This window comes from Mytilus trossulus, chromosome 2 (assembly GCF_036588685.1).
Source record: "Mytilus trossulus isolate FHL-02 chromosome 2, PNRI_Mtr1.1.1.hap1, whole genome shotgun sequence".
NCBI classification, from domain to species: domain Eukaryota; kingdom Metazoa; phylum Mollusca; class Bivalvia; order Mytilida; family Mytilidae; genus Mytilus; species Mytilus trossulus.
The window spans coordinates 62,903,450-62,975,538 of NC_086374.1; the positions used below are offsets into that span (position 1 = coordinate 62,903,450).

The following is a 72,089-nucleotide window of genomic DNA, read 5'->3' on the forward strand; positions in this document are numbered from 1 at the left end:
ACTATAATTAATGAACATTAATACACATTTATGTGCTGTGTTTCTTTCACTCTAAAGTATGAACGAACAATGACCTTCCCCCAGCTGATTTAATATTAAATGTATGTTTGAAGCATCTCCGTGGTATTAATCAAACCTGTTATGTAAACAGACCCAGAACGACTGATGAAGTAAATTCAATTAAGAAACTAATAATAATAATTATTAAATAATAATAATAATAATAATAATAATAATAATAATAATAATAATAATAATAATAATAATAAATTATTATTATCCATTGGAAAATCAAAATAAATCAAAAATGAAAAATATTTAATATATATATATGGCGTTACGGGCAACATGCTTATGATAGATATGTATTTAAAAAATAATTAAATACATATATCAATCAAGAAATTAAATTCACATTATTCGAGCATCTATCGCTGCAACTGCAATAGACGATAGAGTGTAGATGTATAAATGTGACTTCAAATAACTTAGACCATAAGGAGAAAGTTACGAGCCGCTTGATTATACATCTATCAGAAACATAACTCGTAGAGTTTTTGAATGAAACCTCAAACAATGTGAACTTAATAGCAAAGAGAGCCTTTAAAAGAGAGTATTGCCAAGAGCTTGAAGCATAATTCGTAGAACACTTGTTACTCCGAAATATTATACCTCTCTACGCGTGACATGTTGAGCGCTGGCCCATCCCATGTCAAACATAGGTAACTCAAGTATATTAATTATATTAATACCTACTCTTAAATTTTATACCTGCATGTTGAGCGCTGGCCCAGCCCATGCTTAGAGGGTATGGGCCCACTTTGCAACCTGAGACGGATAACCTCGAGTGAAAAAAACATTTGCACACTAAAACATGTATCCAAAACAACTGTCAAATGGACAAACAAATGATTCGTTCACCCGACGAGAGGGCTGCCTAGTTACCCGTTTTATTCAGGGCTGCCTGAGAACTCAGGTAATAATTTTGTGACAAGTAAAGAATGGGTAAAATCCATTATTACATTGCCCTCATAGCACGTTACCAAAGCACAAACCACAATCTCGGAGGTGTAAAGGGGCGGTTGGCGGGTCAATAAATACAAACAAAAATAAACATGTATATCTATCCTATACAAAGTTTCAACTGCTACTATTACAAAAATTTTGATAGCTTTAGACGATGTTGGGAAGGAGTGACCTCCAATTTGACGCGTCTGATTTATCAGATAACATGACACAGTAGAATTCCAAAACACTGCGGTTAAACAATTTGCAGACATCATAAATAAGTCAAGAATAAGAGATAAAGATACAAATGGCAGCTGTAAGGAAATAAACACTTACATAAACTATAATTAATGAACATTAATACACATCTATTTACTTAACCCAGTAAATCTAGTTAACACCAGACAAATATGTAGTTATTTAAGTCAAGCTTTTGAAGCTCGTAATAATAATCTAATGTCAGTTGGTCTACCATAAGTATAATACTATGTAATACTGTGATATTATATATATAATTGGTACTTCAAATGTTTTCTTTATGTTGTATTTGCATAAATTGTCATGTTTAATGTGTTTATATCTTGGAATACGCATTGTATCATATGTGCTTTGTCCAATAAAATATTTGAATTTAACGTGACGGTACGTATTCACACTTTTGGTATTTAGCTGTATCTTGCCTCCGAATGACCTTAGATTGACTCCAATTCACCTTTTGACGTCAAGCAACAATCACTTTTAAATTGTGACGTCAAATAATTTAAATTATGATGTCAAAGTTTACGGGAACCTGTGTGATGTTACGTAATGGCGGACAAATTTGCATACAAGTGTAAATACGACAGTTTTTTCACCTACGTTTTTTATGATCAAGAAAAAAATGTCCATACTGTGTTTATTTTGTAGCCCTATCCTTCTTTATTGTATAGGAACAGCAGTTTTATTTTTTATCTATATTGAGTCATAAAAAAATGGGTTTGAACCAACCTCCTAACTAACTATCCATGATTCTGTAATGAGGAGTACCTAAATTGCATTCATGCTTAAATTCACATCGTCAAAAGTCTAATAACCGAGCTTCTGTTTAGTTTTTTCAAATATTTTGAACAATTGGATATGAGTCCATGCTTACTCTTCATATTTTACGAAATGGATACTTAAAATATATTGTACATATTTGCTAATTTTAAAAAGATGACGTTTTGATGACGTCGCATGGTGACGTTTTCGTACATTTTGCTTTTTCAGTAAACAGTCCAGCTGTTGATAAATACTGTGAACGTTTTGTGTATATTTAAATATGTTTACCTATGTTGAAAGGCGTGCATAGTATCAAATCATAAAAATACAAATTGTTTAGTCTCAAGGAAATCTTGTAAGATTTCCGTTGCTATTTTTTCTCAATAGGTGCAATTTGGGTACTCGGTGCAATTTGGTACCTTTCCATAGTAATTTTAAATAAAACGGTCTGAATTGACATTAAGTTGCTACAAGTGCCTCAAGTTTTTTTTTTAATTGAGCACCAGCTGGAATATCATTTTAAGCTCATATTGACGTTGCGTTTTAATTAAGGGCATGCGATACAGTTACAGGGAAGGAAATGTCACGTTGCCAACGTAATTTGTTATTTTCGCGACGTAAAACTGTGACATATCGGGAAAAGATGCATTTTTCGACTGATTTTTATCTTTCAAACTGATTTAATTAGAAAACGAGTTCATGGACCGCTATTTTTCAAAACGGCATTTTGTTTCATTTTGCAGGGAGATTATGTGACCCAAATTTTATAAAACTGTAAATAGAGGATTTTTTTTAATTTTGATAAACATGCAGTAAAAAGTGACGTTTTTTCCTCAATTCATGAACATTTGATAAATATGAGTTATTTCTGAATAAAAAATTCAAAAGCATATGTTTTTAGGATATTTATAAAAAACAGAAATTACCAATTATTTAACAAAAATCAATTTGTGTTTATCTTTTATAACAAAAATGTTATGTCTTTCTTTCGAAAAAGAAATAACGGCCACAAATCTGAATTTTGAGCAAAATTTCGACCTCATTTTACTCAAAAAGTAGCACATGAAGGTATATTTTTTATTACATATTTGATTTAATTAGGTAAAAAATAGCCTATATGCAAATTTTCATGAATTTGTAAATACAGAATCAAAACTGTATCGTATGCCCTTAAGGACGTTCGCTGCTCAGTTTCAAAATAAATAACTTTTCATAAAACTAGTATGTATTGATAGAGAATAAATTGAGGAATCATAAGGGCAAAAAAAATATAGGGGTCAATGTGCTTGTTTTCAAGATATTATATGTTATTCAGGTCTCAGACAGGGTATATACTGTGACATTCCCGGCTTAGAGTTTATATCCCTGAGCCGAAGACAAAAATGCTGAAAACAGTTAACAAAGTGGGTTATAAACAGCTAGCAGCTTAAATTGATTTCAGATAACATTAATAACACCTTGGAAAGGGTCATAACAGGTTAAAACAAAAGGTATTGCCCCTCCCCCTTAGTTACTGGACTTGATATCCTTTATACCAAGTCAAGTTGGTTCAATATTCATCATTCAACATTAAACTTCCAAAAATATTTTCAATATCTATTTAATCCACCATTTTTTACATCAGAAAATACATGTGCCAAGTCAGGAACATGACAGTTGTTATCTATTTATTTGATGTGTTTAGATTAGAGGCATAGATTACCTTAGCTGTATTTGGCAAAACTTTTAGGAATTTTAGTTCTCAATGCTATTCAACTTCATACTTCATTTGGTCTTTTTAACTTCTTTGGATTCGAGCGTCACTGCATGATGAGGGCTTTTGTAGACGAAATGGGCGTCTGGCGTATATACATAATTTAGTCCTGGTATCTATGATAAGTTTATTTGAGCTTTTGATAATGTATTTGAATAATAGGGACTTTCTGTTTTGAAATTTCTCGGAGTTCGGTATTTTCGGTATTTTCCTTTTTTCAACACTCGATATTCAACATTTAACATTCGTTTCCAATATTCGCATTTCATTCATCATTCAACATTTGTTCTCAACATGCAACATTCAACATTCAGTATTCATTTTAAGAATTCGTATTTCAACATTCAACATTCAGTATCATTATTACTTTATCATGCCTATAAAGAAAGCAAACCAAACGCAAACTATCAATTTGCCGCCAGCCCACCGTATCTGATGGACGCCCGGGATGTATTTTTATAATAACAGATACAATATTGTTTCTAACATCAAATAACAAACATGTCGCAATTCTATGCTTCTTTACAGTATAATAGCACATTCTTTCTTTCAGTAAATCATCTTAAATATTTTCAAAATATTTCCCTCACGGATAGTCGTGGCCGTCCAGGTAAAACGCTAGTTGTATCCGACGACAATGCACAAGCCTATCTCAGGAAAAAGGAAGTCGGACCTTACCTTCTACTACTAAAGATATGACATAAAATAAGAATTTTGAAATGCGATTTCCAACGTTCTACATTTGTTTTTCAACATTAAATACTCCTTTTCAAAATTCTGGTATCAATATTCAATATTCGATTTCAACATTCAGACAGCATTCAAAAAAAATAATCCCAAAAGTTTCCTTTTTTTTACCATCAACATTCGTTTTCCAACTCTCATCATTCGTTTTTAACATATAACATTCTTTTACGGAAAGTCTCTTTATTTGGATAATATTGTCTCTCATGTTGATCTAATGATGTTGAAAAAAGGAATCGTACAAGAAAATGTTTTACAGTAACGGATTACCGTGCACATGATGCATTATAAATCATTATTTATAAACTTGTAGATTCGTAAGATTATAAATGTTAACAACTTTGTTGACGAATCATCCATTTTAACACCTCCCTCTAAAGCACAACATATATGGGTGGCAGTACTTTCGACCGTTTATGCAAGCCTTTTTGCAGCGGCTCTTGGTATTGTTATAATGATATTGATGAATATACATCATCTTTTGTATTGGTGCCATGTAGTATGTTCATTGAAACAATAGGTTAACGTGGTTTGATTGACAATGTGGCAACTTTTCAACAGAGACACGATCTATGATGATGTAGAGGTAATGCTCGTAGGCCATTCCCATAAGATCACCATTGTTTCAGGGTAAACACACCATCTCTGCAATCGAACAACGATAATTTCCAAAATGATATGATGAGTAAAAATCTGTAACAGTTCAAAACAGCTCCATAACAGATGATACGTTATTTGAATTTTAGTGTTCTTTTCAGTTTTTTGTTTTTATGTAAGGCCATAATAAATAATAGTTTGCCCAAACGCTACCTACCCAGAAAAAAGCTGCCTACTCAAATTCTTTTATTGTCCTGATATAAAGAAGTTTTTTTTAATCAAATAGGCATGAAGACTAATAAACATCTGATATTTCAATTTCTTTTTTTGAAGAAAAAAAAAAGAAAATGCCTACCTACCTACCCACTGTTTCAACCTTTGGGTAGGGTTTGGGCAAACCAAAATATTTTTAAGTGTGGCTTAGTTTGTCCGCCTTTTACCTTGGTTTTGGTCATCTATCTATTATCACCCACTCATTGTTCTTTATTATATCACTCATATCATGTCGCCTTTTTCTTTTCTTTATGTGCTGACCGATTAGTGATGAAAGTTAATTTCTGTCATTTGTTGAATTTTTAAAAATCGAAATAATTTTACTTGAAACAGGTTGGTATTAGGCTTGTTTGTTTTTTGATTGTAATAAAAAAAAAAATTGTTTAGATCATCTGACCCATAGAGAGCGATCCTATCATTTGGAGTCCACTGTCGTCCGTAAACTTTTACAAAAAGATTATCCTCTAAAACTACAGGGTGCATCGACACAACCGTGTTGACGTAGCTAAAATCATCATTAGGATATATATGCCGACAGTGTTAAAATAAAAAAATAGGGATTAAAAGAATTATGTTCTGTTGTCATGACAATTGTTATAGTTGTAGATAAAAATTAAACAGAAAAGATCTTAGCAGATTTAAAAACTAACTGTGCTTTATTTCGGGAAAATTTTCAGACGACACGTTTTTGAAGTTAATGTCCTTAAATTTCGGTTTTAATATTTGATTGTTTTCTTTACCATTTGAAATAACAAAAGTTTTGAAATGCAAAAATAATCAGGATGACAAGATTGACAAAAAAAGAAATAAATAATTTCTAGGTTGTTATTGCTCTTTTAAAATATTTTTTCTTAATGACAGATAAAGAGAAACTTCAAGTAGTAAAAATGAAAAGCAGGACAAGATCTACAGATTTGCGAAATATGTCGTTGGTCAACTCATCATAGGAGTAATTGGTTCGAAACGATGATGTTCAACCTTTTTTGCGTTTTTCTTTATTATTATGAACATATCCGTCGACTTTTATTAACATATAATCCATAAAGATCAACCAATTAGTAATGGCATCTAAAGAGATGATTTCAAAAACAGCAGTGGGGACACTTGGTTTGATCACTTCCCTGTGAGCAGCAACCCTCTATCAAGGAAAAAATGATAGGAAATACCAGCTTTGGAATTTCGTATCAACTGAGGGATGTATATTTCGTATCCAAGCGCTCCTGGAATGTTGCTACATATAAAAGAAATGTCCACAATAATTGGAGAGACAAAGGAGAGCAGAACAAGCTATATATGCTGAGCAAGAAAATTACAGTGGCATGAGAGGGAACAGACATGTAAAGTCAAAAGAGGGACATGTAATAATCAACGAGAAGGAACAATTGCAGAAATAAAGATTCCACTGCAACAAGTATGTAACGACATTCCTCCACGTTAACTGATGAGAGTGGAGAAATATTGTAATACATGCGTTATAGTGTGCATGGGAATCTGTTTCTCTAATGATTTTTGTTCTTCCTTTTCAAAGATGTGAAAAAAGTTGTGTAAGCAGTTTCACACATTAAATTTCACCACTACAGTAAACACATTTATTTCGTTACCGAAATGTTATTACGAGTGCATGGCAAAATATCGGCCTGGGAAGGTAACTTCCAAAAATATGTTAATGAACTGTTACACAAGAAGTCAACTGTTTTACTATAAACTGACGTAAAAGTCGACAGGATAAAGAATCTAATAATTTGCTTACTTTTGAAACTTTATATAATTAGCATTAGCAGTGCAATATTCAGAATTTTTATACGTATACGTGTTATTGATATGATATGATATGATGTACTTCAGTCTTGTTACAATAATGGAGATCTAGAGCTTTTGAACACACCATAGACACATCGGAAAGACCCAGGACCCAAGAAAAGCTATGGTACCATGTGGAAACAAATGTCACTCTACGCATTCATGCAAGAATACAATTAGCGGTGAAAACTAACTTGGGCATCGATATTTAACGTTATTTGAATTGTAAATAATACAATTGCATGTAGCAATCATTTTTTTAATATAAAGCGATACATGGCGCCGACGTGATTTCTAAGTTGTAAGTTAACTTTTTTTCCATACAAATTCCTGTCATCCTCATATGAATAACATGATGACAAGAAGAGGAACACAGTTGTTTCCCATGGGAATGTCGATTGTTTGTTTGAAAAGACGTCCTTCAGAAGTTACAAAAATTGTGTCAATCAACTAATCAAACAGTTTGATGAAACCAATTTTGGACAGTTTTGTGTTTGAAGGGAAATTTCACAAAGTACGATTCATCCTCAATACATCAATATATTGTATCTATGACTATGTTGCCATAAAGTTGGTCATGATTTCTTAAATGAAACAAAAAAGAACAAATACAGTAGATAATAAAGAAGGAAAAACAATTTGTTTGAAAAATTATCAACATGACACGATCTAACGATTTTGAAGATGGCAAACATCGACTTTTAAGCTTTTGCATATTTGACGAAATCTGTAAAAGATGAAGAAAATTTCAAACAGCAAAAAAATTACGAAAGAAATCTGCTAATGGGTCAAAACTGCATAAACTTATCAGTTGACTCTTGATAGAGTTATTGCACTTAACAGACTAAACTACTGTTCTTTTGAATGTGTTGAGCAAATTTGAAGTTTATGGGAAACTTTGAAAATCAAAAATCATCAGCAAAGGTCAACAAACCCGAAATAGTAAGTTCACTGATTGCAAAAGTTATTGCCTTGAACGACTCTTTTTATAATCCATTTTAAGATGGCTGGAGCGTCTTTATTAAACAATTGAAAATAACGTTAAAGAATTTCTTGTGTCCGAAGCGTTTTTTCTGGATTTACCTTCATCAGGAACGCTCAAAGCCAAACATTTGAAATAGAAGATGTATAAGTACCGAAACCGTTAAAGAGCTGTATGTCAAAAATACATATAGTAAATAGCCAAAAGTCATCTAAAGCCAACTTTGCCTGAAGGAGTTGAAACCTTAGTTTATTACTTATTTCAAAATTTAATAGACAATTTAAGTAAAGTTTGTTAAATCATGTCAGTACTGAAGGACGGACTACTGATCTGATAATACCTTAGGGGACTGATATTCCACCAGTAGAGGAATCGACCCAGTGGTGTAAAAAATGAAAACGCTACAGGTTGACTGTGTACAATTGTCAGATCTTGTATATATTATGCATGGAAAATCAAATTTTGTGTGATTAAAAGGAAACTACATAAGAAAATCAAATTTTGTGTGATTAAAAGGAAACTACATAATAAAATTTTAAGATAAAATGTGAGAAGATAGCTCTAATAACATGCTTTTAGATAAGTAAAAGAAAATGGGGTCACTGAACTTGTTTTCTTGCTTCATATTAAAATAGGTAATTTCGCACTACTCTCTATGATAACAATTACTTTATCTGAGTTATCTCCCCTACTATCTGAATTTTTTCCCTCTATTTGGCAAAATTGGGGAAAAAAATCAAGATACTAGAATGGTGTTGTTTTTTGTTTTTTTTTTTAGAAATTGCAGCAATAAAATATGATTTAACACAAAACTTTCTATGTGTACATCAACATTCTTAAAGATGAATCACAATCTACTCTAAAAATTTGCAAATTTCATCAAAGATCTAGACCAACTGTTAACTGCTAATTCAAAATTAAAGATAAAGGAAGACACATTGACGCACCATTTTCTAAAAAATTGCCAAAAACAACTTTGGTTAAGAAAGTTTGATTTTGTTAGTTTTTATGGACTTTCCCTTGATTAATCATGTTAATTTCCTTTGCTATACTTTTCCATCGTTTTATTGTATTTTGAACAAAATGTAGCATAATAGATAGAGATAAACTGAATATAGAAAAAGTATATCTGCAAAACAAGATCCACAAAAAAGAACTTAGTTAAGAACTAATCCAAGTTTTACATGTTGGAGCTCTAGTTTTAATAAAAAATAATGATAAGATTAAAAGAAAAGAAAAACAAACAATCACAGGATTGTTGCATATAGTTTGATCAGAGGTTGTTTTATGCATGTGCGGTAATTTTTATTTTTGTATAATAACATTGCATACACATTTATTGTAAGAATGGGTCTTAATTTAACATGAAGGCAACATTTAATGTTTTAGACAAATTTATATACACTTGTATATCGTCGTTCAATTAAGTAGAGCAATTAAATCAACACTGTTGCTAAATCGGTGGGTATTCTTTTACAAAAAAATATCAGATAAAGTAGATAAGACACATCATTCATCAAAGCATGATAATTCAAATACTTGTTGCAGGTGCACTGATAAGTTGTAATTAAAGATTAACGATGCATATCATTCTTAAAACTTCAAGTTTTTTTTTATTTTCCTGTTTCATGCAAACTGTGATATTTAGAATATTGTCCATCCTTTCATTTTCAATGTTGACACTGAATGTCTAGATGCATATCTCCAAATCTGTTATTAAGAAAATGCCTCTATTAACTTTTCTATTTCTCATATAAAAACTAATTAATTTATTTTCCAAGGAAAACAAGTTTTTTTTAAAGAGGCCAGTTATGATAATTTATGTCTATTTTGAAGTAATATGGCATGCATTTCTTTACCCCATTGATAACACAGCTACGAGACATATAGAAGACAATAACAATCAAAACCAAGGAGTAAACAAAGACTCACAAAAACCAAAAGGACATTTACATCAACAGTTATAAATAATAATTAAGAAACAACACGAACTCTACTAAAAACCGGGAAGGACGAAAAGATGGGCGAAAGATACCAGAGGGACAGTCAAACTCATAAATTGAAAATAAACTGACAACGCCATGACTAAAAAGGACTGGAAAAGGACACACATACAACCAATAGTACACATGACACAAAATGGAAAAATAAAGAACAAGCAAAACGAACTCCGTCGAAAATTAGGGGTGAAATCAGGTGCTACGGAAGGGTAAGCAGATTCTGCTCCAAACGTGACACCCGTCGTGTTGCTCATGTAAAAGCAAATCCGGTAAATAGTCAAACGCGGTAGGTCACATTCATAAAATGGAAGGGGATTGTAGTTACGACGTAGAAAGAGACTAATAAGGCTTTCGTAAAGTCACAGGGAAAGTGTTTTCACCGAATGTACCACTGTTTAAGCTTGGATATTAAGTGTTTGAATGATTGTAACAGTTCCAAATCATCTTCAAACGTCTTAGATAGGTTTATATCACATTTTTTGTTTCAGTTGAAAATTCATTTACTAGTATACATATATATTCGAAAGTATAACATTTAAATTGGCACAAAATTTGTAACACATACATGAATAAGTAAAGAAGGTCTTTAATGAAATTGAGTTTTAAATGTCATTTCCAGAGTCGAGTGACATCTAACTGTGAACTGATTTAAAGATATATGAGGTTTCTAAACAATTTTTTTTAATACGGGAGATAATTTGTTACTTCCGGTTTAAAAAATGTCAATTACGGTTTCATTTGATAGTTGACACTGATTCCAAATATATATAGCGGTACAAAAAAAGCTAAACCCATTTTACACAGGGTCTCTTCCGGTTCCCGTAGCTTTAGCATGCCTACCTACTTAAAAGTAAAAACAAAAGTCATAATACACCTTAATTTTTATCGCTATTTATTCCATTCCGGATAAGTTCTAAAATTACACAACTTTTTATCCAGTTGAAGCTATCTGGAACCCTGTTTAAACAATTCACCATGCATGATACTTTTTAATGAGACCTGTTTAAACAATTCACCATGCAGGATACTTTTTAATGAGACCTGTTTAAACTACCGTAAATACTTCAAACTAAGTATTTTTTTACTTCAATTTTAATTTCGAAAAAGTGGATCATACTCCATTATTATATTTTTGATGATTGCTTTCTAAAGTTTTTCCTCCCTCTGCTCACTACTGATGATCTCTTTTTTTGTCGGCCTGACCCAAACACGAAGTTGTATAAATGACTGTTTTTCCCGGATTGGACTAAATAGCGATAAGGTGTATTCAGAACGTCAAATTTACCTATGACCTTGTCCTCAATTGTAAGGTCATAAACCAAGGAAATCAAATCAAAAGACCCTAGTTGTATATTATACATGTTTAACATGAGTTATATTACTATAAGCATAATTCTAAATATAAGAGGGGCTTATAAACTCCTTTGCACCCTTTCAACCAAATTTTATGTGTTATAACATGCCGCAAATAAAAATTTAGTTAAAATTATTTGTCAATATACTAGTAGTTGGTGGTTACTGAAAAAAAAATGAAAATTAGCCAAAATCAAACTTTAATACATGATCTTGGCCTTTGACCTTGACTTTATTTTTTTTTAACCACGAACCTCAATTCAAATGACCATAGGTCTCTACCACTTTAGGTTTTCAAGTTACAACTACATTTTTCTTATCAAAAATACAAAAGGGGAAATAACTCCCATATGGATTCTCCAGACGGTTTCGGTCAAAATTATTTTTTAAGATCATGATGATAAAACAAGCAACTTTATGAACTAATTTTGTCGTCATCTTTAACGGTTGCGCACACAAGAAAAACAGTGTTTTGGGAGATAACTCTTACAATAAAAAGTGGTCGGCTTCACATGAGCAGTTTCAAAATCGCAATAAATGTTCGATATCATATTTAAAATTTAAAAGCGACATCTTGCAATACAAAAAACCAGCGTAACATAAAAATGTGGCGGAATACAAAAAATAAAACTCAGAAGAAAACAAATTATAGGTCTTTCCACAGAAAAGTGGAAAGACCTAATAAATGACTAAAAAGCTCATTTCGTTAATTCTCCCGTTAATTAGCATCAAAACGCATCAAAAGATCCGGTTCAGACCACATTTTCATGTTGCTTAGTCTTTAGTTTTCTGTGTTGTGTCTTCTGTACTATTATTTGTCTGTATTTTTTGGTCATGGCGTTGTCAGTTCATTTTTTATCTATGAGTTCGACTCTCCCTCTGGTATCGTTCGCCCTCTTTGAACGATTGAACGATAAACGCTATAGCAGCCAGACAATATGACGTCATCTACACCATTTCATCAGTGAATATGTTTATTTCGATTTTAAACTTTAGCTTTCTCGAAAATTTACATTTACGTGATTTTTCTGAATGGCTACTTTTTTTTTATAATTCAGAATTTATTACCTTTATTTTATTTCAAAACTTCAGATTACAAACAATGATACCATTCTATTGCTTATTAACTATGTAAACTTTATTTCCTTAAAGCATATTGCCTACTGTTTTCATTTAAGATAAAATGAAATGAAAACTAAGTGGTAACATGATCACTTTCTGTTTGTCAGAAGCTATGAGGTACTGAGTGTTAATCAAATTAATGATGTAATATATCCGTATATACTACAGGGTTTTATGATAAATTCTTTAATTTCATTTTGCAATAGTATTGCTGAATAGTATTTCATATAACTGAGCAGCAGGAACAGAAGGTTAAAAAGTGATAAAGAAAAAATGTTAGTGTCTGACAAATGTAAAGAAATGTCAGAAATTAAGTGTTTTTGATAAGGATTCTAGACGACTGGTAACTTTTGTTTTACAGTAGGATTTATAAGAATTTCATGCTATTTTACACACTACGAATTAAGAATGCAGAGATTTTTAAATGAAACTGTTTTAATTGTGCTTATGATTTGGTTGGATGTTACTTCATCATTAATAAAACCAGGGTATGTATTAATATAGCAATTTACATTAATTTACTGTTAATATATAGAATTATGGAAAAACTTAGAAACACTTAGGTTTTTACCAATCGCATTTGGTCACTTTTTTTTTTTTAATTTTTGATTTATTCTTTTACTTTGTATTTAATTTGACGTTTCAACTGTTAAGTAATGCCTCGTCCAGACGTACAATTAGTTCGATTACGAACTAAACTAATTCGAATTAGTTAATGCGAATAGAATTTGAATTACGTGTGAACGCAGCATTAAAACGATTCTAGCGCCACTGACGAATCTTCAGTAGAAGAAATGCGCGTCTGACGTACCAAATTATATGCCTGCAATCTTTTCAATGAGTTTTTATATTCCTGTCATTAAAGTTTATAAATTCCGCTAGCTGAGAAAAGATAATGTGATGACTAAGTCTATCGCATTTGAAGTCTAGGATGTTAATTACCTTGTGTTTGAAGCTATCATTAAAACATAAATCAAACTGACAAATACATTTTCAATTCGTCTTCTTTTACAGAATACACGTTGCCTTTTTTGTGATCCTGATAACACTAATTTATTGTTTCATGGAAAGTTACTCTATTAAGTATTTTCTTTGTTTTATAAAAAACACAATTGTCTGAATTCAAATTCACTTTTTAGATAAACAGGCACGAGAACACAGTTATTTCGTAGTTCATTTCGTTACGACAATAAATTTGAATTGAAAAAATAAAGTCCTTAAATCAAATATAACAAAACTTATCTAAGACACTAGCATAGTGACAATCGAATTACAGTAGCTGATAGGCAAAAATTCCAAGAATATAAAATACAAAAAATAAAACCGCTGACAAGACACATTTTTATAAGATTACATCATCCTAGTCAATGAAATAGGGTAGATAGAACAAGAACCAAAAAATATGCAAAGAAAAATCACTCTATATTAGTGATGTAGTAGATAATAACAAAAACACGAAGAAGGATAACAATGATTAAACACAAAGTTTAACCTCAAAAGAAGTTTTAGTTTGTCTTTTCCCCACGACTCATCTTCAATAAAATCACACAGAAAGATGTGGGGATATTTATTGAATATGAATTTATTCCCAAACTTCATAAGAACCAGTAGTATAAACTAGATATTAAAGAACAAAACGAAAAAAACATTGTTTTATTTATTATAAACTAATTATTATTTATTTATTTTTAGGAGAAGAGTTTGTCCAATTTCACGTGCTTCATCTCAAGTAGTTCCGTCACCTCAAACTTACATTAGACCATTCATTATACCATGCAATGGGGAGAAATGTAGTAACTCAAGGTAATTTACAAAGTAATAGCCATGAGCCCCGTCACTTAAATAAAGGCAACAGTAGTATACCGCTGTTCAAAATTCATAAATCGATAGAGAAAAAAACATATTCGAGATACAAACTTAAACTGAGGGAAATGTATCAAACATAAGAGAACTACGACACAACAGAGACACAATACCGAAATGTAACACACACAGAAACGAACTATAATGTAAAAAATGGTGGTTTGAACCTGGGTTTGTGGCATGCCAAACATCTCGCTTTCATGGCAGTGTTAGTTATAACATTAAAATGACAACATTACACAACAAGGTTACAAAACACTCAATACATTAGGCCATTTATTATAAAATAAATGGGGAAAAGTGTGGTAACTCGATGTAATATACAAAGTAATAGTAATATAAGATTATGCCATGAGTTCCGTCACCATAAACTTACATTAGGCCATTCATGATCATTCATTGTACCATGTAATGGTGAGATGTGGGGTTACTCAAGGTAATATACAAAGTAATAGTAATATAAGATTATGACATGAGTTTTGTCACCATAAACTCAATGCATTAGGCCATTCATTGTACCCTACAATGGAGAGGAGTGTGGTAAATCAATATAATAACTAAGAAATAGTAATACAGATTATACCATAGGTTCCGTTACCACAAACTTACATTAGGCCATTCATTATACCATCCAATAGAGAGGAGAGTTGTGTATCAAGGTATTATACACAGTAATAGTAATACACGATTATACCATGAGTTCTGTCACCGTAAGGTTACATTAGGCCATTCATTATACCTAACAAAGGTGAGATGTTTTGTAACTCAAGGTAATATAAAAGTAAAATAAGTAGAAATACAAGATTATGCCATGAGTTCCGTCACCTAAAACTGAATACACCAGGCAATTCATTGCACCAAGCAATTCTCCGGAGATGAGTGTTTTAACTCCAGGTAATATACAAAGAAATAATAGTATAAGATTATGCAATCAGTAAAGTGACCCCAAACTTATTAGGCCATTCATTATACCATGCAATAGGGAGGAGTGGTGGATAATTCAAGGATATATACAAAGAAATATACGGCACATATAGCTGTTATTTTTTCTATTGTCGGGTTGATGTCTCTTTGACGCATTCCCCATTTCCATTCTCAATTTTACTCCGTAGAAATAGTAATAAAAGATAATGTTATGAGTTTCGTCACCACAAACTGATTACATTAGGCCATTCATTGTACCATGCAATAGCGAGATATGTGGTAATTCAAGGTAATGAACAAAGTAATTGTGATATATGATTATGCCATGACATGCATACGACATGAAACTACGTATTTTTACCAATACATTATGTTCTGACTTCAGACAGTGAAATGGTTAGCATACATCTATGTCCTTACTAAAAACAATATTACCACAAGAATCTCTGCAAATTTGCGTCAAATTTTATTTCATTTAACTATGTTTTGTGTACGTACACATAAGTTAGTTTGCTTTACTAGAGGTCAAAAGAAAAATCATCGTTGACAACAGTAGCATATTCTAAAATGGTCTATTGCTTTTTTTTCTGAAAGTGTTTGAAATGTGTAATAAATGAAAATAACACTTACTGAATTTCGTGCCTGCGAAACAGCCGAAAAATGAATTGTAATGACTTTGGTTTTGTTTAATACGTGGATGTGATAAAGCAGCTTAAAAATATGAGAATATAGCTAAACAATATGAGAATAGATATGATAGAATGATGTTGTGTAGGTACTGTACATGTAGTGTACTATAATTTCATAGTTTAAGTTCTAGATGTTGTAACAAATCGTTGAATATTTACGCAAATGATGAGAAATATACGCGTGAAAGATAACTGAATACTTCTCACAATCAAAAGAAATACAAGGACATTGAACATAAATAAAGTTGCTATTGAGACAAATAAAACTTCTTTAGACGAACGTTGAAATAGAAAGTAGTTTCAGATAGAAACAACAAGTTTTTTTTCTGTAATTGGTTAATACTTAAGTTTTATCATGTCATCTTTTATATAGTCATTTTATATAATTTTCTGTTTGCAAAAGTAAAAATTATTCTAAATTATAAAGACGACTTATCCCAAGCATAAAAGCCTAACCGTATTTGGCATAACTTTTTTGAACTTTTGGTTCTCAGTGCTGTTCAACTTTGTACTTGTTTTGGGGTTCGAACTTTTGTATCTGAGCGTCACTAGTAAGTGTTGCGTGGACGAAACGCACTTCTGGCGTATTAAATTTTAAACCTGGTGCCTTTCGTAAGCTATTATTCGTTGTGTGTTTCTTTGTCCAATATGTTCTCCTATTAATTTGTATTGCACTCCTATGATGTTGTGTTGTCATTTTAATGTTATATATTAGCATTGCCATTAAAGCGGGAGGTTTGGCAAGCCACAAAACCAGGTTCAACCAACCATTTTTTGTCTTTTAAAAATGTCCTGTACTAAGTTCGGAATATGGCCATTGTTATATTATAATAGTTTCTGTGTGTGTTACATTTTAACGTTGTGTTTCTGTTGTGTCGTTTGTTTCCTCTTATATTTGAGAGTGAATATTCACATTACTATAAGACGTACGTGTGTCACGGTACTTTTCTATCCCAAATTCATGTATTTAGTATTTATGTTATATTTGTTATTCTTATGGGATTTTGTTTTATAATTAGTCCGTTTCTGTGTGTGTTACATTTTAATTTTGTGTCGTTGCATGTTCTCCTCTTATATTCAATGCATTTTCCTCAGTTTTAGTTTGTAACCCGGATTTGGTTTCTATCAATTTCGAACAGCGGTATACTACTGTTGCATTTATGTGAAGCTCCAACTGCAAAGCAACATTCAAAAGGTATTTCCACTTTTAAAACCTCGATATTTTTTCGTATGACATGCACTTAATAAAAACAGGTGTTGTTTCAAGATATCAAAAATTTTAAGTTTATGGATACGGTTTAGGAGTGCATTTCAATTGTCCTTCTATATAGTATACATAACATACCATCACGATTTCCAATTATAATGGAATAATACACTTATCAACTCTCAATTTACAAGTTAACTAAGTAGGGTAAGTGTTTATAATAAGTCACAAAATTGTGTACAAGTTCCGTTACTGACGATTTAGAAATAAAATTCATATATTAATTCGTCATAATTTTGTACTTCGCATTAAGTGGACAATTTCAAAAATAAAATCGTTAGTCATCAAGAGTCTAAACAGCCCATTAGCATAGTCATGAATTACGATATTTGATTATTGAAATTTGAAGTTTTTTTTATTTGTTTTAAGAAATCATTTTTATCAGAGTAAAAGAGATTAATTCTTTTAAAATATTCTATGCCCAGAGACATATAATACAATATATGTCTCTGCTATGTCCGAGTGTGGCTACACTTTTGATCCTTTTCTTGACAAGATCCTTTTGTGGCGATTTAGATATTAATTCCACCTATACATTATTTCGTTATTTTTCTTTTGTACTTACAACAACAAAAAAATGTTAGTCATGGAGGGAACAACAATATCAGTGCCAATGTCTGACATGTAATACAGATATTTTGTTTACACGTGTAGCTGGCTATGAAACCAGGTTTAATCCCTCATTTTCTACAGGAGAAAATGCGTGTCCTTATTTAGTTATCAAATTGTTTGATTTGTTTGAGACTTTCCGTTTTGAATTTTCCTCGGAGTTCGGTATTTTTGTTATTTTACATTTTTTTGTTTTAAAATATAGAAAAAAAAATATATCAAGGAATGTATCTCCCTCATGCAATTCTTGTATTTCTAGTCCCGAGTTTGTCTATACTTTCAGTCCTTCAGGGTATACAATCTTTTTGTACCTGAAGATCATACCAGTTACAAGCAATACCAACTATTGTAAATTACCTATATCTGTATTTCCCACTTCTGTATATGAATGGGTACGTCACAGATTTTCTTTTTGGCTGTTGTGTGACGGGTTAGTCTGCGCACAAGTTAGTCGCGCTTGTTGAGAAGTGCAGTTGTAGTGACGTACAGGATTCGAGCGTCACTGATGAGTCTTTTATAGACGGAATGCGCGTCTGGCGTATATACAAAATTTAGTCCTGGTATCTATGATGAGTTTATTTATTATACACTACCGAGTCCTCTAGATGGTTCCATTTTTCATTAATTTTTTTTAAAATTCACCAGACGAATTTCTTTCAATTTCACCACTGATATAATGTATGTGCGTTATCACAATCTCTTTTTTCTTATTCTTTTGTGATTTATGACATAACGATATAAGCTGTTGACCCTTCATGTAGACGCTTGGTCATCTGTGGTATTTATTAGACGAGGATGTTTTTGCAAACGTATTGATGGCGAAAGAAAACTGGAATTATATTTCAATTGTATATCTTCATCCTTAGTGCCTCCCTCTATTGATATTCAATGTATAATATTTAAAACTTGTATAACATAGTGTATAGGGCTATAATTGATTGTCGAAGAAATTTGCATTGAATATTGGCTCAAGAAATTTTGCCTTTTCTTGACTGTTATGTAATACACATAATCGTTCTGAACAAGTTATATCTGATCAGTATATGCATTACAATTACAATTAAAGCCTTACTTCCACATTTTGTTTCATAACAAATACAACGGCAATCAGATTTATGATTAGGCTATATTCAGTATGTCACTTCTTATGTATGATATATTGTCTTTAATAGATATTAATTTATGATGAAATAGTTTGTGTGGGTTTTTCTCTAATATGCGGTTTCGTATTTGCAAACCCTGATTACCATTTGATACTCATTGTATTACCCATCGGTGAAGTCCAGTAAAATTCACCGACAGTGAAACACGTTGACAGAAATTGTTACACTATCAAGACTACGGTTTTAAAAAGGATTTACGTGTTTTGAACATTTGTTCACTACTGTTGCCTCCTTTTTCAAAATGTGTGTAAAACACATCAAGATATGTGAGCCCAATCATTGTGACGTGTATGAAATTTTTGAACATGTTGAGGTGAATTAACTAAACTCACTGCTTCAAAAAGTATAAGAAACAGTGATCGAAGCCAAATACACAAATATATGTAAAAAGCAAGAACATTTGAGTACGGACAAATAAATACATATATAAGGACAAGTCATAATAAAATACAAACATTTTGGGAAATGTTCACACCTCTATAAGAATTTAATAACTGTAACAGTTCATTCAGAAGGGTAAGCGTTTCATACAAGACGAAGTTGCGACTCAATTTATATGTACGGACTTTATTTACCGTGTTGAATAGTAATATGATTTGTATATCTTTCTATCATGACATGATAATCGTAAAACGGTTTGAAACCTTAGACAATCAATTCCAAAATAAACAAAAAACAAAGACAAAACCTTAGAAATCTCTAATATTCTTATGATTCATCTAAAGCATTTAGTGAAATTATCTCTGGGCTATGTGAAACGGCTGTAACAATAGCAGAAATACTTTTAAGTTTGTAACATTTTTATTCACCCGTCTTTGAAAAAGAGGTTTTGCAGATATGTGGGTTATTTTAAAGAATTGAATAACATGTATTTGCGAGGTTTTACACGTTGCTCTTTCGTGTGATTTCTTCAGGCGAATACATAGTTTAATCTGGAACTTAAGAGTTCACGGTTTTCCTTTCGTTATTTTGTTTGTTTGTCATAAAGTTGCCTGTTTTTTGTCGTCACGTTGGTAACACGGCCATTTTGATTACACGTTTCAACATTTAAAAAGATGCAAAAAATTCTAAAGAGGACGACAAACCGACAAAACCATTGTAAAAACGGTATAAAACGGAGAGACAGTCAACATAACACTACGTAAAAACCTATAAAAAATAAAGTTGCTCAGGTGTCTGGACAGGAAAGCAGATCCTGCTCCACATGTGACACCGTCGTGTTGATCCTGTTAGGTAAAAAAAAGAATTATTACACTCAAAAGGTTTTACTCGCTCACTAAACATAAATATTGATAAAATACAAAGTGGAATATCTAATAACAAGCCGAACAAGAAGAAACAACACGGTATATAAACAACACGGTAAATAAACAACGAAAAGACTTAAAAAAGTCCACAAAACACCACACGGAAAAACACGAACTAAATCTAAAAGGAACATTAGACGCTTTTTTCTTCTTGAAAATTGTGTTTAATTTAACTATTATTTAAAGACGAGCAGCCTAGTTTGAGTGTGTCATTGACTCTACATTTTACTTTGTAGTCGACTAGTTTATAAAGTAGCTGTACGAACCGTGTTCTATCGTCAAGTTGTCCATGACGCTGTGAGGAAGTGCTGTCCAGGGTGGACGAACTTTGAACCAAATGATGAACTATGCATGAAGCGTAAGTTTAGTTATATGTTTCATTTGATACGAATATTAAATAGAATTATAGAATCTTGATATCTTTTGGTGTCTTTCGTAATGGTTTGTTAGCAAACGCGTACAATTAAAATAATTTGACACTGACAAGGCTTCTGAAAAAATTACTTACTAGATTTCTTAGAAAACGAGTGAAAATAAATTTGTGAATAGAGTAATTTTCGATTTAAATTCCTTTATTTATTCTTACAAATAAGAAAAAAAAATGAAACATTTATTGACTACACTACCAATAATTTACCTATACTTTTTTGGTACATTTCTACCCTCGTGCATATCAGTACTGTTAGGAAAGACTGAAAACTCATAATGTTATACTTTCAATGAAATCAGTACTGATTTTGTCAGTACTGTTTCAGTACCGATTTTGACAGTACTGTTTTAGTACTGATTTTGTCAGTACTGTTTTAGTACTGATTTTGTCAGTACTGTTTCAGTACTGATTTTGACAGTACTGTTTCAGTACTGATTTTGTCAGTACTGTTTCAGTACTGATTTTGACAGTACTGTTTTAGTACTGATTTTGACAGTACTGTTTCAGTACTGATTTTGTCAGTACTGTTTCAGTACTGATGTTGACAGTACTGATTTTGACAGTACTGATTTCGTAAGTAGTGTTTCGTTACTAATTTCTTCAGTACTGTTTCATTATAACACTTTTTAAATCAGACTGTATCTGTATAGTGATGCCTAGTTGTTTTGTATATTTGGGGTGGGTTAATTGTTCTCTTTGACACTTACCCCATTTCCATTTATTTTCTTTATCGTGACATGTTAATGTTTTCGTTTATTTTTTTTTTTATTTCTCTGATTTTTGTTGTCCTGAAGTGGTTCAGCTTTAGATCCAGCTCTTCGACAGTTACTTTAGCTTTTTTTTTTTAAATATTCTGGCTTTATGTCATATTTATTGTCAGAATTGCATCTTGTGTGGTCTACAAGGTTTATGTTTTTAATACTTATTAATACTTCTATTTGACAATACCATATTACATGTATTTATATCTTGCTTCAGTCAAATCAGAACATATTGAACATTGGAACTCGATATATTACTTTTAATAAGATGGGTGGATGGATTGATGTTATGTGATCCAGTGGCAAGTTAAGTGCAAGAAGAGGACATGATACTCAGATATAAATACAATGTAATTAACATATTTTGTACAGAACTAGACCAATAATGCACTGAGCTCCTTTTTAACATGCTAGTTCACCACAATGAGAGAATCTGCTATAAGACATGTCCCCCTACACGAACAGGTACCTTCAGACTGAACAGTGTATGTTTTTCTCCTTTTACTGTGAGCTGAGCGAATATTCAGAATACGACCACTTTTTTTAGTCTAACTTCTCATAAGTAAATTTCCAATCATATGCTCAATGTAAGATTTTTAATGGTTAAACACATTTATTGACAGATTTCTTTTTTTTTTGTATACATTAATCATGCTGCAATTTCATTCACTTGTAATGAGTGTATTGTGAATAGTAACTTAAATACATGTATGCATAACTCTTGTACTCTTTCCTATAAAACTGCAGAGCGTATTTTACGAAAAGAATATATGAAATTTAGTGCTTCAATATTTAGGCATCCCGTTAACGGGGAGTTGAAAGGGTGAGAACTACATTACTCAGTATAGCATGTTCACATGAGGACTGATGACTTTCAGAAACTCTTGGTTTGTAGTTCCTCAGAAATCTCTGATTGATTTGAATCTTACAGACATACAAACAAAAGTACATTTTGTAAAATAAGCATAAAAATTTAAAGAAAGATTTCCAACAGACTGATTAATGTCTGACGGAGGTCATTTGGTACATAATTAACCTTTTTGATTTTTGAACATATATGGTTTGCTTTTCAAAATTAATTTTTTTTGACTGAATAAAACAAGCTGAAGAACTCAAATTTTTGTTCTATCTTCTTATCAACTGCAATAACTTCCATCGAAATACAATAAACAGTAATCTTAAGAATGAACAGCATTAAAAAGTAAAAAAAAATGTTTTTCTCTCTCTAAATTTAATGTTTTTTTTAATAACTGTTTCATAATTCTGCTTCAATGTTATTTTCCATTGCTCTTCCTATGCATGTGATATATATCTTTGCCAACTTGTTTCTGGAAAGGAAAAAGTGGATTATAACATTTATCATTTTGTTAAAGTTAAACATAGGTCAACCATGACATAATGTGAATCAGTGTACATGCATTGCTAAAGGTGGTATAACGTTAATTATACAAGGTTTATATTATACAGGGAGAAAAATGAAAGAAAAAAAATGGAACAATGTTTGATTTACATACTTGAAAACTGGCCTTGAAGTCATTAAACTTTCGAGTCAGTTATCTACGCAAACTCCAAAATCAACAAATTAACCAATCAAAATGCTGGATTTCAATTTTCGACCACGATTTTTTTTCTCCGGGCACTGAGAAAATTTTGTATGACTTCATGGCCTGATCTTATACGATTTGGAGAAGAATTTCCCAAGTCTGGGTTCATGGCAAATATCCATGTTTTCAATAAGGGCTGCACTTTTAACATTTTTAATTTGTTTTGTTATAAATTAGGTCGTTAATTTTTCTGAATTAAAAAGTTTCATATATTGTTTATGTCATGGTCTTTTGTAGCCGACAATACGGTATGGGTTTTCTCATTGTTGAAGTCTGCACAGTTGTATATTATTGTTCAAATTCACATCGTCTCAAATTTGGTTGATAGTTGTCTTAGTGACAATCCTACAACTTTTTATCATTTTATACATATGCAATAGTTTAAAAATTAAATAAAAGTATTCTTTTTGTGAATTTTTTCATTATTAGTACCAGTGGAAATTCTCATTATAATAAAATACTATCTTTTAAATCTGTTATTCGGTTACAGAGAAGGAGATCTTTGTTTATATTTCCTTTTAAAGGTTCCTAAGTTCAACTATGTCCTGCTGTAACACTCTGACATCTTTGGATCGGCAACAAAACACATATGTACTAATATAATCTGATTATTCGAGCACAATATCAATGCAATCTGTGAAACAGTTAAATGAGAAGTTGTGTGTATGGATATGTACTTCCCGTAGATTTCTTTGTTAACTTTAATGATATATTTCAATTGTTGAAGAATTGTATTTCTACTCTTTATTTTTTTGAACTTGCTCGTTGTTGGTTTGTTGTCATATGAACACACTACAACATTTCATGATATTGAAATAAAATTATAGGAATAACTGCAAATACTTACTTTAAAAAAATCATAATTGAGTGTAAAACTATATATATATATACCTACCTTTCAAATTATTTCAATGTTCTACTGTCACCTTTCATACCAGTGCTATCTCTATCTCATATTTTATCTGTTCATGACAAATTTTAGTCGTTGATCTAAAACTTTATTTTCCTCATAGACTTAGTCTTTGTGTTCTGGTGGGATCCATTTTTAGATACCTATAACAATAGATCATACTGCATCAAATACTTTGCATGCATTTATAAAAAGTTGTTTTTCCCAACATGTATGTTATGGTATTAATTATGGACGTAACACTTTGTAAATTGTCCTTTGAAAAAATACATCATGAGATAAAGTTTGTATCGATGATTTACAAAATTCTGTAAAATGGTTCAGGAGTTATTGGTGACACTTACGTGGGACATAAGGACAAGATATGTTCCATATGTGAACACATTCTCACTAAGAAAATGTCACCAGAAGTGCAAGTCAGTCATCACAACGGATAATGTTTATGTGATACAGTAAAAACAGTAAAACCATTGGTAGTAAAATTGTGCGGGATGTTTAATTTTCAACAAATGTAAGATTGGTCACCTTCCATCGGATGCCTCATATAGCATGTATAGAAAGAGAGTGCCATGATCTCTGCAGGTTAATAACTATTGCAACAACTCTTTGAGAGGCCGTCGGTGGCCTTTTGTTTGAATATGCAGCAGGGCAAATTCCTGTCCACCTTCAATATGCTTTCGTTGTCCAGTGGCAGTCCAAGTTTCATTGACCTTGTTTCACCCCAGATGACATCTTTTACAGGACTTACCTATTGAACTTATTTAACAATTGTTTTGAACATGCATGTACTATTTGCCACTGGACATTAAGCAAATTTTTAATACATGTACTCTAATATGTTATTATTTTGAGGAATCTCAGTAGGATCATTTTAAACTATGGGGATTATCCTCTTAAAATATAAATATTATTCATACAAAGTATTGCTCAATAATTATGTGTCGGATTACTAGTATTCGTGTGTCGGTCCAATGGGTCGTCGGACTAATAGGGCGTCAGGCTATTGGGGTGTCGGACCAATATGGTGTCCAAACAGAAAGATTTAAAAGGCAAAAAAAAATTTAAAAAATGTGCAACTTATAAAAGGGTCTGGTCTGGAAGTGGTTTCTTCATTTCTGTATTCTGTAATATTCTATATCATTTTTCACTTTTTATTATTAATTTTGCCTGTTATTCTCTTTTCTTCATATTCAAGCACCACACTATTATCGATTCTTCATTGCTTTTGTCTACTTTATAACAACAATGGGAATAATATGAAAGCCAGCCAAATAGGACATTGGAAAATTGTCTGTTTTCTGTTTCTTGGTTTATTCTTGCTTGTCGTTGGAGACAAACTTTGTCTTTCTGTCTCTTTAGTTTGTGTGTATTATTATAAATTAAACGAATGTAACACAAATTTGCCATCTTTAAACAAATTTGTTGATCATTGCGTCTGTTATTTAATCTCTTTTTAACAGAAGGAAAAAAACTAAGATTAAATATAATCAACAGAAGTATAAAAAAAACTATGAACTAAGTCTTTGAAGTAAGATGCATGATTTTTGTTATTAGTTGTTAGTGGCTTTGAACTAGCTGTCAGTAACTGCAAGTACTCTCAGATCTGTATTTAGTGACCTTTTTTGTTGAGTAACGATAACGTCCATTATGGTTTTATTACTGAGAATGTGAGATGTATTTCTATTTGCATTCATCTGTTATTTAAAGTTAAATAAGCCTTTTTTCAACTGAATTTTATAGTTTGTTGTTATGTAGTACTGTAACAACTCTGTTCCAGGTTTAGGGGGAAGACCCTAGCATGTTTAACCTCATCACATTCTGTATATATGTTCCTGTCCGAAGTCAGGAGCCTGTAATTCAGTGGTTGTTGTTTGTTGGTGTGTTACATAGTCATTGTTCGTTCATTTTTGTACATGAATAAGAACGTTAGTTTGCTTGTTTGAATTCGTTGACATTTGTCATTTTGTTGCCTTTTTTAGCTGACTATGCGATATGGCTTTGCTCATTATTGATGGCCGTATGGTGACCTATATTTGTTAATTTCTGGTCATCTGATCTGTTGTGGAGAGTTGTGATTATTCCGCTCATTTTGGGTGCCATGATTGGCAAATAAAATATATATGTTGTTGCTGTTGTTGTTGTGTCGTTGGCAATAATACGGCATCTTTTTTTATAAGCAAATATATATATATATATATGTAAATCGAATGTTCTGTTCCCTTATGAACCACATAAATTTGAACCAAATTCTTGAAGGGAAAGACATTGTTTTTGTATAAATGTCAACAGAATATAGAATGTTGTGTCAACAGAATACAGAATCAACATTCTGTATTCTGTTGACACAGTATACAGAATGTTGATTCCGGCAAAATATATGATCTGACAGGATGCTCACGGAATAACACTTGTGATGGAAGAAGACATAGCCTACATTTGACTTTTTAAACATACATGAACAATAGCAATCCGTAGATGATTCAAAAAGGATCCGCCATCTCTGACTTGTCGTAACAATCGTCTCTTTCTGTAACTTTAAGAATTTCTGCAAGTGGCTGGTAAACCGATATTTTCTCTGCTGTATTTCTGTATCCTATCCTTCCCGGCTGATCTACTGTTGTCTCAAATTTTGCCGTTGATGTTATTATCGTCATCATAAAAGCGCGTCAATATGGAACATACAATTGCCTATTGTAAAACGTTTATGTGATTGGATTTACGCATGACGTCATTCATTGTTTACAAACGTTATTTTTGCACTCGCACTGACATTTCAACAGTTCAACAGTTCAAACTTCTTCTGATTGAAGGTAGATCAAGGTATAGTAGTACATTGAATATTTTAAAACTGAGAAAAGTGTAGCATATAGCTAATTCAAAACATATTACGTTAGTTAAAAAAGCAGAATACACGTTACACAGTGGCGGACCCCTGGGGTTCCGGGGGTGGGAACACCAAATTATTTTGGACGTTCATTTATTCTATATAATACCACTTAAAATATTTTATTTCCCCCATTTTTTCGCTATAATTATGAAATCTTTAGGGGACCGAGTTGGAACCCCCCTTTATCCTTTTATCCCGAGTGTTTGGAACCACATGCACTTGTTTCTATCGTAGTCCTATGACCTCGGGGCATTATTTACTATTTCTATTTGCTGTTCTGATATTTTCTTTTTACTATCAATGTGCCAAAAAAAAATTATGGAAATATCAGTATAAAAACGTTAAAAATTGAATAAGAATGCGAAGTCATATGTTATAGGACTAGTTTCTATCCATACGAAGGTCGACTATGGATAGTCGACCTTCGTATGGATAGAAACAAGTGCCTGTGTAGGTCGACTATGGATAGTCGACTTTCGTATGGATAGAAACAAGTGCCTGTGTTTGGAACCCTCTTTTAAAACAATGGGTGGATCCGCCTCTGGTTACAGAACTTTCTGTATAAATGTCAAAATAGGTATAAAATCGCAGGTTGTTTTGGATACATATTATTACTTCTTTGTCAAACCTTATTAAATAGATTATAGTATTAATATTTGTCAAATTGATATTTGTGATTAGCATGACTTTCTAAACATATGATTGGATAAAGGGAGGTGCGGTACACCCCTCGGCGTAAGAAGGGGGAGGGGTCCGAAGGTTGGACCCCTTTTTAACGATAAATGCATAAATTTGAAAAGAGAAATCTATTTGGAAACCCTATCTCCAGATTTGGAACCCCCTTTTAAAAATGTGTTTCCTATTTTGACAGGATTTTTTTTTATAGGGCCCAATGCTTCATTTAAATTGGGAAACATTTTAATATATAAGTCCTACATGTAGGTGCCTACAAAATTATTCCATCTCGCCACATTGACTGCTGTGTTTGTTGCTGTTAAGTTGTTGCTGCATATATATGTATATTTTTATATATAAGTGATCTCGTTTGAAATGATTTAACAACAACATTTCTGTTACTTCTGGTTTTTTTTAAATATTTTTTTAGCATACTATGCGATCTGGGCAATGCGATATATGGGTTCATTGTGCATTTGATGTGGTAAAAATCAGGGGCGGATCCCGGATTTTTGAAAGGGGGGCGAATATATTAAATTTTGCCGAGCGGAGCGAGTCGGAATATTTTTGGGACCTTTTTTGGGCCAAAAAAAAACATAAAATAAGTGTTATATGCACTATTTAAACGGTTTCTGGCTTGGGGCATGCATATTTTATATATAGTTGCTGTAAAGTGTAAGGGTTGGACATTTTTTATGCTGTATTCTCCCTATTAATTGTCTATCATAAAATGATAGTATTGATCAAAAGCTATGTACTGATATATTTGATGTAGGACTTGTCAGTAAAGAATAGACATGGAAATTAGATGAAATATACAATACGACCGACACGAGTTAAAAAAGACAAACAAGCAGTTTTTATCAAAATGTTTGATTGATATGTTTCACCCAACATAACTTAGGGAACCGAAGTGAGGGGTTCCAAATCCAACAAAGACTACGAACGTGTCTGAAATGACAACGAAGTTATGAATGACGGTCAACAAATGGAGACATAAAAGTCACACCTAGTAGGCAGGTTGCATGCAGTCTGGTCTTGAAAAAAGTATTCAATATATATAAGTTCGGCAAAACAGACATTCCAGTCAGCATGAAAACCCCGGCCACAAAAAAATACGCCCGTTTTTATTCATCATGTTCATTTCATGCTAAATATTTTTGTTGGAAGTTTTAGTTTTTAATAGCAAAAAAGTGGACAAGACTATTGTTTTCAATCCAGATACGGCCAAAATTTTTGTTTAAGGCAAGAATCAGAGAGTCATTTTTTTTCTCTCTCAAATATCTCAGACTGCCTCCTCAAATCAAATGGTTCGTACCTGAGACTTGAAATCTTTCTAGAGCTTATACTGACTGGGGATCATTATTCAATTTGTTAAACATGTTTTCGTAGGTAAATAATATTGTGGAACACTTTTTTCATGAGAGTGTAATAGTCTATAGAGTATTTACCATTACTTTCTGTTTAGTGGAATAATGAAATAGAAGTCAATACGTTCTTGTTCAATCCTGTGTCGCTTTGAAGGTTTCCTAATTGTCATGACAACCTCAGCCTAAGCAATGTGTATTACTGTAATTTGAATTTCAAAATGACCGAGTGCCGTTTTTTCAACGCACTGGTCAACTCCACCATAGCAAATCACATGACTTTGACAATCAGTAAATACCGGCCAGCGAAAAATGTCTTTATAAGTAAAGAATTGTCGTATAAAAATTAAATACTCGGGAAATGGCAAAGTTCACGAAGTCTAGTCTGATTAATCATTTTACAAAAAAAAAAAAAAAAAAAAAGTCCGAGCAAAAGGGGGGGGCGGGGCGTAAGCCCTCTACGCCCCCTCTGAATCCGCCACTGAAAATCATTCAACAGTCTTCCTATTTTTATATTGTAAATAAAGATGTCTATGAAATATTTGAATTTCTATTTTATTTTGGTACTGGCTATGGTTACATTGAAATGTAAAAGTCGTAAAAAAGTTATTGTTACAATGAAGTTTATGCTATATCGCCGGAATGCAGACCTATGGTTGACTAAGGAACTACATAGAATACTTACGAGTGTAACAATGATATTTATGTCTACGGTTACATTGTGTTATTGTTACGTAAATGCACTCAAATGAAAAATTATTTTTTACAATATTTTATACATTATTTTAATTTTAATTTGATTGTCAGTGTACACACAACCAGTATGTTGTTTCAGTCCGATGCATTTTTGGCCCGGTGTAACCACTTTCAGTGGCAGATCCAGAAATTTACATAAGTTGGGGGCCACTGACTGACCTAAGAGGGGGCGGCTCCAGTCACGCTTCAATGATTCCCCTATATAAGCAACCAATTTTTTTCCAAAAAGGGGGGGGGTCTCCAGCCCCCCCCCCCCCCCTAAATCCACCTCTGACTCTAGGCAGCCCTCACAAACGAGTAATTGGGGTGGATGAGTTGCGTGGCTCAGTGTTGTATTAATATATAAGAAGATGTGGTATAACTGCCAATGAGAAAAGTCTCCTGTTCATATAAGTCGTAATTTGTAGAAGTAAACCATTATAGGTCAAAGTACGGTCTTCAACACCGTGCCGGCATGAGCTCTCACCGAACATCCAGGTGTAAAGGGCCCCAAAAGTGACTAGTGTAAAACCATTCAAACTAGAAAACCAACTACAGAATACCAAACTCCTGACCTAAGACAATAACCTCTTTTGTATTGTTACAATCTCAAAAACGTGTCCGATAATTTAAGAATGTGTCCGGTTAAAAACGCCAGAATATTTCAAAACTCATATACCCCCAATGATACTCTGTAAAGTAAAAACGCAATTCAATATTAATGGTGTGGGATACGATAGAACCCGTATTGTTCGGTTGGATTATAAATGATTAGAAAAAAAGTCGAAGCAGGTGCCCAAAAAAAATCTGGAGGAAAGGTTTAGTAATCCGTACAGACAAATGTCCAAGGTATGCTACACTGTGCACGCTTTCTTCTGCTTGCAGACACAGACTATAGGTCTGGTTTAAAAAAAAAAATTGCACAATAAAAAGTTATTTTTATTTGAAGCGCTTTAATTTATGATTTTCTTTATCAATATGATTATTATTATTATAAAGTTCAGACAGAGGTACTTAACAATTTAGAAAACTAATACATCATGTACATTTTATATTGTATTTTATTCCCGGTGCTTGACCACGTTTACTGTATGTCATTGATAAACATTAGTTTGTTCAGCATAGGTAATTCATAACAAGCATAACTGCAGGCTAAGTTTACAACACATAATTAACTATTGATTACTTAATGTCCAGTGGCAAATATGTCATGCGTATTTAGAAAAAAAGCCCATTAACATTGCATTTAATAAGTTTTGTAAAGTTTAAATCATCGTTTATAAATAGTAAGTAAATTCTATTGTTTTAATATTATCCGGTGATGCCTATAAATGTCTTTTTACAAAATGTATGTCTATGAGGGTACTGCTCGACCGGCGTCCCGCAGAAGTGGTTTCGCCAGTGCAATTTGACATGTTTATCAAATCATTGACGTCACATTGACGCGTTTTTGAGGAATCGGACACGTTTCTGTGTGCTACCATAGATAGATGTATAACATATCTGGCTAGGTGCTACATATATGACTATGTACGATAAATTTTCAATTAAATTAAATTTCCACTTCAATCTATTAAACATTAATGTACTTTTGTATAAAGTAGTTAGTATATATTTTAATGTCTTTCGTCGTTGTTTCACGGATCTTATTATAAAGAACACATAAATAGACCGATGGTTCAAGCTACACGTGTATGAAATACTTGCCACTGACAAACACCAACTCTTTGATGATGATGAATTAAATTATCATATTTTCCTTCTTTTTTTTTTTTATTTAGAAACAAATTTCAACTTTGATTGATTATAATATTATATATACATGTAGTATCAGAAGTCCAGTCCATTAGTGATTACTGGACTTATGGTAGTATATAAAGTAATAAGTAAATTTTGATGTCATACCATTCCCATCCATAATTGTGCATTCTTTTTATTTTTACATAACACAGAAATGAGGAAAGTTTTAACATAAGATAATTTATTGTAGCCTAGACCTGTTGGTGACCGTCTGCTGTTGTTTTTTATTTGGTCGGGTTGTTGTCTCTTTGACACATTCCCCATATCCATTCTCAATTTTATTATTTATAAATTCATTACATTTTTTTTCCTCAGAATGATTAACAGCAATGGAGACAGGAGCAGACATGGGAATATTTGATGTGAAAATTGAAGACCTATAAACAAAATGATGTATCTAGACAATATGGCACTCATCAGAAAAAAAACCCCAACATTTGATCATGAACCATTGAATCCTGAGTTTCGTACAAGTACCAAAACATTAAAGGTGGATGCTTATAATGAGCTCATATTAGAACTAAAGTGTTCTCTTGGATTACCACTGTACATGTAAAAAGACACATTATATCCGGGACTAAATTGAGGAAAAGAGCCAGGAAACTGACATTCAACAAAGCATTCCAAAGAAAAGATGGCATAGGGGGAGAACAATGAAACATGATACATGCAAAATTAATTGTTTCTTTGATTGTTTTATTTATGAGTTTTAAAGGGTCATAAAATAACCAAGGGGCGTAAAAATGACAGAGATTTTTGCCACAAACTTCACATGTGTGTATGACATTGAATGTTTTATTATATATTAAAAAATGGTTATGATAAATAAAAGAAATTCCAGTTTTGATTAAAAATAAGGTAATCGAGAGATTGTTTTGTGTTGATTATAATGCATTGCCTAATATAGTAAAATATAACTGCATTAATTACAACATATTTTAAGCAATAGCAAAATATCAAAAAATGAACAGTATTGAAGATTCTAATCTTGTTTGATATATATATAAATTATGCGCTATTATACAATTGATACTGTAAAATATCAGCCTCGAACCACAGTGTGAATCTGCCTGATGTCGAGTGCGTATTTTTTTTTATAAACACTGAAAGACAGTCACAATCAAAATCAAGAAGTAAGCAAAGAATCACAAAACGAAAGGGCATTTACAACAACACATTGAAAATTACATATATAAAAACAACACGAACTCCATTAAAAACCGGGAGTGAATTCAGGTGCTCCTAATGCGTATTATTTTTATAAACACTGAAAGACAGTCACAACCAAAATCAAGAAGTAAGCAAAGAATCACAAAACAAAAGGGCATTTACAACAACACTTTGAAAAATACATAAAAGACAACACGAACTCCAGTAAAAACCGGGAGTGAATTCAGGTGCTCCTAATGGGTAAAATCCGATAAACTGCTTATCTTGCTTCATTTCTGTTGTTTTCCCCTTCGCTTCAATAGTATTTCGATAGACGAGAGTAAGCTTGCTAATTTTCCTTGGTCATGTTCACGTCGCTAAAAATAAACTGCGCAGCAGGGTGATATAGTCTAAGAGAAAAACGTAACCAGCTAAAAAAGGATAATAATAATATTGTCACAGAATTATCAAACCTATATTTGGATACCAATTGTACTGAGATGCACATAGTAAAAACTTCTCTAATGATAAACACTTAATCAGAGATATCTACAAAAGATACAAAATATGCCACAAATTATTATATACAATGTAGCATACTATACTTACCGAGTTTAAAAGTTTTCAGTTCCAAATATTTTTTGAAACAATACACATTCAGGTTAAAAAGATTAACAACACCAAATCTACTGAAACAGTACTGAAAACAACAATACCGAAATAGTACTGTCAACATCAGTACTGAAACAGTACTGACAAAATCAGTACTGAAACAGCACTGACAAAACCAGTACTGAAACAGTACTGACAAAATCAGTACTGAAACAGTTCTGTCAAAATCAGTACTGAAACAGTACTGACGAAATCAGTACTGAAACAGTACTGTCAAAATCAGTACTAAAACAGTACTGTCAAAATCAGTACTGAAACAGTACTGTCAAAATCAGTACTAAAACAGTACTGTTAAAATCAGTACTGAAACAGTACTGACAAAATCAGTACTGATTTCATTGAAAGTATAACATTATAAGTTTTCAGTCTTTCCTAACAGTACTGATATGCACGAGGTAGAAATGTACCAAAAAAGTATAGGTAAATTATTGGTAGTGTAGATGAAGGTGTCAACATTTGAATACCCAAAGTGGGAAATCTTCTATCGGAAACATGTCTGAGAGACAAGCATGCAACAAAAATCATTGTACGTTGGTTAATGTGATATTTAATCATATACTTTTTGCAATTTATTAACAAAGTCGTTTTAAATATATCAAGTTAAAAAGGGTCACTGATGAGAAATATATTTTGAAATGAGCATATTGTACATCAAGTTATTCCGGTATCTTTTGTCATAAAAAATTGTGATACTACCACTGCGACAGTGAAACTCATTGCTACTAGCCTGCAAGTGTCCAGGGTTATCAGTTTTTGTTTTTGAAAAGCCCACTATTGCTTTTAATTTGAACCTTTAGAATGTTCTGTATATATGATTATAATGATATGTAAAATTGAGAGATTTTTTTTGCTGTTAAACGTACGATTTCGAATTCCAATGATAAGATAAAAAATAAATAAACGCACATAGTGCATCTAGTACATTGGTATCTTGTTATTTGGTTTTTAGATAATTCTTACAATTAACATTCAGAGGAATTCATTCATTAATGACCTAACTAGCTAAACCTACATTTCAAGTAGAGGTATGTTTTGCTACATACTTGTAACTGTGAATTTTATTTTATTATTAGCACGCAGTTCTTCAAAGGAGCATTTCAATACCGGTATTTAGATGCCTCTTGCCGTAATTTCTTGAATTAAAGTAGACACATATCAATTTATTTATACCATTTCCTCATTTGATGTGTTGATAGCAGAAATGAATGTTTTTGTATTTTGTGCTCTTGTGAATAGTTCTGGTGATTTTTTTATTTGTTTCCTAACAAACTAATAATATATTAACTTAAGTCACAGTATAAACCCAGTATAACCTACAATCTTTAAAAAATATTGAAGGCGATTCGAGGTAAATGTCAAGTAGGCAGCAACCCTACAGCATAAAAAGGTCAATATTCATTCTTCGGTAAATGTTTATACAATAAATGTATATTTATAAAGCTTTTAAAAGGTGGTACCAAACACCTTGACTAAATTTAATTTGGCTCATTTACTTTCCATAAAATGTTAGCAAACTATTTACTTTGACCCTTTGACAAAAATATGAAAATTTCCAAAAAAAATGAACCAACCACTTTCTCGGAAAGATATCATTGGATATATAATAGCAGTTTTGACAAACACTAATTTTGATAATTGAAATGCATATCAATACAATGTGATTTTAAAAACGTTAAGCTGATTACAAAGAGTTATCTCCCTGTATTTTTAGGTACCACCTTAATCGCCCCGGGTCTGGAAAAGTTGTGAATAACTAAATTTCTCTGGATCTACCAATTAACAATACTTTGAAATGGGGGGAAAATGAAAGCTATAACATGTAACCAACGAGGTTTCTGACTTTTACAAGCTCATGGGCTGTATTAAACTAATTTTTTTTTAAATCTCAAGCCTCTTTTTCAGCTTAATTAATTTGTGGAATAGCAAACAGAACATTCAATAAAAATCAGTATAGGAAAAATACTCCCCTCTTTAAAACGGTATTAAAAAATCCAAACAGACCATTCAACCAAGAGGGAGGGAAGGAGGGGTCCTGATCCTGCAATCCCGGGCTTAAAAACACGAAATCCCGAAATGCCGGGCTTAAAAACACGAAATCCCGAGGTCCCGAAATTCGATAAAAAGAATATCCGGAACCCGAAAGGGTCAATCCCGAAATCCCGAGCTTAAAAACACCCGATCCCGGAGTCCCGATAAAGGTCATATCCCCCTCAACCAATACACTTATAAACATGCGCATATAAAGAATAGTCTCAATTTCTGAAAGCAGTGTAAAAGTATTAAATCTGCTAAATTAATATCAAAAACACTAATATCGGTAACTGTACTTCTGAAAATAGTATACATTTTGTAATATAAAAACTTTATATTTTTCAGCTGTGTGTAAAAGTGAATGTTTAAATGGAGGCTCATGTAGAGGACCTGACTACTGCGCATGTCCACAAAACTTTACAGGTCCTTTGTGTGAACTAGGTAAGCAAGAGACAAGGAGGGTATAGTCAATTTTATTTTATCAGAAAAAAAAATTTCGAAGTTGTTTATCTCAATCACTAGAAAATGTTTACACTTGTAACATAGTTTAATTCATTACTACTGTTTCTGATAAAATCAATATATGTTATTTACTTCGCTCCAAATTTAAACTTAAACTGTACATGCATGTTTTAATTTTACTTGCAAAGCACATCTTCTTTCAATTCTTTAGATAACCTTTTCTAAAAGAGGGACGAAAGATACCAAAAGGACAGTCAAACTGGTAAATCTAAAACAAACTGACAACGCCATGGCTAAAAATGAAAAAGACAAACAGAAAAACAATAGTACACATGACACAACATAGAAACTAAAGAATAAACAACACGAACCCCACCAAAAACTAGGGGTGATCTCAGGTGCTCCGGAAGGGTAGGCATATCCTGCTCCACATGCGGCACCCGTCGTGTTGCTTATGTGATTACAAATCCGGTAAATAGTCTTATTCGGTAGGTCAAATTCATGAAAGGGAAGGGGATTGTAGCTACGACGTAAGGAACATATCCGATATCATTTGTGAAACGGTTATTCCATAACGGTCAACCAACTCGTGATGGCGTCCGTAAAATTTACGAAGGGATGATTTAAACTTCACCGTTTGGAACTCTTGGTTTAATAGCTTCCTTGTGAGCAGTAACCCTCTATCAAGAAAATCATGATAGGAAATGCAAGTACGGGAATATCGTATCAATTGGGAGATATATAACAATTTAGCTATCATCAACGCCGAGGAGTCTCGTAGCGAGCCTCTTACTCCGTATTGTTTGTTCTTAAGTTAAAAGAGACATAGGAAACCAATTTCATGAAATTGTACGAAAGGAACAGCTTCATTTTAAACTTATCCGTATACTGATCTATACTTTGGTTGGGTTTGTTTAATGGGGGGGGGGGGGAGAACTTTGGTAAAAATTCATAGACAACAATTTCATGAAATGCTTTAAAGGTCTTTGAAATAACCAATTGCATCGTTTTACGAACCCCCAAAAAAACACGGACAGATCCTTCAACTGTCATGGCATTAAAAACCCCGACTTTACAGCAAGACAACTACAACTATCTTTATTGTTGTATTTTGTTGATTTATTGGAATAAGTTATGACAAAAACACACAATCTCACCTTTAATAATTGTCAGTCATGATCGGTCCATGTAATGCTCGAATTTGTGCAAAAAATGAGGGGGAAACAGCATTTTTTTATGTGTAGATGTCCATGTTTTCTATATGCCATAAGGATATTATTATGTCTTACATTTTATGTGTAGATATCCATGTTTTCTGTATGCCAAAAGGATATTATTATGTCTTACAGACGTGAATGAATGTGATACTGGGAACCACAAATGTCAACAATTATGTAACAATACCGTTGGTGGTTATTCTTGCAGTTGTTATGATGGATTTCGACCAACAAACGACAGAGAATGTGAATGTAAGTTACCCTTACCACTCTAGTTATATGCCACTATAAATCTAATCATGTTGTCAGCTGACCACTGTACTGGTCACTGGTTATGATTTTATTAAATTTCTAGAACACATCACAGTCACTTGTCTTTGGAAAAAGATTAATTCGAATTGTATTATATCTTAAAATAACACAGTAAGTTTTCTCAGAAAAAAAACCTACATGTATATATCTTAAAATAACACAGTAAGTTTTCTCAGACAAAACATTACATTATTCATTCTGCAGTTTTCTGTCTTGTGCAGTATTTGGGGAACGGGGATACATTATGATCCTTGTTTGATAATTAAAGAGAAAAGGAAATTCAGTGGAAATTAACCAGTCTCAAAAACAAAAAGGAAAACTGACTGTCTTGATAATAAACGATGATTGTGACATTCGATTTGCTATTGTCCTTTAATTTAAGAAAATTGCATGCTGATATGTTTTCCAAATCAATCCTCAAATCGACACTTTATTCAGCTTCAAGCCTTTTTTTTAAAATGTCTGTGTATCCATGTATTTTAATGTTTTAAGCCGTCGAACCTTAAGCAAACAAACATCCATTGCACTTTAGCGTGATGTACCATCGTACTTTAGTGTAGACCATCGCACTTTAATAGCGTGACCATCGTACGTTAGAGTACCATCGCACTTTAGAGTCCTACATATATATTGTGAGATATAAAATGTTCCCAGGGCAATCCGTGTGAACACTAAACTTCAACCAAAACGGTGTTGTATAGCTCTTAGTTTTATGAAGTTCAATTCATACATTTTTTATATGCACACATTTTGTATGATATCATGAAAATTCGATAAAAAAATTATTCAAACTTTCAAAATATTTGGAAATATATACATGTATGGAAAATCAAAGCGATAATTTAAACATTTAAACTCTGTGATACAATATATCATACAATATATCATACATTTGTATTATATCTAGATATTGATCGCCTTTATTTTGAACTTAAATTCAACTTTCAGATTTGAAACAAAACAGATGATAACATAAAAAAGAATATGTGGTATATTTGCCAATAAGACAACTATCCACAAAAAGACACAGACATTAACAACTACAGGTCACCGTACGGCCTTCAACAATGAGCAAAGCTTATACCGCATAGTCAATCTTTTGTCTCTCTAAAATAATACAAGCATTAAAAGCACTGATAGTTATAATTTTATTTTCTATTACTAGCAGTGTCTATAATTATATATGTTTACAAAGTCAGAATTTATAATGTAAATAAAAACGTCTTTATATAAAAGAAGTTATATCTTTCTAGTTTGTCCGTTATGCTTAAGAGAGTTTGAGAGCGTAATGAACAAAGTTGATGAACTACAAACAAGACTAAAGACTGTGGAAAGTTCAAAGGTAATAGAAAATACTTTGATGTTATGAAAAGCTTATCTTTACCTAACTACTACCTTAATATATATTAAATTAAATCAGAATTGTTGAACCTTAGCATTTATTTTATCAAATAAACTTTTAAATCTTTTGACCAAATTTGCTTTAAATTATTATTAGGTTTATGATAATTGTATTTGTTGCATTTTTGATACTAGTAGATATTATTAAACTTTAATATTATCTATTTCTTTCACTATTCTGACGATGACATTATTTTCAAAACCTTACAAAATAATAAATCGATCTTTATTCGATAGGAAGAATTTAAGGACGATGTTCAGGACTTAGAAAGAAATTACCGCGAAGCAATGGATATGGTCGGAGAACTGAGAGCTGCTCAGACAAAAGCTCCGTCTACAACTCCAGCGCTATCTAAAGATGAGAACCGAATAAACCCAAGAAATAATTTTGAACTTATTACATCTTTGAGTGATCAGCTTGGTGCCATTGAGGAACAAATAGGTTTCATGATGGGTCAGATAGATTCGGGTAATTATGTTTCTACATTACGGGGATTTCAACGTTTCAAAATGTGACGCATTTGCATAATAAAAATGTTCAAGTACATCAAAACATAACGATTGCTCTATAACCTAGCTAGGCTACTCAAATTTGACATGCGACTTACTGCAGAACTTTCTTCTATATTTGTTATTATAATAATGAACAAGGATTAACGCCGAATTATATAAAAGTAAAGAAGTAAACCTACAACTTACTATACTAAAGAAATTCTTTAACTCAAATATAAAGCATAAATTAATATTCCACTACAGTATACCATGAGCATTGAAGTATGTATTCTAGACGTACGTTTTGTAACAAAAACAGTAAGATTTACTTAAATTTGCATACGGCATATGAACACAACATGCATAAAAGATAGGCAAAAGTTACCTTTAGTTTCCTCAATACATGGCACCCATCGTGTTGCTCAAGTTAGTAAATGACGGTAATAAGTCTTATCTTTAAGTCATGTTCGGGGAAAAGGGGACAGGTAGTTACGACATTTGGGACATATCCGCTATCATCTTTGAAACGAAAATTCCATGACGGTCAATCAATACGTGATGGTATCCGTAAAATATTTCAATTTCATTTCAACTTGTCCACTAGGAACTATTGGTTTAATCACTTACATGTGAGCAGCAATCCTCTATCGATGAAATCTTGAAATACAAGCCTTGTAACATCATATCAACTGGGGAGCTGAAATCATCTCTTTTGTCGTAAAGTTTTGTTTAAAACCGACCCGTATTGTTAATTTCTAGATGTAAGTCAAGATATGAGCACGACTAAACTGTATATGTTGTATCCTTTATCCAAAGTTTGATGGGATAGATGCTGTCAACATAAGTCACCAAACTGAATTATTTAGTGAGAGAACGTCATATAGAGGAAAGTAAAGTTAAAGAATACTGCTTACTTCTTTTCATTACTTCTTTACAAGTTCTTGTATGAAGTCAAAAATGTTCGATGCATGTAATACCGACAGTATTTTTTGTACACAGGAAAATGAGGGATAGAGATAAAAAAAAAAAACTTTAGAATATTTATAATATTTACTTAATGTTGCACTAATTAGATAGAACTAAAAGCATAAATAAAATCAGAACAAATAAATAAGATAAGAAATATTTTCCAGATGATGATGACCAAGGACGAAGGCGAGGACGTGGATAAGTGTCATATTGTATATGCACTAACAATATGGGAAGAAGATCTACAAAAGCACTTAAAGATAACATTGGCAAAACTGACAAATTTTTGCCTTAAAAATACATTGTGTTTCTGTGTTTTACTTCATATTTTATTTCTTGGTTAAATGCATTTGTTGTGATTGATTCAATATGCTTTTAGGAAAATTTGCAAATGTGTTCATACTTTAATTTACTTGTGTTTTCCTTTGAATGTTTGGATTGTGAAATAGCTTTGATTTAGGGCACACCATTTGCCTTTCTTTCACCATCAAACAGTACATGTATATTTTTTATACGTTTAGCTTATCAGAACTTTTCTTGATCATCTAGACTTGTTTATATATATGTCCTATCTTTTTTTGTGTCAATTTTACCCCTTTAATAATTTAACTGCTATGACAAAGAGTCTGCTATTACTATCTTGACACCTGCAGAGGAATGCCTTTGCCCAAGAACCTGCAGTATACTTGTGCATTCAGTATCATGACACTTTTAGTAAACATAATTATATATATATATATGTGAGACTGAAATAAAAGAAAGTGAATTAACGCAAGTCTAGTGATCATCTGCCAGATGTTTACATTAAGCTAAAGCTAGGGGTGTATAATCGCATATTTACGATGAAATCTCCAGTATAGTAGTTACATGTATTTTGTTGCACAAAGTTCTATTTTTTGTAAAATAAAATCAACTAACTAATAAGCTATTTAATTTAATACATATCTCATAATGTACGAAAAAAACTAAAATAAACACATTTTCTTTCCGTTTTGAGTTTTGGATCCACTTGGTCGTACTAAGGATGTCCTCTCGTGAATCCTATTTGACAAAAGAGAGGTTGGGTATCTATCTCTTTTATTATTTATTTGCATTTAGTTTTAGAATAACCGTCAAAAGATGTTGTTATTTTACAAAATAGAGGTCGGGCATATGAAAAGTTTTGATTTATCTGCATTTGATATCTAAAAAAAATGATAGATGGATTTTGAACTCCCAGAGGGTTAAGCCGTCAACCATATACATAACGAGAACATGATAATGAGATTTAAATTGTAACCCTCATGTTGTAATATATGGACCGAAACGCTGATGTGACCGCAAACATTTGCGGTCGTATAATACTGCGTAAAAACTTTGTTTATTGTCATATCATATATGTTAGGAAATACTTATAACGATGCAAATAATAACAATAACAACAACAACAAACTGATTTTGAATACATGCATGTAAATGACATATATACTAGTATATGTTATCAAAGGTACCAGGATTATAATTTAGTACGCCAGACGCGCGTTTCGTCTTCATAAGACTCATCAGTGACGCTCATATCAAAATATTTGTAAAGCCAAACAGATAAAAAGTTGAAGAGCATTGAGGATTCAAAATTCCAAAAAGTTGTGCCAAATACGGCTAAGGTAGTCTATGCCTGGGATAAAAAAAATCCTTAGTTTTCGAAGAATTCAAAGTTTTGTAAACAGATAATTTATATAAATGACCACATTATTGATATTCATGTCAACACCGAAGTGTTGACTACTGGGCTGGTGATACCCCTGGGGACGAATATGATAAACAAGCAAAAATAGCGTATAATCCCGAGTCCTCAGCTTCAATGATTGATTAAAAAAACAAACTTATTTTTTACTTGGTTTTATATGATAGATTAGCATGACTACTAGTTTTCAGTATCAGAAAGATTTAGATATATAGGTTTATATAATTGTATAAAAGATGGACGAAACATACTAGATTCAAATTCACAAATAAAAAATAAGCTGACAACGCCATAGTTCAAAAAGAAAAAGACAAAAAAACAAACTATAATACACAATCCACACCATAGAAAAATAAAGACTAAGCAACATGAACCGCACCAAACACGTGATGTGATCTCAGGTGCTCTAGAAAAGGAAAAGTTATCAAATCCGGCTCCACGTGTGGCACCCGTCTTGTTGCTCATGTTAGTACAAAAATCTTAATTCGGTAAGTCACATTCGTGAAAAGGGAACAGGAATGTAGTTACTACATAAGGAACATATCCACTATGATCTGCGAAACACATATTCAATTACGGTCAACCAACTTGTGATGGCGTCCGTAAAATTTACGAAGAGACGATTTCAACTTCGACATTTGGAATTCTTTGTTTAAAAGCTTCCTTGTGAGCAGCAACCCTCTTTCATGGAAATCATGATAGGAAATACAAGCCCGGGAATATTGTATTAATTGGGAGATATATACTCTGTTTGTACATGTAGGTGCTGCTGGAATGTTGCTACATATAAATGGAACGTTCACAATTGTGAAGCTGAAATCCTCTATTGTCGTAAAGTTTTGTTTTCAACCGACCCTTATTGTCTTTTTCTAGATGTAAGTCAAGATATGAAGCAGACTTAACTGTATCTATTGATGTTCAATATAGTCGCCAAATTGAATTAATTAGTGAGATAACAATATATATAGCAGAATGTAAAGTTAAAGGATACTAATAACTTATTTTATTTCTTCTTTTAAACGAAGTTCATGTATGATGTCAGACTCATATGAATAAGGGACTAAGTCGACAAGAAATTTGGATTGCATAGGAATGCCAATAGTTTGTTGTAAAAAAATGTCCTCAAAATGTAACAAACAAATATGTTGTCAATCAAGAAATCAAGCATCTTGATAATGTCAGATTTAAAGAATTTTATGTTTGAATCAGAGTGATTTTTTCAAAGTAGGAATATCCCTTTCTAAAACAAGATACTTGTATCTACGTTGGCAATACTATTAAATGAAACAAAGTAATACCAACTCTTACAATGTTTCTTTTAGTCGTCGACAGCATGCATGAAATATTTCCACTGGACATTAAGCAATTAACAACCAATCAATCAATCTTTTAGTTTGGAATGGGGAATACTTGTGTAAAAAGTAGAAAAGTCAAATGTTTTAATACTTTTAATTAATAATTGCAAGAGATTTTATATATACTCTAAAAGATCTTTGATTTTTTTTAGTATCCACATCTGATTCACGCCACCTCTAGAATAGGAACTTTTTACTAAAACTTTGAAGCCCGGCTTTGATTGCTGATAAAATTGATATCAATAATTTAGAAAGAGGTTACGTGGAGCATTTGGAAGACCCAGCAATACCATTGGTTGCACGGATATTTATGTAGTTTAGGTATCCAATACAGTGATTGAAGATCCAGCTCTTCGTCTTTTGTTGAAATTCCAAAGGAACATAAAACGGACCTATAATAATCCAGGATTTCATTTTTAGTAAGTATGTCGTTGTCCGAAGATATTTGGTTTCCGGAATTTTACTAATTCAAAAGTATACGTGAACGGATGAAATTATACCACAAGATTCATTACCCAAAGACGAAGCTTGTGATTGATTTTTTGGGTAACTGTTTAGGTATGAGTTGTTAAAAAAAATATGCATTATTTTAGGACAATAATTATAACTTGTGAATAAATGTATGTTCCCCTATAAAATTGTACCACAGGGTTGCATTTACCGATAAATGGATAAATTGGGTTCTCGATGAATTTAACATGTATTCAAAATTTGGATAGTAGACCAAAAGATAGATAAATATCCAATTTCAAATTATAAGTTCTTATAACATATTCACTTTGTGTTGGAAACCTATGCTGTTTCACATTTTTAAGTGAATGACAATTCAAATTCAGAGCTGAATAAAGCTTGAATGTTGTGTCCATACTTTCCTGAACTGTGCAGGATTCGACCTCTGTGGTCGTTTCTAGCTGCGCCCTTCGCATAATTATCCGGATTTTTGTGACAAAAATGTCGGTTATTGATTTTGGGGTGTACGGCGGGCGGCAGCCAAATGTTGTCCGGTTTTAAAACTATAGAAAAGGGGGAATTTAGTGATATTTTGCTATGCAGTTTTCAGTACCTACCGAGGAGGCCCATAAAACTAGACGCTACAGCGTTTCATTGGTTAGTTTCGGCATTTATATTATTCTTGCCGGAAAAATTCTATGAAATAGTTTCTTATATGAGCCTCAATACTATAAATAACGAATGGTAATGCAGAGACTTTATATATGTCATACTCCAAAAGTTGCCTAGCAGATGGGCATGGTCCCTATTTCTACAATCCTGGATCCACATTCCATACACGATTCGATAAGGAACAGATAACATGTGTGAAACAATCACATGATACCACTACAAACAACAATTATAGGCTAAAGAACAATATAGAGAAATTGAGCAATACAAACCCCACTGAAGAGAGTATTAAACATATACTAAAGTATTATCCATGAGGACGAGCACCCTTGAATTTCTCTCTCTCAATTTAAATTAAGAAAAATAAGGATATTCTTAAATTAATGTACGAGGTTAGTTTAGAACATGTTATCTTACAATTGTATTATCTTTGGCTATTTATGTTTCAGAATCGTAACCACCCTGTGCCATAAATAAACGGCGTAACAATTTATTTTCTGTTATGTTTACGAATGGCCCTCTATGTCAAAAACTTTATTCCCAGTGTGTATTTATATCACAGTCTTAGTTATCAGTTAGTTTTAAGATTGCCTTAGAAAGATCTTAAGGATATTCTGGCCTCGTAAGATTATCAACAAAGACCTCCATGAAACAACATGAAGACTATATTTAAGTAAAAAAAAAGTGGCGATGGATTGGCAATGTTCTAAGAAGACCATCAGAGGACTTGACCAGGATCGCCCTAAGATGGAAACCTGAGGGGAAAAGACAGAAATGACACAAATCACAACTTGGAGAAGAACAGTTGAAGCTGAAATGAAAGAACATGGAATCAGATGGAGCGAAATTGTAAAGAAAGCACAGAAAAGAGATGAGTGGAAAGATCTAGTCCTTGCCCTATGTGCCTCCGGGCCTAATAAGGACTAGGTAGATAGGTAGGTAGGTTTACGATTGTCGGGCATTTGTGTCAAAGACTTTATTCTCTGTTCGGCTTACGATTGCGCATTTGTTTCACATACTTTATTCACTGTTAGGTTTATGATTGAGTATTTGCGTCATAGACTTTTTTGCGGGTAGGTTTACGATTGGGCATTTGTGTCACATACTTCATCATCTGTTTGGTTTAAGATTGGGCATTTGTGTCAGAGTCTTCATTCATTGTAAGGTTTATGACTGGGCATATGTGTCACATATTTTATTCTCTGTTAGGCTTCCGATTTAGCTTCTGTGTCTCAGACTTTATTCTCTGATAGGTTTACTTAACGAATGGGGCTTTGTGTCACAGACTTTCTTCTCATTTTGGTTTAAGATTGGTCATTTTTGTCACAGACTCTCTTAGGTTAGGTTTACGTGTGGGCATTTGTGTCACAGATTTTTATTCTCTGTTAGGTTTACAATTGGGCATTTGTGTCACAGTCTTTATTCTCTGTTGGGCTTTCGATTTAGCTTCGATGTATCCGACTTTATTCTCCGTTAGGTTTACGTGTGGGAATTTGTGTCACGTACTTTATTCTCCGTTAGGTTTACGTGTGGGAATTTGTGTCCCGTACTTTATTCTCCGTTAGGTTTACGTGTAGGAATTTGTGTCACGTACTTTATTCTCCGTTAGGTTTACGTGTGGGAATTTGTGTCACGTACTTTATTCTCCGTTAGGTTTACGTGTGGGAATTTGTGTCACGTACTTTATTCTCCGTTAGGTTTACGTGTAGGAATTTGTGTCACGTACTTTATTCTCCGTTAGGTTTATGATTTGGCATTTGTGTCACAAACTCTCTTCTCTATTAGGTTTACGTGTGGGCATTTGTGCCACAGATTTTTATTCTCTGTTAGGTTTAAGATTGGGAATTTGTGTCACAGATTTTTATTCTCTGTTAGGTTTTTGATTTTGGCATTTGTGTGTCAGACTTTAAAAGTGAAGAACGAATAAAATAGGTGTTTAATGGCATGTCAATATTATAAGTTAGTAAAAAAACACCAATGTAATTGAGCTAATTGCGTTTAATTTAAAAAGTACTTGCCCTGTCATTTTATATTAATTTGAAAATGGATCTGTTAAAAAATATTAAAAAAGTTCTTTTCATGAAAAATGACTTCTGAAATTTCAGCCCCGATTTTCAAAAAAAAATGGAAATTGATACATGTGAAAAAATTACAAGTCATAAAAAGTATGGTTAAGATGAAATAAAAACTACATTTAGAATGTGACTGTAGTTATGGCATGTATCATCCGTCCGCCATTATGTCAGAATGACACACAGTTATATATACGATCAATAATTTTACGAATCATTTCTCTATTTTGTAATTAAGATACAGGTCACAGATTTGAAAACAAATATGTTTTGTAGTGTAAGAAATCTACTGTTGACAATCTGATCGTGGTCCTGATTAATGAAATGAACATATCGAGCGCCCAGGTAATGTGATAAATTGGTAGAATGATGTAAAGTAACCAATGGTTGATTTCTCGCTGGAAAATAATCACTTTATACTTAATGGATGAGAAAGGTAAGTGTGTTTATTAATTATTATTTTACGCATTAAAATAATGAAAATTGATGTCATTGTACCATTTTTTATATGTTGTTATAAAAAACTGGAAAAAAATAATTACAAAAAATAGAAGAAAAAAAAAATGATATGATATGAGATACCGTCATAGAACTGAATATTTGTAAAAAAATTAAATGGTTTGTAAAAGCTAGATGGATCTTTATCATTAAACTTTTTAAAGCTCTGTTTGTGTGTAAGCGTTAAAACTATGTGTATTATGCTGTTACTTTGAGAACAAAGATGGAAAAAAGGGAACTATATACTCAAGTCTTACACTCGTCTAGAAATATTAGCCACTGGACATTTAGCAAACAACAATAAATCAATCAAGACTTTCATTGTCTCAGGATAAGGTTGGTAACATATGCATGTATTTATTTAAATGAAGAAAAATAGGTATATATGCATTGCCCTTAAAAAAAATACGAAAATTAAGTTTTTTAAAGTACAAGTAGCATACAATGCTGAGTTTTTCATTTCAGTTATTTTTTCTTCGTATTATTGAAAAAAGCACCTAATGTTCATAGCAAATAGCAGCACAGATTTTGAAAGTATGAAACACGAACTGTACAATGTAAGAAATGTACATCTCAACATCACCGAAGACACGCTAATTAATAATACGTTCATAATTCTGAGCATAGCATGCTAGCCTTTCTATACCAATTATAAAGTGCTCTCTTCATAATTTATACGATCTTAGAATGTTTGTTTCTTCTAATTACGTGAATTAAGACGCTGTTGTTTGTATAAAAATAAGAGAGACGTGGTATTATTGCCAAGAACTATCCATCAGAGACCAGAATATAAACAATAGTAGGTCACCGCACGGACTTCAACGACCAGTCAACCCCGTATCGTGTGGTAAACTATATAATTACAGGTACTAGACGACATTTTTTTATACGTATATATAGTGAATACACTAGTTAACTTAGTTAATGTTTACAGTATATATACATATATTAAAAAATCTCGTCTTGTACCTGTGTATAAAATGAATCAATAAATTAAAAAAAACACCAAATGGTCTTGTTTAAATCTAAAAATAAAGAATAATGGTAAAAATATAAAGAATTTACTAGTAGTTAAATCAACCTATAACAGATAAAGATTACAGAAATTGAGGACCCCCCCCCCCCCCCCTTTTCATACCTGTCTACATTGGACAGTGATGTAAGAGCAAAATGTGAGAAGGAACTCAAAATCAGTTCGAAAGGGCTTAATTGTCAGATTGGTACAAAGCACAAAACCTAACAACAGGACAATAGGGACAAAGATCATACCCAAGAGAACTCGCATAACATTGACTTCATCACGTTTTGACAGTTAATTGTACTCACTGCATTCGAAATGCAAATCTGTTTTTTTTTTCCTGTTTAAAATTATTCCACCAGTCTTATTAAACTGAAAAGCGCGTTTTGAGTACTAAAAAAGAGCAAAATAAAAATACAGGACTCCGAGGAAAATTCAAAATGAAAGTCCCTAATCAAATGGCAAACTCAAACGACAAAACACATCAAAAGCGAATGGACAACTGTCATATTCTTGGCTTGGTACAGGCATTTTCTAATGTAGAAAATGGTGGATTAAACTTGGTTTAATAGCGCTAAACCGCTCACTTGCATGACATTTGCATCAAATTAAATATTATTGACAACGTTGCGCCACAAAAATGTCACAATTATAGGGGTACAAAAACAACACGACCCCTACAAAAACTGGGGGCGATGCTTCTCCACATGTGGCACCCGTCGTGTTGATCATGTTATTATAAGGTCGATAAATAGTCGAATTCGATGGGGTCACATTCGTGGAAAGGGAACGGGATTGTAGACGGGGACGACAGACGGAACATATCCGAAATCATCTGTATAACAGTCCTAGATCCATGCACAAGAAAGTGAAAATTGCATATCTTCTCTCAATTATAAAATGGTTAAGTAGTGCTATAAATCTGTCATTTCATACTGATAAGGTGACCGATTATATTACTTAACTAACAGATGTTTTAAACACAAAATTGTAAACCTTTGAAAGTTTTAGGAAAATGCACAGGCACATTTAGGGTTGACCCTCCCCCCTTTTTTTTAAATTTAAAAACAATAAATTTTGGAAATGTTTTTTTGATGTATTCTGCCTTTCAAGATTTATTTGAAAACTAATTATTTTTATTTATGGTTTTAGAATTATATTAATCTTGCAATTCATTGAAAAAATTCAATTTTGTAAAAAAAATCTAAAATAACAGATATAATGAAAAAAAAAGATACTTTTCTTGATTGGTATTGTGTATTTCATTTGTATCCCTTCTTGCAACAATTGTCACCTATAAATTGAAAGAAAAACCATGTGGTGTCTGTGAACTAACATAATATAATTGATGTGACAGTTTAATTCGAAAATATGGTGTTTTCTAAGTGGTGCAGGAGATAAGTTCACTTTTTTATTCAACATCATTTTGATGCAAATTCCTGGGCTTAGATCATGGACTGTATAACGGATATTCCATAACGGTCAATCAACCCGTGATGGCGTCCATAAAATCTCTTTTGTCGTAAAGTTTTTTTTTTAACCGACACATAGTCAATTTCTAGATACAATTTCTATTCAAATGGCAAAATCAAAAGCCCAAACTCATCAAACGAATGGATAGCAACTGTCATACACCTGACTTAGAACAGGCATTTTCTCATGTAGAAAAAAACACCATTGTATTTTTAAGTATGCCTGAGCTAATACGTTCTTGCTTAATGTGCTATCAAATGAAACCAGGAGATGTCAGGTAAGAGATTTATTAAACATCCGTTAAACGGTCATATAAAATCACGGATCAATATGACATTTAGTTTCAATTAGATAAAACGAAGACCAAATCAGATGAATGATACCTACTTCTGTGCTTTCTCAGTGTGTAAATGGTACATGAATACATCAACAAACAACGGACATCTAACGAGGATGGTCAAGTCCAAATATCAAGTATAGAACACCATCTGTATGCAATAATCTATTATAAACAAATCAACAAATGAACAAATAAACTATATAGTAGGTGAATGAACCGAAGGTGATATAGTACACTATAATATGAAAATAATAATACAGCTTAGAGATTTATTTACTTGTAATTCAGTGGTTGTCGCTGGTTCATATTTGTTTTTGTTTATTGTTTTGTCATTAATCAAGCCGTTTATTTCTTTTGATTTTTTTTCACATTTTGTTTTGTTAGGACCTTAAATATCTGACTATTATACACAATGGGTTTTGTTCGTTGTTGCCTGCTGAAGGCCAAACGGTGACCCATAATACTAAAATCCGCTCGAATTGAACTCTTTTATATAGTTCTTCCCTTGGTTATCATACTACATCTATTTTTTTTTGTATTCCCTTAAAGCTCGGCTTTCCTTTAAAATATAACAGAAGTGTTTATATATATAGCCGGAATAACAGCAGGAGTTTTTCTGTGCAAATAAGCGCGAGTTGTCATCAAAATGCGCAGTTTTGAGACTAGGGGTACATGCGCTTAGCCAGTTTGACGTTGGAACCTAATTAGTCTGCAGCACTGGAAAAGTGCAAAGTTAAAGACTTCAACCATATCTAAATAGCAATATATGCATGCAACTGTCTAATTAACGTTTACCGCTTATCTCATTTCTATTGTACAGTACAAAAAGGTACACATAACACATCAAGTACTTGTACAAAACATAGACTTTATTCGCAAACAAATGAACTGTCATATTAATATGAAAAATATGCATATTACATTTCTACTTTGTCAAGTGAAATATTTTAAATTGTTCTTTTTGCTTATTCATTGCATATTAAATAAAGTTAAACAAATACCGACATATCTTATCTCAAAATACAATCTCCATCTTAAACATTAGAAAGCAAATAAAGTAAGGCTTTGTTTGGTAATAAACATGCGCTTGTTTTAAATGGAAATAAGCGACCCCTCCCAATATATATTATACAGATGATTTAGATCAAAAGGTTTATGCATTGTGTAACAAATAAGGTTGTTATGTTACCATAAACAGAAGCTTTTTTTAATTCAATATACTGAAATTGATTTCGACAATCAAAAAGGTCAAACAAACACAAATAAACTGTGACAAACTGTTGAGTTTAAGCCACGAATCATTCAGTGCGCGATCAACGCCCGATCCGAACAGTGTCAAATTGTTTTTGATAATATTTTGTTTTATATAATTTTCATATCACAGCAATTTACATTTGACTGTGCGTTTATTATTTCTTATTCAATCAACGAAAATGTGTGTATCCCATATCAGAAAATTTAAGATTTTTAACATATATAAATAGATATTTTGAACAAAAGAAGGTATTGGGTAGGTGTTTCAACGTCAGCAAGCAAACAACATATTATAAGAACACAAAAGACGTCTATACGTAGAAGATATGCTGACTTGAATACTTTAAAAAGGTTATCGAGTGTCATTTTTTCAGAGGACGATCTATGAGTGTTTACTCAAAGGCGAACGGTATGCGGGGGACTACATTGAAACATTTGATATTCTGGGGGAGACAAGGAGAGTTTTTGCGAATTGACTATCCGTATTCGGTTTCATCTGGTGCTATGCTTGCTTATGTTTTGTTTTAATTTGGGTTTTTTTTTGCTGTGGGAATATTTATTTTCAGTTTTGTACATATTATCATCCCGCGTTTTGTGTAGCAGGATATTCATTTTCATCCTGCTTTGTGAACCACGTTATTCGTTTTAACCTTTACCAGTCCAGGATATTCATTTTCAAAATCCCCTTCCCCAAACTCATAAAATTACATCGTCCGATAACAAAAACAGACGCCTTCGAATGACAAACAAGTAGTAATATTTGATTCCACAGAACGGTTAGCACGTAGGAAGTAGTACTATAGGAGCCACAGAACAGCTAGCTAATACATTATTGAACTAAATCAAAGTGAACGTTCAGTTAAAGACCGTCAAAATTAAGGGATAGTAAATAACACAACAAGCAGTATTAAATGTTTACCAAACACTTCCTGCAATGTTTACTTAGAAATGTGAACCATCTGTCCATTGGGCAATCACTATTTTCTGGTGACTTCGATAAATTAACGGTATTGGATTTTGTTTTTAGACGCTAACATTGATTATTCATTCATAGATATTGTAAACGTTGCATGAGATAACTATGACTATTCATTCATAAATAATTGTAAATGTTGTATTAGAAAAATATTACCACAAGTACATGCGAAAAAAGTGATGTTTGTACAAACGACAATCTTTTATTGATATGCAGGACGATATCATGATAAACAATTAATTGGGTCTAGAAAATCTGAAAAATGGGTCGCAAAAGACGGATGAAAGAAAATATGTACCGCTGATGGAAAGAACGATCATGTTATTATGCCATCGACGTAGCGTAGGGGACATATAACGTCTTATCCTTGTTCGACTGTACGTCCGTCTCAAAGACGGTTTCCATTCTATTTCCATAGTTTTCCCCCGCTACATGTTATGAACCTTATACACAATGCATATTACAACAACACACAGATCCAGTTTGAATTTTGGTGGCGTCACTATAATCGTTCAAGAGTTATGCCCCATTGCAAATAAAAAATCGGGTGAATTTTCGTTTTCGTTCTCTAACTTAAGTTTGCCCCAAACACATATTGCAATCAATCTCAGATCAAGTACAAATGGTAGCGTCACTTTAACCGTTCCTCAGTTGGGTCCCTTAATAACTGTATAAAACAGAGACACACTGATCATCTGTGTCCCTTAGACATATTCCCCATTTGTTTTACAATGGATCCCGTCAAAATTCTTGCAAAGCTGCATTTACGTACTGTAACAGTTAGTCTGGTATTGATATCGTCCCTATTACGACAAGACATGCTAGTGCATTTAAAGAAAATGCACAGTCAAACGGATGCCAACATCGCTAAGTGTCACTCCCGGACGGAAGAAGTGTTGAACTGTGTGTCAAAAAGAAAATATTACGACTAAAATTAAATGTAAAAATTTATGATCAACAAGATTTAAGTCGTGAGATTTTTTGTAACACGCAAACTAGGTGACATTTTATACTTTGCAGTCAACAACTTTGATTTGACTAGTGGTAATGCACAGTCTATTTTATTTGCCATGTCGAATTCGCGAAACTTTATGTTATCGATGTACCATTTATTGCACTCAAACATAACTGCATATATTAGATATCTTTTTAAATTTTATTTGTTTGTTGTCTCATTGCCGTACAACCTACATCCTGTCTCATTGCCGTACAGCCTATACATCCTGTGTCATTGCCGTACAACCTACATCCTGTCTCATTGCGGTACAGCCTATACATCCTGTGTCATTGCCGTACAACCTACATCCTGTCTCATTGCCGTACAACCTACATCCTGTCTCATTACCGTACAGCCTACATCCTGTTTCATTACCGTACAACCTACATGTACATCCTGTCTCATTGCCGTACAACCTACATCCTGTTTCATTGCCGTACAACCTATATCCTGTCTCATTGCCGTACAACCTACATCCTGTCTCATTGCCGTACAGCCTATACATCCTGTCTCATTGCCGTACAACCTACATCCTGTCTCATTGCCGTACAACCTACATCCTGTCTCATTACCGTACAGCCTACATCCTGTTTCATTACCGTACAACCTACATGTACATCCTGTCTCATTGCCGTACAACCTACATCCTGTTTCATTGCCGTACAACCTACATCCTATCTCATTGCCGTACAGCCTATACATCCTATCTCATTGCCGTACAACCTATATCCTGTCTCATTGCCGTACAACCTACATCCTGTCTCATTGCCGTACAGCCTATACATCCTGTCTCATTGCCGTACAACCTACATCCTGTCTCATTGCCGTACAACCTACATCCTGTCTCATTACCGTACATCCTACATCCTGTTTCATTACCGTACAACCTACATGTACATCCTGTCTCATTGCCGTACAACCTACATCCTGTTTCATTGCCGTACAACCTACATCCTGTCTCATTGCCGTACAACCTAGTAGTACATCCTGTTTCATTGCCGTACAACCTATATCCTGTCTCATTGCCGTACAACCTAGTAGTACATCCTGTTTCATTGCCGTACAACCTAGTAGTACATCCTGTTTCATTGCCGTACAACCTACATCCTGTTTCATTGCCGTACAACCTACATCCTGTTTCATTGCCGTACAACCTACATCCTGTTTCATTGCCGTACAACCTACATCCTGTTTCGTTGCCGTACAACCTACATCCTGTCTCATTGCCGTACAGCCTATACATCCTGTCTCATTGCCGTACAACCTATATCCTGTCTCATTGCCGTACAACCTACATCCTGTCTCATTGCCGTACAGCCTATACATCCTGTCTCATTGCCGTACAACCTACATCCTGTCTCATTGCCGTACAACCTACATCCTGTCTCATTGTCGTACAACCTATATCCTGTCTCTTTGCCGTACAACCTAGTAGTACATCCTGTTTCATTGCCGTACAATCTACATCCTGTTTCATTGCCGTACAACCTATATCCTGTCTCATTGCCGTACAACCTATTAGTACATCCTGTTTCATTGCCGTACAACCTACATCCTGTCTCATTGCCGCACAACCTACATTCGGTTTCATTTTATTATCTAAATATTTCGACGATTTCAGTCTTTTGGATATCCTCTCATATATTTTTTCAACCTTTTGTCTTTGATACAGTGTGTTTTATACGTAATAGTAGACTGAGGCTTATGGTGATATTTATATTGTATTTTAGTGTTATTAACTGGCTGTTTTTGTATTGGCACTGGTATAGATTCAAGGTTTGCTGTATTGGCATCGAGACCTGTAGGGTTGAGGGCCAATACAGCTGACCGAGAATCTATACCAGTGTCAAATACAGAAACAGCCAGTTCATAACACTTTTATTAAATGATTATAAGAAAATTAAAAACCGTAATCAAGGGCCAATACGGTTTTTCCCCCGCGTTGGCCCTATGTTTTTCTTTGGAAGAAGTATGGTGTATGATCTAGAAGAAGCTGTTTTATATTTGTTATTTATACTTTGTCATTGATGGTTCTGTGTCTTTTTAAACTAACCCGTATATTTAATTAAGATAGTTTAAACAAATTGAAAACAACTCTTTCGTCCGAAGCGCTTTTCTGGATTAACCCTCATCGAGAACGCCCGAAGCCAAACATTTGAAATCTGAAGATGTATAAATACCGAAACCGTTGAAGAGATTTATTCTAACAAAAACTAACATAAATAGCCAAATTCATCTCAAGCCAACTTTGCCTCAGGGAGTTGAAACCTTAGTTTCTTAATAATTTCAAAATTTATAAACGGACAGTTTTAGTAAAGTTTGTTAAATCATATCAGTACCGAAGTACTGGCTACTGAGCTGATCATACCCTCGGGAACTGATAGTCCACCAGCAGAGGTACCGACCCAGTGATGTAAAAAAATGAAAACAACACGTTTAATAATTTCTTGCGTCCGAAGCGCTTTTCCTTTAAACAAACGTCATAAAGATGTATTTTATAGACTTACTTTTTCCTACCATTAATATTGAACTACAGATCTTAAGAAGTAGCTAGCATATCTCAAAAATAAAACTAATCGATCCTGTTTAATTTTCAGTTCTTTAATAAATATTGCTTCATAATTATTTTCCTTCTGGTTTAAAATCTGTTTTCCTGGTTGATAGTTTCAATGTATTTGCCGTTAAGCTTTTCCAATTGATCTGGAAGTTCTTAATACCCATGAACTCAACGAAAAACAAAAGCAAGCGAAAGTATTTGGTTATAGGATCACATCCTTTTTGCACTAAATGGAATATTTATCCATTTTTCCACTTTATACAATGAAGTTTGTAATAAAACACCATTAGCTTTTACTGTTATACATTACCATGTTGGCAACCTGAAAATGCACAGTGTACTAGTATTACATTTGATATATATTGTAGTGTGTGCCGAGTTTCGCGATGAAATGGTTAAATCCCATAATACACTGCGAAATCACCATGGAAGTAAACAACTAAGAATATCTGAGGACCTAAACAGAGATACTCAGATGTGGGCAAATATCATCGCAGACAAAGGATATGTTCAGTTCAGTGAATTTCCAGGTATTTCAAGTGATATTTTATATTTTTTCTTTCTATGTTGCGATGTTACACTATTGTTTCCAATAAGGGTGCAGGTTGGTACCTATTAAAACGTTTAAACCCGCTGTTTTGTTTACACCATTTCTAAGTAAGGAATCTGATGTTCAGAAGTTGTCGTTTGTTGATGTGGTTTATAAGTGTTTCTCGTTTTTTTTTTATATACGTTAGACCGTTGGTTTTCCCGTTTGAATGGTTTTACACTCGTCTAGTCATTTTTTACTTTTACAAATTGTGACTTGGATGGAGAGCGATATCCTTGGCACTCTTACCCCCATCTTATTATATCTATTGTAGACAGGCTACTTTTTTCATGAACTACTTATCTTGAGAAGTAACTAGCACATACCAAAGAACATGCAGCTATAAATATTCAAATAGCAGGGAAAAGGTAATAAAATCGGTTGTTTGCTTTCAAACCACATATCTCTAATAATCTATATTATCAGACTTCACAGTATAATTCAACATTTGTTTTGGATAATTCAAGATCACGTGGGGTTAATTAGTTCAGAAATGTTATGTTCAACATTGCCGTAAAAGCGCGAGGTTTGGTTAGTTCAGGTTCAACCCACCATTTGTTTCTTAAAATGTCATGTATCAAGTCAGGAGTATGGCCATTGTTATATTACATTTCGTTTCTGTGTGTAATACATATTAGTGTTGTGTTTCTGTTGTGTCGTAGTACTCCTCTAATATTTGATGTGTTTCTCTCAGTTTTAGTTTGTAAACCGGATTTGTTTTTTTTTTTCTCAGTCGATTTATGATTTTTGAACAGCTGTATACTACTGTTGCCTTTATTTGATTTTCTTAATGTCCAGGCAAATAGTAATAGTTCATGCATATTTACGATGAGAAAAAATTTACAAAAAAATAAAAGTTAATAATAGTCAAATAGTTTTAGGGGCGGTAAATTTTAAATGGTCACTGAAAATAAGGGTTACAGACTTTAATATTGTAATTTAACAAGGGATCTTTAAGGTGCAGTAAACTTGAAACTCTTTCTAATTCATGAATTGGTAACCGAAGCATCAAAAATAGTTACAAATAGGAGGTGCCCAATGGTATTTATTCAATGATGAAGAATCTTGGAAAGTTTCAATAAATTCTTATAAGAGGTTTAGGGAGATTTGCAGATAAAGGAAATGGGTACCCCTCATGCAGAATATGACTGATAAAAAAGGGGTATCCAGATAAAGAATTGGCAAAGTCCTTTATTTACCAAGGAACACCCCAAAATTGATTTGAATAAAATAAAGAATAAACACTATGAAAAACTTGCATTACAGTGCATTGCAATCTTGTCATATAACCAGTGGCGGATCCAGGAATTTTCATAAGTGGGGGCCCACTGACTGACCTAAGAGGGGGCCCGATCCTGTCACGCTTCAGTGATTCCTTATATAAGCAACCAATTTTTTTCCCAAAAAGGGGGGGCGGGCCCCCTGCCCCCCTCCCCCCCCCCTAAATCCGCCTCTGATAACGTTAGTTCATCATCCACGCAGTAACATTGCACTCTTGTCATAATACGTCAGTTAATCATCCACGCAGTAACATTGCACTCTTGTCATAATACGTCAGTTAATCATCCACGCAGTAACATTGCAATCTTGTCATAATACGTCAGTTAATCATCCACGCAGTAACATTGCAATCTTGTCATAATACGTCAGTTACATTGTACACAAAATTAAATGTTTTATGAAATCTTGTGAAGGGAAATTAAAGCAACTTAAGCCGACAATGAAGATCAAATGTAATTCTCAAAACATGAAAAACGCAAACTGCAAAATAACTGCATATAAATGCCTGGATCAATTTATTTTGTCATTTCATTATGTAGAGTAGAAGACATCTCTTAACTTAATATACATAATTACACCAGTAGCTACCGTCTTTGAATCCTTTTGGAGTCTATATATTACCTTTTAAAATCAGATATCTTTTTATAGGGGAATGGCTCTTACCACTAAGTTCTCTATTCTTGTTTGTTGCATATTAAAACGCGTGATTTGGAAAAAATCAATGTTACAAATTGAACCAAATACGATAGCCATTATACAATAGTGAGAACATTTACAAAAGATAAAACTGTGTTAATGAACTCCATTTTTAAACACCAATGAAACAAGTGGTCATCCTAAATAAAATATCAATAAACTATAATCACAAGACTACCTCCATGTATCAACACAATTTCAATAAGTTGAAACCTAGTAAGTTTAGTGTGCAATGTTTGTCCGGTCATGACACTGTACGTTGAGCAAACAACACCCAATCAAAATGTCTATATTGTATTCTCTTCATCGTTTTTAATCAGAAAAATATTGTACAACATCGTTCAAATACAAATACGTTCCAATACCTGCATTAACTTTCTTTGAACATCTTTCAATACAAAATCTCCATTCCTTAGGTAGAGGTGAAAATGTAATATTTGTGGAAACGAATGGACAAAGGCCGAGTGGAGATACCGTCACAGAATTATGGTATAAGGAAATTGAAAACTACGATCACCTACATCCTAAATGGAATAAAGGTAACTTTTAATTAAAGCAATTATTTACAGAGTTATGATTGATTGATTTATTTATTGATTTATCTCCATGTGAATGCACTTGTGAAAAAAACATTTGTGTCAAAAATGAACTTTAACTAGTGGCACAGGAACATTTTTTTTGTTACTGCTAAACCTTTAAAAGCTACCAATTCCGTTTTCCTGTGAGGCTCGGGGTGCTCGTAGTTTTTGATTGCACCTTTGTTCTTCTCTTTTTATTTTACTGAATGCTACAAAATTAAGGAGATGTGAATGTGATTTTCAATGAGACAACTCTTCAACAGAGACCGACATGACACCATACGGCCTTCAATGATAAGCAAAAACGATACCACATAGTAAGCTATACTAAGCCCCGAAATGAAGAATGTTACCGAATAAGACTATTAACCGGGTTTGTTATAAAAGAGGCACGAAAGATACCAAAGGGACAGTCAAACTCGTAAATCTAAAATAAACTGACAACGCCATGGCTAAAAATGAAAAAGACAAACAGACAAACAATAGTACACTTGACACAACAATAACATGATACACACGACGGGTGTCACATGTTGTTCAGGATATTCTTACCCTTCCAGAGCACCTGAGAGTTTTTGGTGGGGTTCGTGTAGTGTTTAGTTTTCTATGTTCTTGTGTACAATTATTTGTTTGTTTATCTTTTTCATTTTCAGCCATGGTGTTGTCAGTTTATTTTTGATCTATGAATTTGATTATCTTTCGCCTCTTTTAAACAAGTTAAAGTAATTACCTTATCTATGAACGAAAAACAAATTCAAATATGATATACATATAAACAAACAACAACCACTTAATTGCAGGCTCCTAGCTTGGGACTGTGGTGTAAGAGTACATCATAAGAAAAAACTAAGGGCCCAACTCATCAAATCGGCTCAAAGCATAAATCAAACGCTTTTTAAAATTTTACAGTTATTATAGAGACACGTATGTTAGAACAAAAACACTTGAAAGTATCCAAGTTGAAGCTTCACTGCTTTAAAATAACCAAAGGTTTGATCCACTAAACATCTTTCGAAATACCTGTAAAATCAGAAATGTACAACCACAAAAATAACACGGTATAAAACATTGGTACTTCACCTGAGAGTTTCTACATCCATTTAACTGTGCGGGATGTGTTATAATGCAGCAAACTAAAAAAATCACTTGATAGTTTCACCGGAGAGACATTTATCGTCGAAATGCCCATGTTTGTCTCGAAACATCAGAATAACGAGGCTTGGGTACGGCGGTCTATTGGTGTAATGTGGTATTTCCAATAGTATAAGTGTTTATAAGGCCGTACGGTGACCTATAGTTGTTAATGTATGTGTCATTTGTGGTATATTGTTGACAGTTGTCTCATTGGCAATCATACCACATCTTCTTTTTTATATTATATCACTGACAGTTTTATGGAAAGGGAGCAACAAAAGTTTATGATATGTCCAAAGCAACCCACGTATCTAAACAAATACTTTCCTAAACTTATTTGTCCTAGTTCTTGTTCTTTTCCAGATTCCATGAACTTTACACAGATGATATGGAAATCTTCTAACGAGCTAGGCATCGGTATCTCTAAAGTTAAAGGACAAAACAAATACGTTATTGTTGCTCATTACAAGCCTTCAGGTAATATCAATACTCCAGGAGAGTTCCGAAAGAATGTATTACCGCCAAATTCTTAAAGCAATACCATTGAAAAGTCGAACGAAATCAAAGGTAACCAATGCAATGTAGAAAAAATTGAAAGGACTTCACAGAAGGTGATTTAGAAGTGCACATGCAATTATTGCAATATAAAGGCAGAGTTGACTAAGCAAGAAAATATCGCCATCATACGTAGGTTTTGTGAAAATGCTTCCATGCATAGGATATGTAATTAACGAGTGTATTGTTTTTTAATTGTTGTTCATTGCATTGTATATTTGAACAAATATGTAATATAAATAAATATAGAAGCCATTTATGCACATACATGTATTCTAGAGCTTTTAGCTGCTACTCAGACTATGTGAAACGCCACTAATGTCTGAGGAGAAACTTAATGAAGCAGTGGTATGTCAATGAACATCTCGTAATTTTTCTAAAAAAAAAAAAAAGTACATCGGACAGTATCAAGACCTTGTTGATAAATATTCCGTATCAACTGCATAAATGATACACAATGGTATGGATTTATATTTTCTAATCAAATTACTGAATGCCATTTTGCACAGATTTATGCCATGAATGTTTCCCATTAACAGAACTGCCAAAGAATGGACTGCAGAAAAACGCTTTAAAGTTTCAACCGCATAATTGCCAAAACCAATTGTAATGAGTGGAACAACGGTAAAATCAGAAGGTGATAAACAGACCCTAAAACGTGCCGAACCGAATTGAAAGATCTTTCTGATAGTCATTTTGGCGTTTGTTACAGGCAGTCATTGCTTTTGATGGTAACACGTTCAATGGTAAGGGGAAAACCAGGGTTTCAGTATATACCACAATTTTTGAACTTTGAAAATGACGTAATCAATTCAACTTTCGACTTGGCATTTTTTCTCAAACATTGAAGCAATGAAAAAACTTAAATGTTCATACGTTTGTTTACAAAAAAATGAATATTTAAAAATGGGAATTTAAAAAAATAATTTAGTGTTGCGTTTCTAAAGTCGATCAGTATATATATCAACCTTGTCATTTGTTGCATTACAATCATGACTGCAATTCCCCATGAGGGAATATTACCAGGCAAAAACTTGTTCTTTATAACACTTCTTGAAGTAATAGTATCGTATATAAGAGTCACAGATCTCAAATATTTAATAATTACGTACCGTATGTAACATGACCAATTACGTGCCGTATGTAACATAGCCACCATCTTCGTAGACTTAGGACGAATGAACAAGAGCAAGGAATAGCTCCTGCTTATATACGTACCCAAATGCCTCATTACTAGTATACACTATTGAACCTATTATACGAAATCATCACACTCCTATTTGTCTTTAGGAATATTACCTATACTTTTAGTCTGTTTGTTGTCATATCCATTTGACGTGGCTTGGTACTTATACATCCCGTCATTGTGTAATTGTACTATGTCTAATTTCTGCATACTTATCTTTCTTTTTTGTTATTGTGTTTCGTCTGTATACCTTTTTGTGTTTCTTTGGTATATATGATGTGGCTCTGTACTTATACATCCCGTCACTGTCATTTTGTGTTGAGTATACATTTATGCCTTTGATTTTCTATGTTACATGTTTAAAAAAAGATGTGGTAAGATTGCCAATGAGACAACTCTCCACAAAAGACCAAATGACACAGACATTACTAAGGGATTAAGTGTGTAACACAATGTTGACTGCTGTTCCCTATTTCTTACATTTTTACCTATGATGTCTGTCTGTATTGTTCACAGATCGTTGTTATAGAATTATGTGCGACTGTCATAAAAGTGAGAGATTTAACTAACTATAAAACCAAGTTTAATGCACCATTGTCTACATGAGAAAAATGTCTGTACCACGTCAGGAATATGACAGTTGTTGTCCATTAGTTTAAAATTTTGAGTTTGCCATTTGATTACAGACTTTCCTTGTAGAATTTTCTTCGGAGTTCGGTATTTTAGTTATTTTACTTTTTTGATAATTTGGTCTTAATATATGCATGATTTTTTTTCATTAGTTGTTAGTGGATTTGAATAAGCTGTCAGTATCTGCGAGTACTCTCAGATCTGTACTTGGTGATTTTTTGTTGTTGCTGGGATATACATGTACCAAACCACGTCCCCTTGTTTTTGTAGTATTTGTATTTTCATCCATCTGATGAGTTAAGCCTTTTTATGACCCACCTACGATAGTAGAGGGGCATTATGTTTTCTTGTCTGTGAGTCTGTTCGTCCGTTCGTTCGTCCGTCTGTCCCGCTTCAGGTTAAAGTTTTTGGTCAAGGTAGTTTTTGATGAAGTTGAAGTCCAATCAACTTGAACCTTAGTATACATGTGCCCTATGATATAATCTTTCTAATTTTAATGCCAAATTAGAGTTCTGACCCTAATTTTACGGTTAACTGAACATAGAAAACGATAGAGCAAATTGCAGGTTAAAAATTTTGGTCAAGGTAGTTTTTGATAAAGTAGAAGTCCAATCAACTTGAAACTTAGTATACATGTTACCTTTGATAAGATCATTCTAATTTTAATGCCAAATTAGAGAATTTATTCCAATTTCACGGTCCACTACACATAGAAAATGATAGTGCGATTGGGGCATCCGTGTACTGTGGACACATTCTTGTTCAACTGATTTTCATAGTTCGTTCTTATGTTGTACTGTTACACCACTGTCCCAGTTTATGTGGAGGGTTGAGATCCCGCTAACATGTTTAACCCCCGCCACATTCTGTATGTATATATGCCTGTTTCAATTCAGGAGCCTGTAATTCAGTGGTTGTTATTTGTTAATGTGTTACATATTTGTTTTTGCGTTCATTTTTATGCCCCATTTATGAGCATTATGTTTTCTGGTATGTGCGTTCGTTCGTTTGTCCGTCTGCAAGCTTCAGGGTTTTTTTTTGGTCGAGGTAGTTTTTGATGAAGTTGAAGTCCAATTAACTTGAAACTTGGTACACATGTTTCCTATGATATGATCTCAGTTCTGATTTTAATGCCAAATTAAAGTTTTTATCCTATTTTTACGGTCCACTGAACATAGAAAATGATAGTGCGGATGGAACATTCTTGTTTGAACATTGTTGATTGTTGATTGTTGAATGCCGTACGGTGACCTATAGTTGTTAATTTCTGTGACATTTGGTCTTTTGTAGAGAGTTGACTCATTGGCAAGCATACCACTCCTGCTTTTTTTATATATAAATATCAACCTTGTCATCTGTTGCATTACAATCGTGAATGCAATTCCCCATGAGCGAATATTAACAGGCAAAAACTGGAAACAAACTTTTTTTTCCAAAAAAATCCATAGCCTCCCCCCCCCCCGGAAAATCAAATGGTTGCTGCCTTATAACACTTCCTGAGGTATTAGTATCTTATTATCTTATATAAAGTCACCGATCTCAAATATCTAATAATTACGTACATATGATGTGGCTCTGTACTTGTACATCACGTTATTGTGTTGTGGTAAATATTTATTCCTTTTGTGTTTCTGTGTCACATGTTTAAAAAAAAAGTGTTATGATTGCCAATAAAACAACTCTCCACAAAAGACCAAATGACACAGAAATTACTAAGGGATTAAGTTTGTAACAAAATGTTGACTGCTGTCCCCGATTTCTGACATTTTTATGTATGATTACTTCAGCTTGTTTTGTTTTGAACTTTGTGCGACTGTCATACAAGTGATAGGTTTAGCTTACTATGAAACCAGGTTTAATCCACCATTGTCTACATGAGAAAAATGCCTTTACCAAGTCTGGAATACGACAGTTATTATCCATTCGTTTGATGTGTTTGAAATTTTGAGTTTGCCACTTGATTACAGATTTTTTGTTTAAAATTTTCCTCGGAGTTCTGTATTTTTGTTTTTTTACTTTTTTGATAATTTGGTCGTAATATATGCATGATGTTTTTCATAAGTTGTTAGTGAATTTGAATATTAAGCTCTCAGTTTTTGCGAGTACTCTCAGATCTGTACTTGGTGTTTTTTTGTTGTTGCTGGGATGTACAAGTACCCGACCACGTCCCCTTGTTTGTTTGTTAATGTGTTAAATGTTTGTTTTTGCGTTCATTTTTATGCCCCATTTATGAGCATTATGTTTTCTGGTCTATGCGTCCGTTCGTATGTCCGTTTGCAAGCTTCGGGTTATTTTTTGTGGTCGAGGTAGTTTTTGATGAATTTGAAGTCCAATTAACTTGATACTTGGTACACATGTTTCCTATGATATTATCTTTCTGATTTTAATGCCAAATGAGAGTTTTTAACCTATTTTAACGGTTCACTGAACATAGAAAATGATAGTGCGGATTGGGCATCCGAGTACTAGGGACACATTCTTGTTTGAACATTGCTGATTGTTGAATGCCGTACGGTGACCTATAGTTGTTAATTTCTGTGTCATTTGGTCTCGTGTAGAGAGTTGACTCATTGGCAAGCATACCACTTCTGCTTTTTTTATATATAAATATCAAACTTGTCATGTTGCATTACAATTGTGAATGCTATTCCCCATGAGCGAATATTAACAGGCAAAAACTGGAAACAAACTTTTTTGAAAATCCATAGCCTCCCCCCCCCCCCCCCCCCCCCCGGAAAATCAAATGGTTGCTGCCTTATAACACTTCCTGAGGTATAAGTATCTTTAAGTTATTATCTTATATAAAGTCACCGATCTAAATATTTATTCCTTTTTGAGTTACAACTCCAAATGACAAGACCAAATGACACAGAAATTACTAAGGAATTAAGTTTGTAACACAATGTTGACTGCTGTCCCCGATTTCTGACATTTTTACCTATTACTTCTGCTTGTTTTATTTTGAATTTTATGCGACTGTCATACAAGTGAGAGGTTAAGCTAGCAATAAAACCAGGTTCAATCAACCATTCAGTTTCTTTTTCCTAAAAAGCTTTTTATTTATAATACTAAGATGATCAGGGTCAGGGTGAATAACAATGAAGGAATTGCTGATGGATATAATTAGAAGAGTGAAAATAAAAGGCAACACAATATATAAATTGCATATTGCAAGATAACAACTTCTACCATATAGTGAGCAATTCAAAAGTTTACTAGGCAAAATTTCTTTAATCAATAGGTTAAAGATATTTGATGTGCAGAATATTGCAAGGTGTACATAGAAATAAGGAGATGTGGTATGAATGCAAATGAGACTACTCTCCATCCAAATCACAATGTGTAAAACAATTATAGGTCAAAGTACGGCCTTCAACATGTCTTTTTGGCAGGGTTATTCTTACTTTGACCTCATTTTCACAGTTCAATTGTCAAACTCACGTTTTAATGTAAGGTTTGTTTTTTTCCAGATGCCGTATAAGTATTGCGCATTGGTAGTCTTAAGATTCTGCGATATACTATTAGAAAAACCTTTGTATCTTTAAGAATCTCATCATAAAAACAAGCATGGTCTCTGAGAAAAGCAGGCGAGATATTTCAACTGGTGCATTCGTGTTGAAATAAGAATAAGAAATCATATAAAAGTGTTTACAAAAATAAAAAACTGAATCTGCAACTTGCGCAATAAAAATGGATCAAAAGTGAAGATACAAAATCTTATTTACATGTCAAAAAATAATAAATGATCTTTGATTTTAAAGAAATATAAGGTGCCATTTAAAGTAAAGTTCACACATGGTGTTTTTTTTTTAATTAAACGTCCTGAGCACATTATCACAGCCATATTGAAGATGAGCAAAAATCAATACAAAAAATATAAGGATAATTCCATGACATAACTATGCCTTGGATTCAATAATTTTCACGGGTATTAATTTTCGTGGATTGAGGATTTTTTTTTGTAAACATTTAAATTCGTAGTTCACCTGTATGAACGAAAACTACGAAAATTAGTAAACCACGAATGAAAATGAATCCACAGAACCAAAAATTCGTACTTTCAAAAACTGAAGTTATACTTATATCAAAGCGAAGTAGACTTGTCAGTTTTTTTGCCTATTTCTATTTCTATATTTAAGAAATTTGCAATTGATTTCACATTTTTTGGTTCACACGAAACTTCTTTGTCTCCGCAGTTCTTTCTGCAGAATTTCTTTGACATCTTTATACAATGAATATGCATGATTTCTCGGAATCTTTTGGCAAATAAACAGTATATGACAAAGTTAAATGCTGACTGGATTATATACAACAACCGAATTATGACGGACGTTCGGGTAATTGTTGTGAAATCTTCTAAATATACCTCCCTCGTAATAAAAGATATAATTATCACAAACACGTTATGTGGTAATTGGAAAAATATCAAAACAACAATAAGCAAAGATACATTCACTTCGTTTCGTTCTACCTTTTTTGTATGTTTTGTCATTCTTAAAGACTTTCTGTATGACCTTATTTTCCACAGCAACAAAAAGTTCAAAATCAACATAAAGACACATATAAACAAACTTGAAATAACGTAAAATCTCTCGTAGGTTGAGCGATAAGAAAGAATTAAACCATTCCCAGACTGGAATAATTCTGTTGGATTCTCGTACAATAGAAATATTTCTTTAATTAACTGCGGTCCGTGAACCAATATACTCATACACACGGCTAATATGATTACTATTCGAGTACGCCTTATTGTTAAGCAATTTCCAGCTTTCATTGGAAATATCACTGCAATACATCTCTCAGATGTCAAACAGAATGCAAATAAAAGCCCGATGTAAATTATATTATAACCAATAAAACGCTCTATGCTTCGAATAATGAATTGTTTACGATCGTCATTTGTAATTGAAGGAAATGGATTCTTTATGGTGGACGATAGTATATTCTTAGAAGTTGTTATCCTAGAATCATAATTTGTCAAATCATTTATCGAATTTGTTTTGATGGAGTTTTGGATCAACGATCGATTCATCTGCGACTCATAATATTGCAAAAACTTGTAAAGACGTAAAATTAAGTCCTCCCAAAGATGACAAAACGTCATCTTGAGTTTTCCTTCTAATTTGTAAGTTCTGTACAAAATTATTGGCTTTATTGTAACTTTTAATAGCTGGATAGACATCCGAATAAATTGCATACAACATATTTAAAATATCATGTATGGCCAAAGCTTGAAGAAGACAAACTGGTGAACTACGCAATGATTTCCCACATAATACAATTAAAATAACAATATTCCCGATCAATCCGAGTCCGATAAAGACAGGCATTACAACTCCAGACGTAATGTACATAAAGTGTATCTCAGATAGAATATCATCAATAGCTAAATCCATTTTTATGTCTTTCTGATGAATAGGTTATTTCCCTGATAGACTATCGTAAAAATAGACGATCAGACGTTTCCTAAGCATGATGAAACACCTTTGTGGATCTATTTGACTAATTTTGCATTACCAATGTCTTTCTTAATAGGTTCTGTCAGATAACTTGTACTTGAGGGATCGGTAAATCAACTACCTACAAAAGAAAGTCAAATGAAAAACAGTTTTTTTTTCTCTCATCAGAAAAAAATGTACCAATAACAATCGCATAACAACTATAATTATGTCATAAGCCAGTTAAAAACAGTTGTGGTTGTGTTCGTGTTCGTGTATTGCACAATTATTGTTTTCTTATCGCTTCTGTGTGTTTTTGTGAGGAATGTAATCTGTCTTTAATTGAAATTGACACGCACATTGATTATAAGTGGTAATATTTAATTCACAGTTTGAACTAATCTGCAATTATTCTGCTGAGAAATTAAGAAATAATTGAGAAAACCACGATCCCAGTTCCTTCTGTCAAAGGTGACATTAAATTAATTTTATCGTATTAGTTTTTGGTCCTTTTGGTAGTAAAGCTCTTCGTCTGTCTTATACACATTTAGCTTTCAGACGTTTGGGGTTGATGGTTACTGAAATAGGTAAATCAAAGTACTTTGGACGCACGAAATCGTAAGTGTCTTTTCTTTAAACGTCTTTAGATGTATATATACCAGGCTGAGAAGCGAATCAACGACATACCACAAAATCCATCAATGTATTGCTGAATTTGGTAACTCATAACTATCTTCTCCAGATCTCATAATTTTAAAATAGATAAATATATCTTTGATAAATAAATAGGTTTCTTTATGGTCACTTTCCAAATTATTTATAAACAAGAATGTGTTCATAGTACACGGAAGCCCAACTCGCATTATCATTTTCAATGTTCAGTAGACCATGAAGTTGGTGCCAAAACTTTAATCATATCATGGGGAACATGTGTACTAAGTTTCAAGTTGATTGAACTTCAACTTCATCAAAAACTACCTTAAACCAAAAACTTTTACCTGAACTTCGTACTATCATTTTCTAAGTTCAGTGGACCGTGAAATTGGGATAAAAACTTTAATTTGGCACTTAAATTAAAAAAATCATATCACGGGGAACCTGTGTACTAAGTTTAAAATTGATTGGACTTCAACTACATTAAAAACTACCTTGACCAAAAACTTTAACCTAAAGCGGGACGATTGTACGGACGAAACGAACGGACGGACGGAGGCACAGACCAGAAAACATAATGCCCCTCTGCTATCGTAGGTGGGGAATAAAAAACTTGTATACGACACCGGGGCATCGCGTATTCAAAGCAGCGCAAATTTAGATCTTGTTCGTAAATAGCGGGAAAAAATCAGTATTTTTGTTATTTTACATTTTTTCAAACTCAACGTTATATATATATGTCCTCCTCAAGTATACAGGGATATGAATGTGTGGTTATGTATTTTTGTATTCTTAAATTTTGTATGTGATTTTCTCTATTATTTAAATTGCGCCATCTTTTTACGTAACAAATATTGGTTCTGATATTTTGCGTAACGTTAACGTTGTGGTAACAATTTTATTGACTAGAATGATATATATATAGAATGTGTCCCGGACAGATGAAAACAAGATGAAACAATCGCTTATGCCCGTGTCACACTGTCCCGATTTTTATATACGATGGACACCCGAATGCGAAAATTGTAAGTTCGTACGAAGTTGGTCCCGATCTCGTTAAAATACCAAAAAGTGACCGAAGCAAGTACGATCAATAACGAAGTCTATACGATGGTGCCGGATTATATACGATAGCAAAAGATGGACATACGAAGGTTAACTGAAGACGGTTATTTAAGCTTCATAACTCAACCGAAGCCTACACGATGGATCACGAAGGCTACACGATTGATTACGATGATGGCGCGATGGCCATACGATGTATAAAAGACGTCGTGTACAGCTTACGATAAGTATACAAACGATCTAAAAATGCGTTCTACCTGTTTTGAACTTTTTTATGAAACGAACAGAATTTCGACAACATATCGTTTCTGTACAAGTCTGCCATGCATGGCGGGAAATCGATCTTTTTGTCTTATTCTTATAAAACTTAGTTTAACATACCCTCGCCTACTACATGTAAGTTGCGTGTAGAAAAAATTGTTATGGACACTCTAGAACCAAAATGTTTAAAACTTGGTATGGTATTACTCGTTAAAGTTGAAAGGTCAAGGTCACAGTGGCAGTCGTAATACAAGGCAATACCACCCTTGTTGACACTCTCAAACCAATATGCTTCAAAAGATTTTAACCACATTTGGTATATAGTTCCTCCTTGTAATGATCTGACATTTTTTACGTTCAAGGCCAAAGGTCAAGGTCATGCAGATGGACTTGTTTTTTCTCCTTGAAAAAGCATAATACACAGAAAATTGGTTGCTCAATTTTTTACCTGCTTATTCTAAAGACAATATTAAAGGTATTTCCAGTTACTGAATCTTTTGTTTGATTTCTAAAAGAATAGTTTATGTATCAAAGATGCATATTCAATTTACCATTTTCTGTATGTGTCATATACAAATATAGTGTTCATATTTGTCCCCAATATGTTACATACGAGGGGATGCCACCGCTCGGCATTGCCTTGTTTGAACTGTTAAATGAGTGCACTAGTTTGATTAATCACCCATAATTATGCCCATGTTTACTGATCTATCTTAAATGTAAGGTAATGGGTTCGTTGATCCCTTTTATTCAAAAAGAGTTCTTTCCAGGAGAATATCATAACAATATATACAAAAGGAAGGATGTGGGGAAAGCAACAAATGAGGCAAAATATGACATATAGAAAACAAAATGGTTATGGAGTAAACGTTCGTGTGTCAACAACTCAGACGATACATAAAAAATCAGAATAATGAAGAAAAAGTTGGTTTCCCTATATACGTGAATATGCAGTGTTGGTGTATGCGGCGCGTTTATGATTTTCAATATGTTACTTGATATGAAAAATTGACAAAAAATAATATTTTGATTGTAAAAGTAAATCCTGAGCCTGTAATAGCTGCTCTTCTTGTTCTATTTGAATTAATATAAACAACGCTGTCGCCTTTCTTGTTCTGATAGAATCATATGATATGAGCTCCTTGTTTTTGTGAACATCTTTCTTAACTGTCGTATTAGACTGACCAGTGCATATCGCAAATGGCACTTTAAATTATTTTAGCGCGAAAATTAACTTATATTTAGCTGAATTTATTGCCGTCGTAGTTCCATCTTGTCGCCTTCGTACTTTAATTCGATGGCAACACGACAGGATTACGAGGTCTTCACGAAGTCGTGTTTCCATCGTAAGACCTTCTGGTAGCTTCGTGATTCATTCGTGTAGACATCGTAATGTCAAAACTGCCCGATGGAAACGATGGAAACACGAATGCAATACGATGTTCAAAGATGCATTCCCGGTGACATTACGATGGTGAGGATGGTGATACGAACTCAATACGAACCCTCAACATCGGACGCACCTTCGGCGATTTTTTAACATGTTAAAAAATGTAGAAGCCTTCCCGAAGTTGTCCCCGAAGTCTAGAAAATTTTGCCGATGGTTCTACGATGATTAAAGATTGCATTACGAATAGCCCGAGCTGGATACGATCAGTCCCGATTTTGAAAATTTCCCTAATCGTGACGACATCGGCGTAAAAATCGGGACAGTGTGACGCGGGCAATATAAATGCCATTCGTCCGAAACGCTTTTCTGGATTTATCTTCATCGGGAACACCCAAAGCCGAATATTACATAGCCAAGAATGTATTTGAATAGCTATATAACTGAAAAGGACATAAACAATTTAGCCAAATCTAAAAGTTTCTCTTACACGAAATTAACTTCTAAAAGGCTCATTGTTATTTAAAAATCCCATTGTATCGCCTTTTACCACGACGAATACATGCATGACTGGAGTCTGGGCCACTGACGATAGATCCCGTCGTTTAGCTTAATATTAGATACATGAGTCTGCTGTAACATAAGCCACAAAAACCAAAGCACAAGGATACGAACACCCGTTGTCGACCCAAGGGGCAGGTTCCGGATATAGAATTCCCATTTGTATTCGACAATTAATGCTTTTGTATTGGGACATAATTAATCAAGGTTGACCCTCCCCTCCTTTATTTAGAAATGAATGGATCATTGCATGAACAACTGTACGCCTGTAATTCAGTGTTTGTCGTTTGTTTATGTGTTACATATTTGTTTTTCGTTCATTTTTTTACATAAATAAGGCC

General features: G+C 33.1%; 3 protein-coding genes and 1 long non-coding RNA gene across 4 annotated transcripts in view; 2 read left to right on the forward strand and 2 right to left on the reverse strand.

The window, feature by feature from the left end:
- The first annotated feature begins 12,740 nt into the window (after positions 1-12,740).
- LOC134707742 (epidermal growth factor-like protein 7) lies at positions 12,741-40,668 on the forward strand. The gene is made up of 8 exons (XM_063567764.1): positions 12,741-13,140; positions 14,345-14,455; positions 20,711-20,832; positions 35,841-35,936; positions 37,307-37,426; positions 38,740-38,828; positions 39,125-39,356; positions 40,513-40,668. Exons 1-8 carry the CDS (start codon positions 13,061-13,063, stop codon positions 40,548-40,550), a joined length of 888 nt encoding a protein of 295 aa, XP_063423834.1. The 5' UTR covers positions 12,741-13,060; the 3' UTR covers positions 40,551-40,668.
- On the reverse strand, positions 22,884-26,862 carry LOC134707743 (uncharacterized). Its single transcript, XR_010105759.1, has 3 exons — positions 26,634-26,862; positions 24,165-24,322; positions 22,884-22,993 (listed from the first exon to the last, which is right to left on the reverse strand). It is a non-coding gene; the product is annotated as an uncharacterized LOC134707743 (long non-coding RNA).
- Positions 40,669-46,763: 6,095 nt separating the features above from the next.
- LOC134705312 (Golgi-associated plant pathogenesis-related protein 1-like) lies at positions 46,764-60,825 on the forward strand. Its single transcript, XM_063564058.1, has 4 exons — positions 46,764-47,056; positions 56,102-56,263; positions 58,716-58,838; positions 60,375-60,825. The coding sequence occupies exons 1-4, from the start codon at positions 47,044-47,046 to the stop codon at positions 60,542-60,544; spliced, it is 468 nt and encodes a 155-aa protein (XP_063420128.1). The 5' UTR covers positions 46,764-47,043; the 3' UTR covers positions 60,545-60,825.
- Positions 60,826-66,235: 5,410 nt separating this feature from the next.
- The window catches only part of LOC134705313 (FMRFamide receptor-like), an 8,573-nt gene continuing 2,719 nt past the window's right edge, over positions 66,236-72,089 (reverse strand). Inside the window, exon 2 of the mRNA XM_063564059.1 lies at positions 66,236-67,962. Coding sequence (XP_063420129.1) covers positions 66,467-67,579 — 1,113 coding nt within the window. The 5' untranslated portion in view covers positions 67,580-67,962 and the 3' untranslated portion in view covers positions 66,236-66,466. The remainder of the gene's footprint in view (positions 67,963-72,089) is intronic.

Bases quoted from the DNA above. Each gene is read 5' to 3' on its own strand.
- LOC134707742 (XM_063567764.1), top strand. From the start codon at position 13,061: ATGCAGAGATTTTTAAATGAAACTGTTTTAATTGTGCTTATGATTTGG. The intron at 14,456-20,710 runs GTAATTTACAAA...TTTACTTTGTAG, and splicing joins GAGAAATGTAGTAACTCAAG to TCGACTAGTTTATAAAGTAG. The intron at 37,427-38,739 runs GTAAGTTACCCT...ATATCTTTCTAG, and splicing joins AAACGACAGAGAATGTGAAT to TTTGTCCGTTATGCTTAAGA.
- LOC134705312 (XM_063564058.1), top strand. The intron at 56,264-58,715 runs GTATTTCAAGTG...TCCATTCCTTAG, and splicing joins TCAGTTCAGTGAATTTCCAG to GTAGAGGTGAAAATGTAATA. The intron at 58,839-60,374 runs GTAACTTTTAAT...GTTCTTTTCCAG, and splicing joins ACATCCTAAATGGAATAAAG to ATTCCATGAACTTTACACAG.